Raw genomic sequence first — 72,089 nt, 5'->3', positions numbered from 1 at the left:
GCTTTTTTTTTTGGATGACAACAAAAATCTGTTATACAAAAGCTCGCAGGTAATCAATGCAATCCTCCATCTTGCTACTACGGTTTGTTCCCGAATGGTGAATGGTGATGGTAAATGACAAATGTTCATCATATGAATTGCATGAAACGAAAATGTAATCACTGCAGGCCAGTCGCAACAGCAGCAGAGGAGAGTGTCCAGGATGTGATGCAACATGTGATGGATCTATTGTATTTTTGCATTGATCCTAACAACGCTAGGATCAATACTCAAAACAAGACTGCGTACCAGTCGCATTGATACTTTGGGGATCAATCCGCCCACCCCTGCTAGAGACAATGCTAATGAGAGCAGTGAGAACGAACCAATGCAGGAAAGGTACAAGCTGTAAATCTAAAATGCCGATAATTTTATGCCAGTTAAGAAAGCAAAATAAGACAAAAATCAAGCTTTATGAAAAAAAATACTCCCATGGTAAGGCATAATTATGAGATAAAAAGTCATAAACATGAGATTAAAAATCGAAATTGTGAGATAAAACTCAATTTATTTAGATAAAAAGTCATAATTTATCTCAGAATTTTGACTTTTTTCTCATAACTTAGACTATTTTTTGTAAACAGGAAGTTTTCATCAAACGTTTTCTTTAACTGGCAGAAATGGGCTTCCATATACAGCCTCTTCCATGGACAATTTGTGATGTGATCCAATGTTAATGTGAACATATTGATAACAGCCACTTTGACCATATAGTTGCCTAAACCTCTAGACCTGCAGTAGCTCTAGTTTGGGTCCCTTTGGAAGCAGTGGTCTGGTTCGTGATGGAAGGCACTGACATACCACCTGACGTAACGTTTAGGTGTGACGGATTGTTGGAAATAAATCGACTGCTAGCAAAGAAAATTAGTTCCTGTTGAGCTCCCATGCTTTTCAGACATTTCTCACCCCTCCTATCTATCTCTCCTTATCTTAATCTTCACCATGCTCCCCCCTCTCTCCATCCCTGCTGCGCTTGCTTTAATACCTTCCTGTAGCCTACAATCCCTGCCTCTTCTTTCCCCCCTCTTTCCTCCTTTACTCCCTTCCTCCATTCTTCCATCCTGCCATCCTGCCATCCCCAGCACATGTAAGCCTCTTCTCACAGCCATCCAAATACAGCATTAACTAGAAAGCCCTATGGGCGCTGCCATCTTCACTTGATCTTCTGCGGGTTTTTATCACAGCCAGTTGCAGACCAGTGTTATCCCCAGCCCAGGGCTGAGTTTTCCCAAAACTAATTAAACCCCATCTCACAGTGTTCATCCTCCGCATTTGTATTACCTTGCTACTGTGCAGGGCCAGCTAGCTCAGGGCTAAAAGTTAGCCCACATGCCTTTCTGAAATAGTTCAGATGGCTGGGCGACACTGGTTCTACATTGCATCGTGGTAAAAGTGGATTTCATCAGCCTCCATAATGAATAGAGATGCAATTTCCTGTTTATAAGTATGGGCACATGTTTACTGTGTGCGCTACATGTGCTTACACATGATAGTAGGCTATCCCTGCATATTTCTCTCTGATCTTTAACTGTGCTGACATTACTCTGCCCCCTCTAACTACGCTGGAGAACTCCGAGTTAATCATATCAGGCGATAACAGCAAAAATACACTGAGAAAAGTGATGTGACATTATACAACTTCTCGACTTGAACTGTTTTCTTTGTGCATATTTTAATAATTTCAACAGCCAGTCCGCTTTAGATGCATAACTTATCAAGGGCTTCAAAAGTTTTGTTCCAAATCAAGCCTCAGAACTTGTAAACAGTGCTCAAATTCAAAGCACAAAGCAGGTCACTGGGACAGTACACATGTTTTCTAATCAGCTACATGATTAATATCATCGTCATGTAATATCTTTGGATGGAGGGATTGCAGACACTGATGCTCCTACCTGGTCATCATCATTAGTCAGTCTGGATTAAAGGGTCCCTGAAATGTAAACTGTTGACTGACTGGGTTGTGTTGGAGCAGCAGACCTCAGGCAACATAAAACGATGAATGTCCTACAGAAATGGAAACTTTTCTGAGGAGATGTTGTGGAAAAATTCCAAACATATTTCAACAAAACCTGCAGTGTTTGAGTTTGATGTCAGCGCAAAGCCAGCTGATGCAGTTAGTCATGTGCTGAATCCATCCATTTTCAAGTACAGCACCACACATTGTGCAGAGCTATTATGTAGTTTTTGAGAAGAAATTTTATTCAAAAGAGAAAGATTTTATGCCTAAACAAACTAAATCAACAAACTGTCTCTGTTTACATGACTGAATAACCTGAATAAACAAACTGACCTTAAAGGAAGGAGGAATGAGACTCAAAAATCAACTTTCCTTACAAATAGCACCTTTAAAGGACAACACAATTTCAGACTGTTTTACTTTGTTTATATGTGGTGGACCCTGCCACCTTTCTAGCTTCAAACAGTGTTCTGGGGACCTTATTTTCCTCTGAGAACAGCTTGTTTATCAGTTATGGAAAAATAAATATTTGAGTCTGTATTATAACCTCATCTATATTGTAGATATTAAACTTCTGAGGTTTAATTTCCTCTCCAGAACCACATAGTGCCTCTTTAACACAACAGCTATCACCAGGAGCACTAGGTCTTGATTTTGTCTTTATTCATTTGTGTCTCTACATTGTCCTTGATGGGCTGAGTGGGTTTAGTGGACTTACAGGCCCAAAAGGGTCAGTCAAAATGCCTCGAAGACAGACAGAGAAATAGGACTTGACGAATTACTTTGTTCTTCAGGCGGACAAATAAAGAGAGCAGGTTTTTTCATCACTTTGTCAGCAGTGTGTAAGTGTGTTTGTGTGTCAGAGAGAGTATGAAGTGTCTGAATGCGCCATCAGCTGGGAGTTTTGGTGGCTCTCGCCTGTCATAATATCCTCTCTGACTGCATGCCCTCGGATTGTCATTCCCCCTGAGTTTGTGTGTATATGTGTGTGTGTGGGTCTGCTTGTGTGTGCGTGTCATGGGGAGCCAGATGGCTGCTGGCTGACTTTGCGGCACGAATTAAAGGAAATCATATGAGACAGTTGTGCTTATCTTTCCATTAATACACTTCAAAAAGCGCCTGATACGCGCACCACCCTCTTCTACAGTACTCATACACACACAAACACTGGACACACACGCCTGCGTGTACATCAGTGTTTCAGGGCTTTGCCAGTTTGATCCTCTAAATGTTTCTGATGGTTCTTTGACAACAGTACTTGGCGACCTTGACTTTTAATGCCAACGATTGTTGTGGAGGCAAATTAATTTGATTTGGTTCTCAAGATTATGTGAACAAGTAGCACAACATATTATACTTACCCCTGTTGCCATAATGCCCATCAGATTGATTTTGAACCCATTCAGTCCCAGAAAAACACCTGTGTTCCTTCCACTGTTTAAATGAGGCTTAATAAGCATGGACTGCTTGATGTATCTTTGCAAGAACATTAATGCATCAATGCTTAATTGTAATAAACTTCAGCTGATTCAAAATGCTGCAGTCAGACTCATAACCAGGTCCAACAAGAGGGAACACACATTACACATTAGCACAATTTATGCCTAGTGGCGAGTTTGGCACGTAAGAATCGATTTAGCACAGCCACTCTGTTGTTGTTAGCGGTGCTGGCTCAGGCGTGTGTGGGCTGACCAATCAGAGCAGACTGAGGGTGGGCCTTAAAGAGACAGGAGCTAAAAGAGAGCGTTTCAGACAGAGGGGGGATACAGTGCTGCAGCACTGGGCAGTACGAGGAAACTGTTGTGTTTTTGAGCATTAAAGCATGTAAACCTCTTCTAGTAGTAACCCAAAATAAAATCTAAGAGTGCATCAAATTTGATTGCATCCCACAGTGTGGAGAGTTCACTGTTGTTGTGAATGTGTGAAGATACACTTTTCAGTAACCAAATAGCTAATTCATCCTACAGTCTTTGCCTATATCTCTTACACTCACTGGTATGTAACTTTCCAGATGCCATCATCTGTCACCTCTGTGATCTCTTGTTCATGCTTCCCTGGTTTCTTTTCTGCAGCCACTCCATCTGCAGCCTTTCTGGACTGCTGGTTCCTCCCTGCTGAGTCCACGCCAACCAGGCTTGGAAGGTCTCCGTCTTCAGTCAGCACCTCCTTTAGGTCTTTGGCCACCACCATGACAGGCGCAGACTACCCTCTGGCCACAGAGTGATGCAGCTGCCTGCATGGTAGCGGTTTTGAATGGGCTCCATCCAGACTCCGTGTCATTAAGTTTGCAGGGAGATGAAAGATGAAATCATTCTGGACAGAGTCCTCTAGGTGTTCACAGCAAACTCAAAATGCTTTTCAGCCTGCTGAGCCTGTCGGGCAGCTGCCCAAAAACATGATCCACTGACAGCCTGTTTCACCTGCGTGTCCAGAACAGTCAGTGTGACTTTTTCTGATGAAACAAAGTCATTCATTGGGGTTTGGCTCAGTCTGCGCTGGTAAAATATACATGTAAGAGAGATCTTGGTTTTCCAGCTTGTTATACTCAATCAATGGCTAAAACAGAAATCCAACAATAGCAGCACTTCATACTGGAAGACCTTACTGCTTTCTGTGTGTTCCTCTTTGCAGCATGCTATCACATCAAACCTTATCCTGACAGGGAACGCAAATTTAAGGATTTCATTCTGAGAAATATGCTTTTTTGCTTTCTTTCAAGAGTCAGATGAGAAGATCAATACCACTCTTATGCTTAAGCATAAAGTATTAAGCTGAGACTGGGGCTGTATTTTCCCAGCTCAAGATTAGTACATTTGGTATCTAGTTTTCTTTTCACGTTTTGAATCCTTCACCGATCAGGCTTTATATTTGGGATCGTCAGGTTGGCCCTCAGAAAACTTGTATTCAGCCATTGTGGCTGTTCAGTCCACACTGAAAGTTAGACATACATATTGAATAAATAATATTATTTGATTGTTCCCTCATATTTTTTAGTCTATTTTATAAATAAAAACACACTGAGTTGAAAAACGTTAACTACATTTTCATAACATCTGTGCAGCCTTGTCTATTCACTGTGTGGACTGGAAACGACGATGAACGCAGTTTCCACGTGTATGCTGGGGGGCACCAGCATGCAGAAAGTCATCATATATTTATAGCGCAGAGAGAGTACTTGAACATGTTTTGTCCACTTGAAGGGCACCCTGGAGTGCAATTTATCATGTTTTATCAATCATAGGGGCATCCAAGAGGGCACATTCGCAATGCCCCCCTGCACCCCCCATGAATCCACCAGTGTTGCATGCCATACTTTTTGTCCTAACTCTCGACAACATTCATCTCGCTCTGGCCTGCGCTCTCACACATTTTGGCTTCTCTACCTTTCCTACTCCATGGAAAAAAGGCAACACTCTGGAAAACCAATACTTTTCTATCATCTCTTTTCTTTTTTCCGTCTTTATCCAGACCTAGAAATTACAAAACTCGTATTCCTTACCTTTCCACACTGCGTAGATATTATGTAGAACCTTGTTGTGTTTAGCTTAGCTTAGCATTCAATCTGAGAGCATGGGGAATGGGGGACTGCACAGTACTTCATCTAAGTAACCTCACACAGCCCAGGCTTTCTAAAAAAAACAAGGACCATACTGTAAGACCCAATTCCTGCTACCATGGCCTTAGTTGACCACTAAATCTTGCTTTGCTTACATTTCCATAAACACTCATAAACCAACCACAGCAATTTAGTGTCTTCTGCTTTTTATACTTTTCACTTAATCCCATGTATCATCTGTATCAAATAATAAAAGTGGGGATTATCCCTTAAGTGCAAAGCAACATGCGTAAACACACAACACAGACACTCAGGCTTCGGAATCTCACACAGATGGTGGCATTTGTGGTGAAAAGCTGATATGTTTCTCCGGCTTAGCGGCAGCCTGTTGCCTCACACGGCAACGTACAGTGGTGTAGCGTATGCGCATGTTCACAGCCGATAGACGCACAGTGAAACGAATAATGAAGCTGGAAGAGAGAGGGATGAGGGTGGTGATTTTGTAGAAAACAGAGAAATGAGGAGAGAAAAGAGGATTAGGCGACAGTGTCAAAAGTTGTGCACGCATTAAGGAAACCGGCAGAGAAGTTTGGAGAATCATAATGGAGCAAGACTGCAGAATTACTGTAGTTTGTCTATATGTGTGTGTGTGTGTGTGTGTGTGTGTGTGTGTGTGTGTGTGTGTGTGTGTTTGTGTGTCTGTATTTCGGGATAAAATCTGGGTTATTTTCAGCCCCTGTAAATTGTATTTTTTATACCATTCTCCCTCCCTGTTACTGTGTGTAGAGTTTATCCCTTTTCCCAAACAGCTTACATAACTCAGAGAGCATAACCCAGACTACACACACACACACACACGCACGCGCACACACACGCACGTACGCACACACACACACGTACACAGGAGAAGGCCCTGTGGCTACATCATCTGCAGAGTCTCTCTATTTTCAGTCTCGTTCCCTGAACAGCACCCATGCTGCTTTGTGCTCAGAGGGCTGATCCTAACTGCAGACATATGATGCATGAAGGCCTCACTTGACTGGGCTCTGTCCATCTTTATTTTTTATTTTGCAGCACTGTGCCTCGACCACTGTTATCACTGGTTACAGTAATACAATCTTCACAGGTGTGCATGAACATACACATTATGAAAGATGAATCCAGATAAGGCTGCAACTTGGTTCACAAGCGTTGAGGGCATGGATTTGTAAATACTGACCTTTGTTGTGTGTGCAGTTTTCACTCCATTTTTTTTACCCACAGGTGATAAAAACTTCCTGGTTTGATTTGTTCCATCATTAATCTGTAACTTGTAGACGCACACTATACCATGTATTACGATATGTTTGCTATATTTACCCTCAACATGTCTGGTTGAAGTAAACGCAGAGCAGTAATGTTACATTTTGTTATTGTTTATTGGTAATGTGTGTTATAACAGTGCAATGTGCAAGTGTTTCTACTTGGAGGTTAAATGAATGACGTTATCACTTACCTGTGTCAGGAGAGGTATTTACCTGCAGGGATGCTGCAGCCTAGATTGACTGCTGCTGATGGAGGGGTCTGTTGAAGCAGTTGCTTACAGGCTTGGATGTCAGTTTGTAGCTGTGGGCATGTTTTTTGAGTTGCGTTACAAGTTTTTATTTTTGTTAAGTTACACAAAGTTAACTGTTTATTTGGGCTTTTGTTTTTGTTTGTACATATTTTGATGCTCCTCTCTCCCACAGAAAACACTGCTCCTGAAACGCCTCGTCAGTAGCCCCACCTTTAATTCTGTGACTTTGTGACATCACACTATGTCACCATATAACACATTTGCATAATTTATGCCTAGCGGCTAGTTTGGCATGTAAAAATTGATTTAGTACAGCTGCTCTGTTTTTGTTAGTGGTTTCTTGCTCAGGCGTGTGTGAGCTGACCAATCAGAGCAGACTGGGTGTTCAGGAGGAGGGGCCTTAAAGAGACAGAGGGGGAGTACAGTGCTGCAGAACTGGACAGTATGAGAAGTAAAGCATGTAAACCTTGAACACAAGGTTTTGAAGAAGAATGAACATATCTAGTGATACTTTCGACAACATTAACATGTTTCATGGTGTCATGCTTTTGTAAATACTACACCTTTTCTTATACCTGGACACAGTTCCTCATGTCTACTACTACCTTCCTCGTCTCTCAGGTCAGGCTTCCACACATTTCTCAAAAAATACAGCCTGACATGGTTGCTGTAATTTCTTGAGAACAATTTGTCCACACAACATGATCTTGTATTGACGGTAGCTGTCCTGAAGTGGGAAGGACCAAGAAGGCCCTAAGACGTCAGTGAAATACGCAAATGCACACACTGTAATATATCATCATCTGTGTGGCCGAGGGAGTAGAAAGAGAGAAAAAATAAGGGGGAGACAACACACGAGAAAAAGGTGGAGTCACTGTCAAAATGTTTAAACACAGAGCTTTTATTTATGCTACTATATCAGGAGAGAAATGTGCATGCTGTCAAATGACGTGCCCGCTGCTACAGCTGCCTTTAGATTACAATACAGTGATATCAACTGCCCTGTGGTGCTCTCTCTCTCTCTCTCTCTCTCTCTCTCTCTCTCTCTCTGTGTGTGTTCATCAAATCAATCAGGTTTAATTAAACTGGGGCAAATTCCTCTGTCTGTCAGTCTGTCTACTTGTGCGCACACACACACACACACACACACACACACACACACACACACACACACACACACACTAGCCCACAGCATCTTCAGAGTGACTAATCTACTATTAGCACTTGTCTCACAGACCCTTCCTTCCCCTTCCTTCCTCCTCCTCCTCCTCCCTTCAACCCTCTTTCCACTCCCTTTCTCTTCCTCCGCGCCGTCTCCTCCTCCATCGTTTTTCACCTCGAGGGGTTTCCTGATCGTTAGGGTTCAGCATCTTTTGAAAAATAAAGGGCGGAGATCACATGAAATGACAGAGCTTGATTAATTGTTGAGGTGTTCTCTCAGAGTCCTCCTTCCCTTCCCCTCTCTTTACATTCAGCGCCTCATCAACCTTTTAGCCTTTGAACTTCTCCTCACCTCAGCCCTCCACATCTACATGTTTTATTTTTAATCTTCCTCCTCCTCCTCCTCCTCCTCTGCCATCTCTTGTCCCTTTTTGCACCTCTGCGCCTCACCATTCTCTCTCTCCCTTTCTACAATTTCTTCTCTTCCTCCTTCACCACCCCCACCACCTCCTGAGTCCCTTCATAGTGATTGTATCTGTGCGATAAGCAGGGTGTCACACGAAATGTTCTCCTACTGTATTTCTCTGTCACCGCTGCTGGTGGTGAGAAATGGGCAGACTGAGAGATACAGTCAAAGAAAGACGACAGGTGGGAGGGAGCAGGACAAGAATGGCAAAAAGAACTGGACAGGGGCTGTAGAGGGGAAGACGGATATGAGATGAGCACATGGGGGGAAAAGACAGAAAGGCATTTATATTGTATGCCCCGTGTCATCACTCATCCGGATCAGCTTGTAATTGAGCACAGCCTGAAGGAGCTTGACATTTCGGGAAATACACTTATTCACTCTTTTTGCAGAGAGTTAGATATGAGTATTGATACAACTCTCATGTTTGTAGGTAAAAATTAAGCTACAGCCAGCAGTGTGATAGCTTAGCTTAGCACAACAGCTGGAAACAGGGGGAGATTGTTAGCCTGGCGCTGTCCAAAATCTGCCAACTAACTCCGACCAAGAGATAGTCTTACACATAACTCCCTATACAACCACAAATTGCATTTTTACACAAAAAAGACATATTTGTACTGTGTTGCAGAGATGTCTACTGAAGTTAGCATGCGTGCTAGCTGGCCCCAGCCTGTCTCGGAATACCACTTTGTACAAGCAAGACGCGATGGTCTGATTGATAGATATATGCCAGCTATTAGTGTTATAAATGAACAAAATAAACTCACAAAATGTCAAGAAATGAAATATTCTTACTTCTCTCTTCCTTATTCACTTTAAGGCTGCGGATTGCAGTTGAGCCAGGCCCCGTCCGCTGTGGTGACTGCCCCTGTGATCCAATGTCCCAGTCAGACAAACCCTCAGGCCACTGGCTCCACGGCTAACTGAGCCATGAGCTTATTAGCTTATGATAGATGGAGGCCGACCTATCCTACAATCCCAAAGTGTGGTTTTGATGAGTTGGGAATGAGACTCAAAGATCAACTTTTCTTACAAATACCACCTTTAACGTAACAGTGGTTTGCAAAAAAAAAAGTACAATGGCAACATTTTACTGACTGGGCTGCGGGAAGACACTAGCCTAAGTTAAGAGTATTGTTCAACAAGTCGAACTCTCTTTTTTAAAACAAGGATACCTACATTTTGTCATAAAAATGGTCAGGATATTTTAAACGTCGTTGTTTTTGGCTGTCTAAAATATGTTCTTGACTTATAGAGATGACAAAGGAACATGCAAATCAAACACAGGAAAAGACGGAGGAGCATGCTGTGGGTGAAAATGACCCACAATAGCCCGAAAGCCACCTCTCCTCTTTAGCCAGGCCAGGGCAGGACAGCTAGACAGTCGTTGTCTGATTGATTGTGCAGAACAGGAAAAGAGGAGAGCGGTTGCCATGGGCACGAGGCGGGAGGGGCCTTTTCTCCATTTTTTCTTTTTTTTTTTCGAGGACCAGTAATTGGTGATAAACTTGAAGGGAGGGGCTGGAGGGTGGCAATCAGACGCAGCGAAGCACGACGGCTTTCGCAGAACCGAAGAAGTGCTGCAGGACTCAGGAAGTGTGTGTGTGTGTGTGTGTGTGTGTGTGTGTGTGTGTCTTTGTGATGAAGGCAGAATGGGAAAGAAGATTGTGTGTGTGTTTGTGTGTGGGTGTGTGCGTGCGTGCGTGCATGTGTGTGTGTGTGTGTGTGTGTGTGTGTGTGTGTGTTTTCCAGTCAGCTGGAGGTGACTGAAGAAGAGGTGCTAATGAAATGTATGAAAGGAACCTGTTCAGATGAGCTGCATCCAGCTGCGAGATGCTCCATGTGGCACGTGCAGACCATCGAACCGTCTCAGGATCACACAAGTTCATTCCAACTCCTTTTTCATCTGCAGCCGCAGCCTGCAGGACGGGCTGCAGGGGTATGAACGACTTGCACACAGGAGCTAGTAACAACAGCTCAGAGTATGGAGTGGGATGAGGAGAACAGCATATATTTATTTTGTTGTCAGAAGTAGGAAATAACACAGCTATACATAATAGATATGACTACAGGCCTTATGGCTGCGTGCTTTTTCATGTTTCTTTCAGGTTTCGTAGCTCTCAGAGAAGCTGTTTGTACTCTATATTTCACCTTTCAGAGAACAGGCTAAACCAGCCAGTGTGTGTGTTTATTGTATGCAGGGGTTCTGTGTTAAAGGTAAAAAATAGAAAACACATCAACATTACAAGAATCACACGTTACAAAACATGACATGTCAGGAAACAGGAAATTTCACCATGAGAAATGCTCGTGTTTTTTGAAATGTTGCAGTGTTTTGAAGCTCAGGGCCAGTGTACTTTTTTGAGACACCCACATCAGATGCTGCCATACAAGCGCAGTGACCGTTCAAATCTGTTGATTACATAGGCTATGTACTTTCCGAGCTGGACCACAACAACCAACGAGAGAGGTATCCCAGAGCAGCTGACGGTGCTTTCAAGCGACGGTAAACATTCTTGCCCTTGAGGCTAGCTAGCACGTTAGCTAGCATTACCGCTGTTGACAGAAACTTAGAAAAATAGAAAACCTGTGACGACTGCATCTCTTCACTCATCAAGACTCATTTAACCTCCTGCTTTTGTTTTTTTTTTCTCACTGCAACACGTCACTACAGCAGCTTGTTGCACCACGCTAATCTCCATTTTGTTTGTCTGCTTCCCCATGAGATCCCATATGAGGGATCAGGTGTGAGCCCAGCCATGCTGTGCAGAGCAGTGTTTGCTGTTTATCCAAAATGTATTAAAATGAAACGTGTCGCGAGTCCAAATTGCATAAATTCCGATACTGCACTTCCTCCAGTCGTCCGCAACAAAACTGCCGCGTGTGAAGTAGATTGGAAGAACGGTTCTTGAGATACGTGAATAACAGACAGACGGAGATTTCTTGCTTTATTTTTGGATTGAAAAACGATGTCATGTGTTTGTGTTTGTGTCACACATGTCATGTGCTTTAAGATGCAAACACTGCAGTATCTCTGACTGCCGAACAGGGACATTTTGTTGCATGTTTTCCTGTCTGTACTGTGAACTATCCAAAATGCCAATTTCTTTTGAAGTCAACTCAAGCTGTGATGGTGTCGTAGCATCCCAGGAGGGTAGTGGGAAGCCTCCGAGGCTCCGAAGTCTCAGTTTTTACAATGTTTTTGTGGTATTTTTGTGCTTGATATTTTGCTCCCATTTCCACTGTTCCTACGGCTCACCTGTTGTTGTTTCAGCCAGTAGGAGCAAATGTGACTAAGCTGTAGGTGTTTTCATATGTAGGTTTGGTGTGAATGCTTGTATGATCTGTTGGTGCACTTGTGCCCTAATTTGCCACAGCGTCATTAAAACCAATATGTCCTCTGCCGGTTCAATTTCTTTTTGTTGACATTAAATATGAGTCTGTACGGTTTAGATTTACTGCAGGCCTGCTGTATGTTTGCTAGGTAAACATGTTAACTTCAAATCAATATTCTGCGTCTGGCTCCTGACCTTAGAGAGCTGATGAATGATCTACTGCATTCATTAATTAAGGGTCTTATGTAAACATAATTCTGCATCAATGTTGTTTTGCTCTCTTGGGACGAACTCCCTCCTCTCTCATCTCTCCAGCTGCCGTTTTCTCTCCTCGCCATCTTGTTAAGACATTCTGTTGATGGTGATGAGAAAGTGGCTGCCGATGTTTGTTTACACTGGAAAATAATGCACTTTTTTCAAAATTGTAAAATGAAATCACTGAAATGTTTCTTATAAGGTGCTTGTGTAGTTATTAAGTAAAATAAGATATTTTACTAGAGATTAAACAAATATACTCGATAAAATGTTGAGGTTTTGTTGTGTAAAATCTCAAAAAGCCCTTTAAATTATGTGAAAATGATGTTTGCCTCAATCCTATTAATGTAAGCCACAGTTCAGGCAATAAAAGGCAAAGAATAATAAGCACAGATAAGACTTGGACATGTTTTATACAGCTAGTCAGCAAATATAAATAGGAAACAAGCTTGCTGTTTTATCCTATTTTGCTATATAAATGCCTTTAGAGGAGATTCTACTTTTGATTGAACTGTTTTGGGGGCAGAGTCAATGACAGAGTCGCTCTCACTTTTTGATCTCTCATGTCTCATTATCTTCACTAACTGACAAGATACTCAGAGATCCATTCAATGAAAAAGAACAAAAAACTTGGCAGAAGGTTGATGAACACATCTCATCACACTTCTTCAATCTCTCTGACAGCTGCTTTGGTTACTGAACTTCAGCACTCAGACAACAGAGAGAAAAGACACTCTGCTGCTGCCTTATGTGAACCTCCTGATGATGCAGCTCGATACCACGAGCGCATCCTACGGATCTGAAGCATAGCATTAAAGAAAATACAGCGTGGCCTCTGACAGTAATGCTTTTTATAGTCCAAATGCTGCAAGGATCAACACCTTTGATGTGATCTGTGCCTGCTTGGCTGGTTTCCTTGACAGCAAAGCAGAAGATTTTTTGAGGCTGAAATGATTTTTCATCTGAGACCGAACAGGAGAAAACGTGTAATGAATACGAACTGAACAAACGGGTTCAATCGATTGTTTCTGCAAAACTAGTGTAACGCTCATCAGTGGTGGACTTGAAAGTTTCACAGGGGGGTGGCAGAAGGTTCTGGCAGGGTGCAGAGTAATTATCCAAATCTGGACTGATGCCTCATGCAGCTGAACACTGCAGGTGAATAGAGCGGGTGCAATGAAGGACACAAGACAATACTTAACAGAGGAATTACAGAAAAAATAACATAAATGTGTTTAATTTGATGCGAATGACTGTGTTGATGAAGTACTGTAGGTGAAAGTGTTTGTCAGACAAAAACAGACAATAGCCAGCAGAGTCATCTCTCACAGCTCGTTCCCTTTTCAGGCTGTTTGTGGTCGCCTTCTAAAACTTTTACATTTTTGCAATTCAGATCAGTACTTGTTGAACCGCACAGGCTTTTTACAAACGTGCTGAGATAAATTAACCCAAATTCAAAGCAGCAAGTTTAGTGACAAGTTCACAGTCCACTTTATCAGACAGATAACTGACAGAAGACAACAAAAGGCAGCTGGCAAAATAAATGACAGTTTGCAGTGATGTGAGCGTGAAATGAAGGAAGAAAAACTACTTGAATTAAATATTTCTAGGTTGAACAGATCCCAGCAAAACCACATATAGGACAAATTGTGTGCTTGTGTGGGGACATTGTGGGACACACTACCAGTGCTGAGAGGTGGTCCAGCATTTTGATAAAATAACCAGTCCACTGAACAAAATAAACATTTCTATTCAGCCCCTTAGCTCATCACATATGCTTTTCCCCTTTGGATGACACAGAAGCGTGCTGTTGTTGTACGACCACATCATTTTTGTGTGTGTGTGTGTGTGTGGAAAAATGACTCATGCCGTTTAGCCTGCACTTACTGTATACCCACATTTGCGCAGTTGGATTGACTTTAAACCAAATACATGCCCATGATGACAGCTCTCTGTTTATAATACCTTGTAAATGGTTAATGACCACTGTGTTCGACTATAAACCTTATTTGTATGGTCTTAACTGATGCTTATAAACCTTTACAACTGCTTAATAAATCTCTTTTTAAAGCATTTCATTGATTGTTAAAAGTGAATAACTCTACATTTACTATTTATGATGGCTCTTATAAAGTGTGACCAGTAGTTTATTCAGCTTAAGAAGTCGCTGGACTCACTGGACAAAGTTGACAGGAACTGACATATGAAATGAAACTAGTAAGTGCATCTGTTGCAGCTACCAAAAATTTGTACTTAAGTACAGTACTCGAATAAATGTTCTCAGTTACATCCCACCACTGATCTTGGAACACACAATGACAGCAGCCTGTCATTTTGCCCCCAGACCCACACCTGCTTCTCACTGCTGTGCTGGTTCAGGCCAAACTTGGCATTAAAGAAGCGTCCACGTCTGCTGATGCAGCGCAGCATGAAGCGAAAGCCAATTTACTCCCTCACGCTGCTTGTGTGGCTGTGTGCTCTGAGTGGAAATGAAGGAAACTGGCTCACACAGGTGGATATCCAGATTGTCTGCTGCTATTGTCCCTCCCATTGTTTGTCTATTTCAGGGGATGTTGCAGACTGTGCTCAATGAAAATCTACATTTTATTTTTGGCAGTTGGCACGTCCTGCCACCCCGTAGGTCCGCCCCTGAAGCTCATCTCCTCAGTTGTGACTTTATCTCCGTCTTACATTCGTTCAGCTTTATGCAGCTCCTGCTATGACCTATGTAGTAACGGCCATTTTGGTGTGTGTGTGTGTGTTTAAGCATCCTCCTGTATGTGTGTATGCGCTTCCCCTGGTGGGCCTCCTGTGCATGTGTGTGTGAACGGTATAGTGAAGGCCTCCTGTGTGTGAGTCCCTCACGGGGCTCTCCGGTGTGTGTCTCGAGGTACAGAGTGACCCTGATGTGTCAGGTCTGCTTAGAAGAATGAACGGAGAGCTGGTGGACCACCGTGACTCACACACACACACACATAGAAGAAACCTCCTCGGGGCTCTCCCTATGATCACTGCACCCCACCCACACACTCCTGACATTTTTCCTCGAAGCTCATCTATAGGCTCTCAATTCACGGCAGTAGCATGACATTGTCATGAAACCCGCAGGCCTCGCAAAAGTGTCCGTCCCTATATATTTGTTTACTGTACATGTACATACATTATGTTGTGTGTATATGTTTGTAGGGGGGGGATTAGAGTTTGATGTGTGTGTGTTTAAACATTAAGTTCATTAAAGCGCTGAAGGAAAAGCAAGTGCATCACCATGAGGGCAAAGCAGAGCTGGAGGGTATCAACCTTTTGAAAAAAAAAGGAACTGTGTGACTTTGCACTGTAATTATACAGTATGCATGTTCATAAAGACACAGCATGAGCACATAACTAGCTGAATGTGTTTATTAAAGTTTCAGAGATGCGAAATCAGTAAAATGCAGAGTAACAGAACAAGGAGAGCCAGAGAGAGAGAAGATACACTACTTATAAGAAGTATTCACTATTGGACTTCAGACTTTATTGTTTTACAACACTGAATCACTGTCATGTACTTAGGACGTTTTGATAGAGTTTAAAGTAAAAAAGATCTCTGTAAATGTATACAAAACAATTGCTTTTACCCATCATGGCTGCAGCAAGTGTTAAACGGATCATTTGTGAGTATGGCAGGTGGAGTTTTTAGAGTTTTAACTGATTATGAAACTGTCTCAATTGAATCCTGATTATGATGACCATCAGCAAGAAGATAACTATTTAACTGTTTTGACATTATATGTTGTGGTTTTTGACGCTACCACCACCACTTTCGTCCACAGGGGCCTCCAAAATCAACAAAATATCAACGTTTCTTGGAGTAGCTTTAACTAAACTTCATTTTTCTAGGTCTGCAACTAACAATTAACTTCAATGTGGATTAATCTGTTAATTGTTTTCTTAATCAATCGATTTGTTGTTGGGTCTGTAAAATGTCTTTAAATGGTGAAAAATGTCGATCAGTGTTTCCCAAAGCCCAAGATGATGTCCTCAAAAGTCTTGTTTTGTCCACAACCCAAAGATATTCAGTTACTGTCATACACGCTTAAAGAAACTAGAAAATGAACTCAAATAAATGAATTGATTATCAAAATAGTTGGAGATTAAATTTAATGGTTGACATCTAATCCGTTAGTCGCTGCAGCTCTACGGTTATAAAGCTATAAAGACAAAGGATCATTCTTAACAAATCTGTGAGGAAAAGATGCAAGAAAACTAGTTCCAGAGAATTAAATCCTCTCAAAAGTGCAGTAAGATTCATGACAAAAAAATGGGAAAGACTAAAATGCCACAGTTGGAAAACTGCCCAGAACATCTGACTGTGTAAAAAGGGCACTTCTAAGAAGGCCTCCGGGAGGCCTGTGGACACTGCATGATGGGAGGAACAACGAATAAATCTGGTGCTTCACTTTGCTGCTTTATGGTTTTTGATAGAACTCATGACTTCGACATGTTTGCCAGGAGGAGACTGTGAAACAAAGTGCAGGAACATTACACAGTCCAAACTTTCATTCATACAGAGTTTGAGAAGCCGACACTTTGATCACAGTTTACTGCGACCTGACAAAGCTTAACTACTTTGTCTTGACATAATTTTAATCAATTTGTAAATATCTGCTTTCACTTTTTCTGATGACCAGTGTCTAAAAATACTTATACAGTACATCAAAGGTGATTCAACGTTGAAAACAAAAGGAGAAAAAAGTAGATGAAGGGAATAAACACTTTCTACAGGCAGTGTAATCACATAGCTACAGAGTCTTCTCTCGACTCCTGCTGAGGTCTGAGCTGGAGGGCAGCTAATAACACACACGCTCATACACACATACTGCATAAACACATTTTTAACACAAACTAACATTTAGCTGAGCGTCATGTCTCACCTGCAGAGGCACAGCAGCCAGCGTCCTCTGCTGTCCAAATAAATAACAAACTCTTTACAACAGGGAAAACCTACAAGGCAGTGAAAAGCTCGATGCGGCTGGTAAGTCAACTGTTGACAGGTTAATACAGTTAATACAGATTGTTTCATGGCTCTCCTTCTGACTGAATTTACACAAGCTTGGACCCAAGTAGAAAGAATTATAATGCACTTTAATTTGCTTCTTGTGCTTACAGGTAAGAGCTTCTGTGCCCTGTTTTGATGAACAAACTCTAACAATATGATATTTACTGGACAAAACATAGACACGTTTATTCCAATATGACTAATTCATAATCTAAAACTTCATAAATACTGCTGGTTAATGATAAAACTGTCAATGTACTGTACAGTATTATACCTCTGAGCATCACAGGCTTTAGATATGGACCTACAGAGAAGAGGCAGTGCTGAGGACTGTGTGAGGACAGGAAGAGGACGGACAAGACTACTAATAAGGCCGGGGTAAAACATTGTTTTAAATATTTCAATATGGTTTGACCTACTTATTTGATTCAGAATCAGGGGCAACAGTAAATCAAGTACTTCTCATATTTAATCACAAAAATGTCTGTCGAAAGACATTTAGCCCCAGAATTTCAACCTGAAGAGAAATTTTCTCAGCACATTCCTCTCCTTCCTTCCTTCCCTCCCCAAAAGACACAATATCGACATACAGGTACGTAAAACATATCCACTCACGAACACACCTACACGTATTCAAACATACTGTCGACACGAACACAGATATGCAACTCTAGCCAAGGTTTTGCACGGTGCTGGCAACTGTCCTGCAGAGTAACAGACACGGATCCATCACCTGTCCTTTTTCAGCCTCTCTCTAAGTCGAGCTCTTGGTCCCCATGGAGCACACTCTGGACAAAATCAGGTCACCGTCTCCTATGACATCAGCTTTGCTTACAAGAGCGTTTTGAACTGCAGGATGATCCCAACAATTCTTTAAGCATTTGTACAGAAAGAGAGCTAAAAACAAAGTCAATAATCTTCTATTTAAAAAAACTGCTAAGCACTCAATGCTAGTGCCTAGAATAACTGACTCAGTCCTCCTTGAAACAAAAAATTACAGTTTCTCTGTCTTTTATGCCTCTGTCCCACAATGCAATGCAGCTGGGTTCAGACTTGTCACACATCAAGCTGGAAGCAGGAAATCTTCAGGGTGATTGTGGTTCATCGAAGTGTCTCTTCAATTTCTAATGCCACAGCAACTCCCAGCTGCTTCTAATGTACATCAAGTCAAGTGTATTTCATTTGTGCTGAGGAGCCAGCGGAGGTTTGATTCTACATGTGATCCGGTCGTCCTTTAAATTGTTTATTCCAGTTTCTTGTTTATTCGGATCCCCGTTAGTTTCCGTGACAGACATTTTCAGAAGGAGCAGATGGCAGTGTAAGACCGTAATCCATGTAGAGTATGAGCACCCATCACTCTGGTCCTCACAGTTACAGATGATGATGTCACTGGAATGTTCTGAGGTCACCTGAGGTCGACCGTCCGCCCTTTAAAGAAAACCAGAGAGGTGTGTCAGACCTTTAACTTTTCATGTATAAGTGTTACCATTATTCATTTGTATGTTTTAATCCGCTCGGTGTAAACTTTTATCCCTCAACCTGAAATCAGTTTCACAGCATTTTCAAGTCCCCTGACAGGTCAAGCTTAAAATTTTCATCCAGACTACCAATGTCTCGGAGCCATGGCAACCAGATAGGAGGCTGCTGACAAGATGTGGACTCAATAAGCAGCGGTCAAGAGAGCAGATACACATCCTTACAGATAAACACATCAGCTTAAACCCAAAGAAAATGCTTTGTTTTCTACTCAAGCAACAGAAACTTGTGAAAAATGCAAATAAAAAGTCCAAGTTGACGTCTTTAAACTACTTGTTTGGTCAGATCCAAAGTGCATCCACAAAGATATTACAACAACAGTCCTTTCAGAAGCTGGAACCAGAAAATGTGGGGATGTTTTTTGAATGCTTACTCAAATGATTTCTTCAATCGTATAATTCACTGATCGTTTCAGCATAATGATGATGCACATGACTTAACATGAAAGCTTCTGATTTATGAAGAAATAAATTTAAAATCGCAAAAGGCCCTCACTAGTGCCAGGTTTGTCCGTTCTGGGCTACTGTAGAAACATGGCGGTGCAACATTGCGACCTCTGTGGACGGGGACCCGCTCCCTATTTAGATATAAAGAGCTCATTCTAAGGTAATAAAAACACAACTACTCTTATTTTCGGGTGATAATACACTAATTAAAACATATAATTAAAACATACTTATGAATATTATATTCCATTTCTGCCAAGTCTGTTCTGCTAGATGCCACTACATATTACCCACTGTACCTTTAAATGAGTTTCGAAAAAGTAGAAAAAACATAATCAAGACATTGACACGGTATGAAATAATTCATTTTCCTTAAACTTTGTCCTTCAATCTTTACTTTTGTCAAAGACATTTGCAGCAATTACAGCCTTGCAGCCCTTTGGCATTCTAGTTGACCAGGGCCCCTCACTTATCTTTTTATTCTGGTTAGAGCCAGTTTGCGCTCTTCTCTGAAGGGAGTAGTATAAAAAAAAAAAGATTTTTTTTTTTAAGTGAAAGGCTTTGAGTGGTAGGAATCATTATGTATTTATTTTGTGTGAAATGGCCTTACCTGTCTTGCAGCAACCATTATCGAACATCTCTAAAGAGCTGAAAGATAAACAACACAAGGGTTATTATGACAGGGAGGGAGACAGACAGATGGAAGATACCGGGAGGTGAAGAAAAAGAGGGAGGTGAGGACAGTGATGGACTGCAGATGGGAGGGAAATGTAGGGTGAAGGATGGATGAAGAGACAGGCAGGTGCTAATAGTAGGCTATATGTAAACAACAAGAGAAGTGTGAAGACCTGTGAGAGAAAAGAGAAAGAGGGATGTGGTGATATTAAGATTCAAAAATCACACCAAACATCATTGGACTCATCTTGAGTCTCATAAACAGCACACACACACAGTTTTCCACACTTACTCTTTCACTTCACGTTGAAAATTGGGCATATCAACATGCAGTGAATCTCTCGCCTCCACCCACAAACATCCTGCAAAAACCCTGGCTTCTGCTGCTGCCCCATCACCAATGCAATCACACCTCCTCTCACACACCCAACAAAAATTGTTTCCAGTCAATACACTGAACTGGTGGAGATCAATAGAAAATATCTGGAAGGCAACAACACAACAACCCTGGAATCGTGTTATTGCCAAAGACTGAGTCGAATTCTTTATGTGTTGCTGCTGCTGCAGCCGGCAGCAGACTCATGAGAGGCATGTGATGGCCAGAAACAGCAGGAGGAGACAACCGCATCATCAGATTGTGGACATTCAGCCCCAAGACTGAGTATAGAGTGAGTTATTCTGGATGGCTGCGATCAAATCTTCTATGAAAACAAGAGAACAGATGGAGAGGGTGATTTTGATGTTGTTGAACAGGTCTGGCTTAAAGTGCTCGAACAAACCAGCGGTGATGTTTGTCAAACTCTTGCCAAGTACACAACTCTGTGAGCTGATATGGCAGCAGTGCTGTGAAACACAGTGTTAACCACAGTTTCCCTGCAGGCACGAGTTTACTTCAAATGTGTTAGTGTTTTGTTTCTGTTGTTCCTTTGGTGTTTTGAAGCTTTGGCAGAGCCTGGCCAGAATAACTCTTGTTGAAATTTGGTTTCTCAGTCCAAACCTCCTACAATATGAAGATGCTGTTGTCTATTCCACTTTACATCATCTGGATTCTTAAACATCTTTGAGACTCAGACACGAATTAGTTATTCATTCTCTTCTCTAGGAGTCCAGGCTCATGAAAGCACTAACTCGTGTTTAACAAGGAAGAGCTTTGTAGTCTATATTTGCTCAAACACACAGTTTAAGAACCCAGATCTCACTTGATGAAATAAATCAAAAAGAATCATGGAGCAGAGATTATTCATTCTGCACAGGTGCAATTCCCAACTCCTGTCTCCTTTTTGGCGGGAGTATATAATAAAAAAAAGACAAAACTCTGTCCTTTAAAATGCAAAAAACGTATTACACAACTAGCACATATTCAGTGCAAATTTATTCTCCTCTTCGCTGAGGATTAAAGGTTAAGGGTCTGGACCACCTGTGCAGAATGAATGTCTCTCACTAGCCAGCAGCTCTTAGATTGAGCTTCCTGGTTTGTTCAAGATTAGTCCCAGTGATTGGTTGGGTTAACTCACAGCAAGCGGGTCTTGGCTGAAAGCCGCGACGCTGTTCCGCATCTCATTCTCACTGCCACGCAGCGGGATCAGTGACACGTTACCGTGACGCGCGTCTGGCAGCACGCGGCTCACCCGCGTCTGCTGGAGTCCGTCCTGAGGCCACAAGTCGCCGTCGTACTTTAGTGAGGAGAGAGGGGAGGGAGCAAGAGGAGATTTTACAATATTAAAATACAATCAACAAGTTTAGGAAAACGATTTTAAAGCATGTTACTGTGCTTGTTTTTTGCCAGTATTTTCCCTCCTTTGCCAATTATCCATTGGAGATATGAGCCTGCAAAATGTCGTTATTCGTGAACTTTTTTTATTTTTTTTATTATTGCAAATAGCAGAAGTTATTGTTCGGGCATGTGTGTGAGATCTCACCTGGATACTGAGAAAAGTAGCATACCACTCCCTCATTTCTGACTGGGTGTCACAGCAGAGATACCTGTAAATAAACAGAGGATGATGAAGTGAGGGAGACAGTGTGATGAAAATCAGGAGGTGGTGTTTGTGTGTGTTTGTGGTCTTGGAAGAGTAGAAGTCTGAGAGGCAGGGAGGCTTTTGGAGACTAAGGGGAAATTGGAATGAGAACCAGAAGAAAGACTGAGAGTTATTCAAAGATATTAACTGAAATTGACACATCCTCTCTTATGGCGCCCGGCGGTTGCGCCACAGGCGTAAACACTGAGTGTGATTCCTAATTTAAACTTCCGACAAAGAGAAACACTGATTGGGACCTTCAGCTCTCGGCGCTTGTGTGCGTCTGTGTCCGTGAAAAGTGTAATTGCGTCTGTGTGTGTGCGTGTGTGTGTGTATGTGCATATTTTATGCCACTCAGGTTGCCATCACATAGCCCTCTGAGTCATCAGCCATGCTGTGGTGCAGAATAAATACACTTTATTTATACAATTATTATTGTTATGAGAACAGATTTAGACTACAACAATTATTCAAGTGCCCTCCACTGAGACACAACAAACATCGAATGCAGACTTAAGAGCTAAACAGTATGCGGTATACTAAATTTATGTACTGACATAAATTTAGCTGCAGTCAAGAGACTTGGCTCACATGCTAAAACACCTCACACACACATACGCACACACAGCTCCTCTCTCTCCCTGTTTTGCATCATTAGGGCCAGCGGTCCTCATTAGAGCTTGTTGGGATTCAAAAGAGGACAGTCACTCTGTTGTAGCATGCATACGTACAGTGCAGTAATGTTTTACAATACATCTACTCTGTGCAATTAGCTGCGCTGCTAATCTAGAACATTATCAGCTGCAGAGGAATAAATGCTGCTCGTTAATCATCGTGGCTTTCCGTAAAGACGTGGAATACAATTTACATAAAATTCTGAGAATTTATCAACGTCCCCTTTGAGCTTAAGTAGGTGACTGTAAGAATATGCTGATAGGATAGTGCAACAAAAAGGGGAAATTTATGTAAATTAACACCTAAAATAAGTGTTAGATTGTTTTAAGTGGATAAAAGCAAAAACAGGGTAAAACTAAGCGACTTTAAGGGAAGGATTGTGAGAAAGCGGTTCAGTCAGCCATATAGGAATCTCCTCATCCATTAATTGTTCCATATTTTCACTTCTTCCTCATCTCTATACACTCTTCTACTCATTAAGTTTTATTTTACCTGCAATGAAGCGTAAGTTTCTCCCCTTTAGTGCGACACTTAGCCCCCCACGTCTCTTCTTTATCTTTCTTACACATTCCCTCCCTCACTCCGTTTCTTCCTCTCAGGTGTGTTTTTGTTGCTGTAAGCGACATGGCGATGAAGCATAGCCGAGAGATGATACTGCCTACAGCGTGACGAGAACAGCACTCCCGTTGCAACAGCGCTGATGTCTACTACTGTTGACAGTGCGGAGCCCACTGCAACATGAACACACGGACACACACGGAGCATGCACGTGGATGTACACAACATATTCCACTGATGCACGCACACACACAGGGATGGACATGTGAACAAACCCGGATTAGAATAGAGGCATGGTTACAGGTGTACTCATGTGTGTTTCCCTCCTGGGTGGAGCCGACCTTTTGTATGCCTCCTTCACCAAACTGTCACGCAGGGAACTGACCCGTTTTCTCCGCCTACAGAGAAACCGCTAGCTTTTTCCAATAGTGGACATGTTTACATGCATGTCAAAAATACATAGTGCCACTAAGGGAATGATCAGTCAGCATCAGCAGCAGGCATGCCAGAATGTCTGAATAAGTTTGTACTGAAGGCTGCGTACTACTGCAGAGAGATGAAAAGCTGGAGTTATGTTGTATGCTAGTATGATGCTGTAACTGTAGGAGTAGGATGGGAATTAAAAAAAGGAAAACAATAATATTGTTGAGTTCTTCTCATCATACTGAAATAGACTTAAATAGTACTTAAACCCAGATTAAATTAGCTTTATTGCAGTCTGGGTTCCCTTGCCTTGAAGTCAGCAGGTTTTTTGAATGGGTTATCAGTTAGATGTCTGTAATGAGGTCTGCCGGTTAACACAAGCTTCAGAGATTTTCACCTATTGTTCTTCAACATAAAATACATCAGTAAATACCACACTGGGGAATTTTGAAGCTTTTACGTGTCTTAAAAAAGGCGGTCACTAACAAATGAGTACATAACTGAAACACATTATGGGCAGTTGTCCATGCAGTCATTGGTAGATAAAACAAGTTATTACCTTTATCTTAGTTTTAACAGGTTGAGATATTGTACACTGTAAATGTAGCCAGCTGTTGGCACCGACAGTGCGACAGAGAGTATCCTGTGTGTCTACTGTATTGTTTGATATGGACATTCTGAAAATCACTCACAGGAACAAACTGGGGAAAATCATGGGGAAACAATAGGCTGAGCTGTACCACTTGTATCGGACCAGGCTGACTGAGAAGGCAGACAAGGTCTGCATGGATACATCTCATCCACTTTCAATGAAGTTCCAGCCACTCCCTTCTAGTCAGAGGTACATATACCCCACGATCAGAACTAACCAAGCAAAGAACTAATTTATTTCAATGGCAATAACTTAATTAAACAAGACATGTGAGCTATAGGAGACACAGGATACATTGGGGATGTGTAGTATACCTAATACTAACTTTTATGACAAATGTCCACCTGGACTGTGATGAAACTCATGGTGGCTGCTACAGATGATCTCAGGCTATTGTTGTTATTGTCTGCATATTTTTAATGTGTCTATATGTTCTGCACTTTACCACAAACGGTCTCTCAGGGGACAGTTTTACTAAGTCTAGAGAGAGAGTCCAGACCCCTGCACCAAATGTGTCTTGGGTTCGGTTGGGTTGTAATACAGACGGAATACAGCATGTGTGCTTGGTGAAGCTGAGAACGTGAGCAGGACGGGCCTGAGCTGTGAGTGCTCTGGGCTGACAGCTCTGAATACTATATATAAAAGGTCTACATGCTGTACACGGAGCACTGGACAGCTACTCACCACTGCTGTCTCTCTGGCTTCTCTTGCTTCTTACTCTCATACACCACCGTCAGCCCCCAACTTCAAACAGACAGAAACATGAAATTAGTTCATCAGCAGCATGATTATAAACGTCCCAGAAGCAGCTTATGATTCTTGGGCTCAGTCTGCCCCCTAGTGGTCACTCTGTATATAAGTCCCAATGAGCTCTTTAAGATAAGGCAGATAATTAAATGTATCTAAAATTGGAAAATGAGTTATTTTAAGTTTAGCCGTTCATTATTATTCCGTTAAATTACTGTGCTGAAGAGCATGTGGGGTTACAGAATTGGCTCTTAACCTGTGTACAGCTTTAAAGAGATTAATTCTGACGTAAGCTCAGGGGCATTTTAATGACAACTTTGAAAATGTCCATTAAAATTACATTAACATCCTGACGTCTTGATAAATGTACTTTGGAGTGTTTCTGGCATTTATTTGCATTAATCAACCCGTGTTTGATTAAAGCATATTTGCTCATCACCATCACTGGTGGTTTCATAAAGTACAGTCATAAAAATCTGCTCACACAGGTTAAGGTACTTTTGATTTGAATTTAGATTAAAAAGTAGCATTTTGCTTAGTAGTGTATTAATACTCGTGTCTAGCAGTGGTGTAATGGTGCAGAGGTGTTACACTTTGCATAGTAAAGCTATAGAAGCGGTGTGCATCAGAAGGTAATCAGACTTTTCTCAGTAGAAGTGAATATTCTTAATAGCCATTTTAAACAATACGGGGAGAAGATCTAAAAAAAATGTTGTGAATCCTCCCGTTACAGAATCACAGCTCTCGACATTCAGAACGGCTACTTGTTGCTCTGGCACTCAGTAGTCGTGAGGAGGTAGCTTGGTGACTCACCATGTGGGTGGACGGAGCTTCTTCTTAACACCCAGGTAGACCTTTAGGTTTTTCACTGGCCAATCACGTTCCGGACGGTTACTCTGACAGAAAGAGAGACACACAGTGAATGAGCCTGTGAAAGAGTGTGATGATAGAAAAAGTTAAACAATTTACATAGAAAATCATCTTACTCTGACTTCCTTGTACATTCTGAGAGAGTTGGAATTGAGGATGAAATATCGGTCGTGGAAACTTCCAGAGGAGAGTCCCAGTCCTAAAATGCTTCGCTCCTCTCTGAATTTCATCATCCCGTGTTTGGATGCATCCCCTTTACTGGCTGGAGGGCAGCATAAGATATTAACAAGCATCAACTGAGGGACTAACAACATATTTCTGTAGAGAGAATTGTTTTGTTGGCGATTTGGTTTGTGTGCTCACCCAGGTAGCCGATCATGGCATCCATCGCCACGTGTTTCTTGATGAGCAGATGAGAGTCAGTGCCAAAGGAGTGAAGGATGGGGAGGACTCGCTCCTGATAGTGCAGCGGACGTTCTGAGGGAAGCACAGTGAAACACAACACAACTGAATTAGCCTCGAAGCATTTGTTTACATGATCATGAAGACTTTTATAGGTGTTGAGGGAAGTTGGGCTGCAATGAATGATTATTTTCATTGTCGATTACCGTGCCAATTAGTTTCTCAATCAATTTAAGAAGCTGGAGTCAAGAATTTTGACTTTCTTTTCAGTAAGTCATTCAGTCAGACAGCTGACAGCTCCTGATACAATGACAGACAATATTTTGTTTTTGTTGTTTTTGTGTTTCTATTTTAGCGAACAATGAAATGTAGATTTGGTTTTGACTGATGTCACTTAACTTCCTGCAAACAGTTGGTGCTTTCCGCCTACATACCTAACTCGGAAAAATAGCTTTTGTTATCATAAACTAAAAGTGACGTCTGTAGTTAACAAGTGACTCACAGAATCCCCTCCAGCTCTTCCTGTCACTCATCCTCTTTCTAATGTCTTTCCTTTCCTCAGTATCAACCTCCTGTAATCAGCAGGTTGGTTTTCTGGGTAGTGATAGGCAGTCTGCCAAATTAGTTGAATGTTGCTGGCATGTGATAAGCCATCTATGGGATTCCCGGTGGGGAACCAGATGGCCCACATACCAGGCTCAAAACAAACCACGACACTCAGTCACATTGCTGAGAACGATCCTTTTTCCTCTGGAGTTTGTGTCACTTCGAGTAGGTCAGGCTGCAGGTTGAGTGGAGAGCGTTTCACAAGCTTTGAGTCATTGTTTTTGTTTCGCTGTGGGCCTTGTCATGTTTCATGTTAATTTTACATGTGAACCCTTGTTGCTTTCCAAACAAAAAGAGTTATAAATATAGCTCTGTGCTTTGAGAAAAACAAAGGTAGATGTGGAAGATAGTAGAAGGACTGTCTTCAATTCATCTCACCCATTTCCTCCTTGTCGCTGATCTCCCAGCAGCTCCAGTACTCTTTGTCTCGAACCGTGATGTTACGCCGGTCCAGAACCTCACAGATCAGCTCTGCTGCTGTCATAGAACCAGGGATCTGAGAGAGAGACGAGAAAAGATAACTCTTACTGTACACCACACAGAAGAGGAACTGGGCGCCAAAAATGTGTCAGTTAGAAGTTATATTTTGTCATTTAATGAAGTCTAGCTCACCTTCACATGTTGCTCTGCTGTGTCCTTCTTCTCCTCCAGGTAAACTGTGCAGATGAAGTGCCCACCTGGTTCAGTGCTCTGAAGTGTCCGGTATACACAAACACACAGAGAAATGGTCAGACAAATAACAGCATGCTTAGATGCCCAGTTGCAGAATACATGTGCATGGACACAATATCTGCTTATAGATAATGACAAAATGTTTCATATTGCAAACAAAATTCTTTGAATGTCAATTTGACTTAATGCATAATGATTTTAAAGTGGCAATCTCAAGGCTTAATATTTAAATAATTGAATGTCTGAAGTCACTTTATATCTCTGAATGAGGTAACACAATGGTAATTCAGGTTATTTGTTTTAACAACAAGGGGTTGCAAAACAAAACTGAGTTCCAGTCCCTTTATGCTACATCAAAGAAAACAAAACAAACTATTTCATAGGGTGGAGTGTGGGGGATGAATTGAGAAGTAAATAGTTAATATCGCTTCATCAAAAATGCCTCTTCAAAATAAGACATTGATCATTGTTGGCATTTGTTAATAGCGGCTCACTTTGAAATATTACAGGGAGTAATGCAATAAGAAGTAGCAGCCACAGTGAGCTGTTAGATGAAGAGCTGCAGGCGACAGGCTGCACACCTTCAACTTTCTTCACTGTGCCCTGCTGCTTGCAGACTCATGCTGTGCGCTGCATAAAATCAGACCACGGTCGCTCACAGAAAGATGAAAAAAGGCCAATTACTGCCTGACTTCTTTATTAAAATGATGATAGTTTGTTTTGATGTCCCTCCAATCCTGTGGCCTGTTGTATTAATCCACATTTGCTGTAACACCAGTAACTACAGGTGTCTCCAAATCAACCAGGACTGAAATCTTAGAGCTTACATTTCAAACATCATGTCACACACTTACAAGTCGCACATACAAATTAAATTAAACAAGTATCTACAGAGAACCAACTTTTCCTTGTTTGAAGTAAATTAAAATGCTAAAGTGGTTTGCATGAGTGTGTGTGACTCACGGGAAACTTTGTGCTGAGTTTCTCTCGCATTAGGATGATAGCGGTGATCTCTTCTAGCTGTCTCTTTAGCTGCTGCTCATCCACCTGCAAACAAATATGCACATATCACTCACTCAAACAAACAATCATCAACTGACAATACTTTAATTACAGCCTCATGTCGATCTTTAGATCGCTAGCAGAAATCCCCACCGGCATTTCAAGCTTCTTTATTTACTCAAAGTTGCTGCTAAATCAGCTGGAAACTAGAGGTTAATTGTTGCTGATGTTGGAGCTAATGTCGCTGCATGACACTTCATTTCAATCTCATCAAAACAAAATAATGCAGCTAATAATGATATAATAATATAATAATGCCTTCTGTAGTTCGCTGTTTGTCTTTCAAGAGACGTACATTTTGACAGTGACCGCAGGGATTCACTAGATTCGTACTCTTACTCTTTCCCTAACATCCTTCTTCAAAGAATCTCCAGGAACATAATCTTATCACCATATAATTAAAAATTACACGTATTAAGATCGATTTCTATTCAAAGATTATCATTTTTGAGGCTTACATGTTCTTTGGCATTTCAACCTTTCAGAGCTGTGCACTCTCCACTGTGTTGTGTGCCATTTTCTCTTGTCACCACTTAAGATAATTGAATCAGCTTAGAGAACAAAATGTTATGCCCTCTTGTCATCGCCCTGTCTGCCACTGAGCTGCGAGTCTGACCTCAAAGATGGAAGTGTAGTGCTGAATGAGGTCCTCGATGGCGCGGCCGGCAGTGAAGTCCTTCCCGTCGGTCTGAAACAGTGTGGGGCCAAACACTATGGCCAGGTTATGGAGGTTCATCTGGTTCATCTCAGAAAAACGCTGCACGCTGAAAGACATGGAGGGAGAACACATATGAACATAAACAGACCTTTACACAGATACAAGAGGATTTCAGCATGTCTGAGTGTGTGTTACTCACCAATAGAGGTGGTTGATAAGGGCTTGTAGTGTGGCCTTGTTGACATGAGGCAGTTTGTTCAACAGCAGCTGGTACTGGGAGATTTTCATACTTTCATCCTGAATGGCTGGAGTACAAGACCGAGAGAGGGGAAGGAAAAGAGAAATTGTGAAAACAGAAGGAATAATCAGGATCAAAGAGAGTGTCAGGAAGTGTGAGAGGGAAAGACAGAAACACAGGATGAGAGTGTAAGTGAGCAAAAGGGAGAGAGAGAGACGAGAGAAGAAATTATCAGTAAAAGGAGTGACGGAGAATAAAAATGTAGACAGATACAGAAGAGAGAGAGACAGAAAAAAAGAACAGAGACATCAACATAGGTGAGATTCAAAGCAGGGATGTTCCTAACAAGTAACTTTCCTGATGTTATGTTTATACTTAGACGAAGCAACTAGTCAGAAAACAGTCTAAATTAAACACAATTCAATACTGTATTTAAGGTTGAAAATTGTCTTAAAAAATATTCTGTATAATGTAAGAATCATTCGAAACCGATCATTCCATTCCTAAATTAATTTTTCAATTTTATTTTGTTTTTTAAATGCAACCGGTACCATCATGGCTGCATAACATTTGAGAAGTGACATTTAACCAGTGTTGTTTACAAAAGAAAAAGATGATTTTGGAAAATATTTTTTGTTAGAAAGCAATGACATTTCAGTGCAAACTATGTAAATATGCAATTTAAATGTGTACATTATCAAAATAATATGTTTAACCGACCTAATAGTTCAGGTGCCAACTAACGAGGGTAGCAACGATCAATCAAACTAATCATGTACATCCCTAATTTAAATTCAAACTAAAAGTGACAAGCTCCTGATAAAGAGTTACCATTGTGTTCTGAATCAAAGGCCATATTTTCTTGTGAAGTGACATGCAAACAAGTTCAGGTGTATGGATGGAAAATGTAAGGAGTACTGTATCAAAACAAGATGACACCTGATGCACGTTCTGTTTCATTAGTGAACAACTCTAAATGTCTTCAGACTTTCTTGATGTGAAAACACCATTTCCACAGTTATCTGCGCTTGTACGATGTAACTGCCTTTAAAGGTTTGGGATGTGAGCCAATGAGACGTCTCCTGCCACATCAATACAATGCAAGTCTGTTGGGACTGCTTCTTTAGTCAAAAGGTCCCTAAACTGTCAAAACTCTTCACTTGCTTTGTACTGGGGTGATAGCAGAAGCCTCTGAGACAAATGCAGTGTCTCCAAACCTCATACAATAAATATTAAACTATTCGCATGGCTGGATACCACAAGGTGTAAGTGGAGAAATGTGTTTTTTGTGATTTGGGTGAACTGACCCATCCTCACATTACAGCTTGAGCACAAAAACATCCCTATAAAACTCACCAGCAGCACTGAGCCAGGTGCTGGCATCCTCTGATGTGAACAGTCCCTCTTCTAACTCCCTGAAGAAGCGTTTGAGTGTGTTGGAGACGTCGTCCACCTGGTGCTCTCCCTCTCTCAGTCGAAGACTGCGAGCGTCACGACGGAATCTCTCGCATAGCGCTGCCACGCGGGAGTTCACACCACTCTTGCGATAGATGCCCTCAGACGTCAAGCCTGGAAACAAAAACAAGCATACACAGACAACATGATGTTAAAAACACAGGCAATACACGGACTTCATGTTAAACCACTGTAGGGTTAAAAATAAAAAGCACTGTTTCTCTAACATGATATATGTGGTCCAGTAAAGATTTTGTCAACTGAACTTATAAGACCTTAAAAACAAGAAAAATACAGGGTACTCCAACTAAAAACTAGACTTATTTTCTAGACAAAGTCCCTTGAGGGGAAATTATGAAGATTAGGTTTTAAGAGGATCCATAATCCATATTAATGCAACACTAGAGATTAGTTAGAAGGACACAAAATGAGGCTATTCAGTTTTAGATTGTTTTATGAAACATGGCAACACTCTGCTGCACTAAACCTAAAAATATTCATCAATGTATAATCCATCATCAGTCAGTCGGACCGACTTCTGAAGGCAAATAAGAACAAATCAGCAGGATATCTGCCGTGACATCGTTTATGGTGGGGGATGGAGACAGAACAGCAAAATGCTTACACTGAATTTTCTTAAATTATAAAATAAATAAACTGTCCTGGGTGTGAAACACTGCACAAATGACTCAGTGCAAGTTATGTCCAGCAGAGGGCTTCTACTCATCACTGCTTGCTTTTCCTTTGTCCTGTTCTTCTGTTAGCTGCTCACAGTGGCAATGATTCATGATAAAATTCTGTTTCAAACAATTATGTCTGTCCACTTGGACTGTAGTTTCTCATATGGCTACAAACATCAGGAGTTCAGAAGAAGTCATGTATATTGCACTTGAACACAACACAAAGGATGATTTGATTTTCAGATGTTACAGTGTGTCATGACAAATGACAACTACTGGTAGTTGCTACATGCAGGTGAAAACAACAGGACAGTTCCACCCTGGTTTCCCAGAAAGCTGTCTAGAGGGATTAACATTGACAAAATAGGAAATATCAGCATAATGAAGCCTGTACACACTTGTGGTAAAGAAGGAAACACAAGTGTGTACATTCAGTGGAGGGAAGTGTCGGAGTGAGAGGAGGAAAACTGACAGAATGATCAAAGGGAGATAAAAGGCGTTGACAGAAAGTGACAAAAAAGCAGGTCAGCTGGTGCAGGTGGGAGGAAGACAAAGAATGAAAAGCCAGATAAAAAAGAGAAAACAAAAGAGAGGCAAAGCAGTAAGGAGGGAGCAAGAGGAGAAATGGAGGTGGAACAGAGTTGTTTTGTTGTCTTGCGGTCCGTTGGTCTCTGGCAGAGCCACAACTCCTGCAATTATAGTCACATGAGGACACAAAGTGCCAAGTGTACACACACAGAAACTGCAAGAAAGACCACAACTGCACACATGTCAACACAGTGTGTGATGAAGTGAGCGCTGTGACTCTTTAACCGTCTGTGTGAATCTCTGCAGGTCTCTCACCGCACTGTGTGATGTAGCCGATGCAGCTGTGCACTATGACAGGTATGTCTGTCTCCGTCAGCTGCTGCTGGCTCAGCGTGTCTCCTCCACTCCCTGCTGCCGCCTGGATGGCCGTGCACCAGTCGGCGAAGTCCAACTTCCTCTCTCCCTCTATGTACAGAGTTCTAAATAAAGAGAGAGGCAGACGTTAAAATCCAACAAGTGGAATCAGAGATGGAAAACAGCATGAGAGTGAGGAGGGAACATGGAGAAAAGACCAAAAATGATTTAATGAAGATTACATTTTCTAAAAGAAACAAATTATCATACTATTGACTGTACACTTCTAAAAGTGGCTCAACTTAAGCATCACCATTGTAACAAAATTTAAATCCCTCCTCTCACCTTCCTCTCTCCACCAGAACCAGCACCTCGTTGTCTTGTTGAATCGCTGTAAAACACAAACACACAGAAATCACATTATTCCAGACAGTCATGCCTTTTAAACACTTATGTTTATGCTTCACACTACTGGATTTCATACGGATATGTTTATTTCTGCTCTGTCAATCATCACTCTGAGAACTTCCACCCTGCCACTGCGTGTGTGCGTGCCTATCTATGTGTATTTATGATCATGTGTCTCACTCACAGAGTTCGTTCAGCTTCCGGAGGTGGATTTCCTCCCCCTGGCTGTCGGCCAGGTAGGCGTGAAGTGTGGAGCCCACCAGAGCGAACCAACCGACCTTGGATGTTTGTAGGTTCAGGCCGTCCTTACACTTCAGACGCCCGATCCGTTCAAAGCCCAACCTCAGTAAAGGCTCTGCGGTGGCCGGAATAAAGCTCTGCAAGTAAAAGGAGAACATTGCTGCTTTTGTGACACAATACACATTAATCATCGTTTCCCTTTTCTTTTGATGATGATTTAACCACTTCAGTCTGTGCATTACTGAAACCCTCTGAGAAAACAAATACTAATTAAATTGCTAGAAAAAGTCTTGTACTTCAATAGAAGGGGGATTGCTAGACACATGGAGCGAGGCATGTGGTCAGTAACTGTGCAACAAATTCACCTTAGGGTCGGGTCATACTGTCTTTGTGGCTAGACATGCAGGAGCCATGGCTGTACTGTAAATCTACCATCTTGGCATTTATGTCTTGCGATGCTCAGTTAGGCAGAAGTGGACAATAGCTGCAATTTATCTTCGTTCAGCCAATCCAGCATCATGCATATCGTTATACTGCTGCAGAACTCTGACACATGCAATTGTTTTTATTACTGAATTTTTAACAGACATTTTGTTTATTTCAGCAGTTAAGAGAAGCAGGTCACAGTAACTGTCGCTTCATTTCACACCACCACCATCAGCTGAAATGATCTCAGCTGTTCTGAAGGAAAATAACTGTCACAGGAAACAAGTCAGCATTAGCTAGCCCTGTCCTGACCACTAGGCAGCCTTTCCCGCCTCTACTACAGCAGCGACTGCAAAGCTTCCACTTATCAGAGCTCCCCACTCTCACTACAAAAAAATTAACATTACCATGTCAAACCTTCCTTCTGTATCTGAGGAGAACGGAGGAGATTTGTGCTTGTGATTCCAGACCGTAATGTGTATCTAGTGGTTACCTTGGCAATAGACTTGACCCATTCCTTGTGGCTGTCTGGGTCATCAGTGCCAAACAGATAGAGACGCTCAGACTCGGAGTAGAGTTCAAAGGTATGGTCATACCTGAGGGTTAGAAAGAATGTTATGAGGAAGAGAGTCGGAGGAGGCAAAGACAGAGAAAGAAGTCATTTTGCCAGTTTGTGTTTGTGAGTGTGTACCCGTGTTTCTCAGGCGGTTCGACAGCCAAGCAGACGATCTCTGAAGCTTTCAGAGCTCCGTTGGGGTTCGAATTCTTGTCACTCTCATAGTAGCTGAATGTGCCGTCATTCAGCGTGCACCAACGACGACTGAACTCTACATGGAGGGGACAGATAAGGATTAACCAAACATAATACGGCATCTTTATTGTATGTAAGTGTTAGTAGGTTACCTTCTTTGCCCTTGCGCTCGGTGATAGCCCGAGCCATGGATGCTGTCTTGAACAGGAAGCCATTGTGAGACACACAGGTTGGTGCTGAGTAATGTATCGGGTCCATGTCCCCGACCACCTCTGACCGTGGTAGCTCTGCAGGAGAACAAACAAACAAGAAAGTTAAATAACGCAAAACCTATTATACAGGCTGTCATCTACTGGGAAAATACAGAGAAGCGCATCTGGTAAAGTTAAGTGGAAAATGGTAAACACCCAAAACCCTCGTGGGTATGAAAGGAATGTATGATTTGTTTTCCAGCAATAATGACATTTTTCACATGTAACACAACCAATGTCACTGGTACAAAATTGGCACTTTGAAGAAATTATAAGGAATAAATATTCTACACACAATCAGTTTGACAGTATTATTGTGACACCAGCCGGACAATATACACGCACAAAATAAGAAGCACATGTAAAGCAAATATTGTGTGAAAACATGTGAAGACCCTGCTCAACCATTATGTAATCATCATTAAAAATGATGCATATATAGTAATACTGTACCTGTGTTGAGATTGCGGCTAATTAACTCCGCCTGTAAGGGTTGTGAGTGAGCGTTGGCCAGGGAGAGAGGGGAGGGCCAACTTTCCATACCAGTTGAACAATTTACATCTGCACCGCAGAATATCAGGCTTAACGTCTCCAACACATCACTGCACTGCACATTTATACATAGAGCCTAGAGAGAAGGAGAGAGGAGGAGAAACACAACCGAAAGACACATGATTAATTTTCTTATAGTATTTGTAATACTATTAAACTCCAGTCTGATGCTGAAACATCACAGAAGGAATAAAGAGAGTGTGCAAGGAAGAATGCAGCGTCAGTGAGACGGAGCCAGAAAGAGATAAAAAAAAAATGAGAAAGGATGATACTGAACTGATAATAAACTGATGACTTGTACTACAGCCCTGCAGCTGCTGACCTGGCTTTTAATGTAGTCATGTGATCCCCTGTCAGCTTTGTTTCGAGGGAAACAGCTGAGGTCAAACTCAGTGTGTCGGTGTAGGCAGGATTTAAAACCTGCAGCAGGCCCTCTACTCATCTACAGCCTCCAACTTGTTGTTGTTGTTGGAAAATAAATATACTGTGATGTCAATAAAAAACTCATTATTTGGGGATTTCGACCTGTGGAGGTTATTATTATGATTTAACCACCATCATATCTCAAATGTTTTAAGTGCTGTGCCAGTTGTTGAGCGCTCTCTAAATCCACTGTATGCACATTTAATAACAAAGCAACCTGGAGCCATTTTATAGTGATTAATCTGTAAGTCCCAGTGAAGCTCTTTCTTCATTTCATAGGAGCACTGCTGAAATGAATCCAACAGGAAAGGTCAAGCTAATTAGTCTGAGAAACTTTAGCTCCTCTTTGTGTGGGGCTACAGGTATTTAGAGATAGATTTGGTAACTGTCATGTATTTCAGTGGTACTGAAGTAGAACATTTGCTGTTTATTTTTTTTATTTATGTTTTTTAAAGGAACTATTGAGGCATTTCCAAGATTTACTTTACATACAAATGGACCAATTATAACCTCTGAATGTGCAGCATGAAGCCATATGACTAAAAACAAAGTTCAGACGTAAATATATATATATATGTTTGGTGGTAAATAAAATCTTACGTATATCTTTGGCAAAACAGAAAAACAATAATTTGTTGAAAGTTGAAAACAAATACAGACTGAATGCAGAAGACAAAACCACGGTTTTACTTTCTTGTGTTGTGGATCATTATCGTCATTTGGAGATAATTTGGTTATAAACTAAATGGTGACAAACAAATACAGATTTCTGTTCGTGACAACAGTAACACATTTTGTAGAAATACTGTAAACCCAGATGTAAAGAAAGCGGAAGGAGGGGGAGGCACAATAGGAAAGATTTTAGGACTGAGAAAAGGAAGATGCAGTGTTTTTACAGCTGAGGAACTCAGACTCGTGCAATCTCTCCCACACACAGACGCACACACACACACGCACACGCACACGCACACGCACACACACAGACGCACACACACACACACAAAGTCTGTCTTCTGTTAAAACCAATAAGCTCTCTTGGATCCGATTGAGAAATTCCACAGAACTCTGTCACATATACAGACAGAACCCCTCCTCTATTTAAGCACCGTTGAGCCTCTACACAAACACATACAGACAAACAAACCAATTAACACAGATTAAAATTACACAAGAGCCCCCTACACACACACACACACACAAACACAAACACACACACACACAGATAAAAGACATCGAGACCAACTGCATTTCTGTCTCACGCACCAGTGAAGACATCTGAACTAAAAGGCTGTAGTCAGCCATCTGGGGAGGAACACGTCCACTCCAATAATCTCATCATATGGATCACATGAGTGCCATGATAGAGCTGGTATATAGGTCTTGGTAATGTTATTTCAAGCTACATTCTAGGTACTTTAGTGGCTGCAACAGTCTGCCAATGTTTTCAGCATCTTTCTCTATTTATATATGTTGCAGTTGACAGAGGTAACATTCACCTGTAGACTTGACTGAACATCTTAAGGCTAAAAACGCATAAGAAGAGGTATAAAAACAAAAAATGTTAAGATGGAGAACAAAATCAACTTACTAGAGTTGTGAATGCCGAGTCAAATGTCATTAAAATGTATATATTTTACAATTGTCTCTGTGTATTGATTCTTAATTTTGATTTCATCATAAAATAAATCCCTTAGAATAAACATTGATTGAAACCGATATACCATATTTACAAACACAGCTGATAAAAATCTGCCTTATCTTCTTGGCAGGTACTCAAAAAAGTCTGGCTGCCTGTTTGCTTTGACCGACTGTAAATGCTTGTTTTGTCTTTCAATAGAGCTAATCACATCATGTTGTAGCAGAAATCAAGAGGAAAGGGAAAAACATACAGTATTTTATTTTAAAACTTTGGAATAGGGGCGGATCGAGTTAATGTCATATCTGATCAGGGTTGAACTAAAGTAGAGGGTAAGAGGACAGAGGTGAGGGAGTTGAAAAGATTTACTTTAGAGTCTGGATGCCGACAACATGAAAGAACAGAAGGAAAAGTGCAGCACTATCTTGGAAAACTGAATCAATGGGGAACAAGGTGCTAGACAGAGTGTTGATCCCTGGAGTAGGTTTGATGGACATTTTGTATTTTCACCTTTTTCTGCTTGGATGTGGACATTTTCTCCTTTCTCACTGTCTCCAGCAAGCATTCACTGTCTTCTTGTCTTTTAATTCTGCAAACTCCTTTTTCTCATATTTGGGAAAACTGCACACCAGAAATAAAAACATGGCTTTAGCTTGCTCTGCGTCACTAAACCTATAAGAGAAAAATGGCTGCCCATTTGCTGACTCCCATTTTATCCACTTAGATCATCACCGTGACCGGACCATCATGTTTATCTGTACTGGCTGATGTTACAAGCCAACAAAGTCAATACTTCAGATCAATCCCTGCAGGCCAGGCCATATCATTATATAATGTCCTTTGACCACAGGCACAATGCAGGTCAGAAACAGTTCATTGCTGCAGGTACAGATCAATGCGATGTGACGTTTTGTGTTGACATATTCCTCATCCAAGGCTGTGTGTGTCACAGTAAAAATGAACAAAAAGAAGCCTTCTGTCCCATGTGGACAAGCATATGAAAACTACGTTGTGTAAATAGGTCAGTGTCCTATAAAGTATCAATAGAGAGAAGTGAACCAATCAGCACAAAGTACAGTGAGGAAATGGCTTTGAGTGTTTGAGGACCTCACGCCCTCCAACATCTGCTGCCTATGAAACAGGGAGTAATGTAATAACGCATATAGAGACACATACACAGAGAGAGCGAGAGAGGGAGAGAGAGAGAGAGGGAGAGAGAAAGAGAGAAGGGAATTCAAGAATCTTTCCCAATTTCCCCCGAGAGAGAGAGAGTGAGAGAGAGAAAAAGAGATTGTATCTGGGTGTGTCTGAAATCACAGGCCTCCATCTGGCTTCTGCAGTTATATGGGGCAGAAATGGAGGAAAAGGGAGAGATGAGAGGCACAGAAGAAAGAAAAATATTGTGAAAGGAAGATGAAAGCGAGGGCACATTAATCAGAGGCTGATTGTACTTGGCTACAACTCAACACAATACACTCAGAGCCCCTAAAGTACGGACACGAACATACGCAGCTGACTCTGCTTTGTCCGTTTAAGTGTAAACTGGACATCCAAGCAAAGATACACCCACATTTATATATGTGTGTGTGTACGCATGTCCATATATTAAATCCAGATGAGGTAGAGCAGTTATCCACATATGTTCCATCATTACCTCACCAGGGAGATGGAGGTGAAAATCCAGACGGATGTAGAAGGGGAGGAGAAGAATGAATGTGACATGGAGGAAAAACAGAAAGGCAGACGCACACAGAAAAAGACAGACAATGAGGGAGGGAATGAAAAGCACTTAGAAATAAACAAGAAACCAGATCACATCTCCCTGTACAATCGACAAGGATTTATGACTTTAAATCCTCCAGTGTGAAGGAGGAGATGAGAGCTGGAGAAGGGAAAACAAGAAGGAGCTCCAGCAGAAAGAAAGTGTGAGGGAGATGGAGCTTTTCTTCTGTGGAAGCCACTTTCCAAAACTATAAAAGCACAAAAACAAGCCTATAAAGAGGTTTTTACTATTGCCTCTCAGCTACGTCAGTTTGCTATAATAAGTACCAATATAAATGTCAACATAGGCACAACAAACACAAGCTCAAAAAGACTTGGATCAGTCGTGGTGGTCCAGGTGGGAAGATGTTAACTCATCTGCTGCCGACTTGAACAAAACTGGGATGTGTAATCTAATTAGGGATCATAAACAAGATGGTAAACAGCTTTGTTTAAAGAAATGCAGCAAGGCTGCATGATAATATGAGCCTGAAGAAATAATAATTCTTCTCAAACCTTGGCACACATACTCTCAAACTGTCAACACTTCTCTCTGTCTACATTTCTCTGTCTTGTCAAGCTCCACCCTGTGCTCTTAGGTTTCTTCTTACAAATATATCAAGGAAACCACCAAACAACAAAACATTTCTGATGGATCAATCAAAAGGATTTAAAAAGAAGGCTCAAAAAGCAGTATAATTTTGAAAACCATGGAGGAAGTATACACACAGAAAACCAAACGAGAATGAGTTCCTGTTGTTCTTGCAACAAAATGAATGAATGAAAGACTGTTGAAAACATATATAGTTGACTACCTAGTGTAAAAGAGTGAAGAAAGAAAGCAAGAGGCAAAGAGAGAGGGGAAGCAAAGTGAGAGGGACAATGATGTCCATTGACCGAGGTGAGCCTCTATCATCTAACTTTGACTACACAGTGAACACATGGACACACACAGACAGAGGGAGCAACACAAACCAAAAATGCAAAAAAGGCACACAAACATGCCTACACACACATTAATATGCATGTTAACGTATTTCAGCCCACTCTAGTGAAATACATACACACAATAACTCTAATGTGCTCACTAACATAGAGCTACAGTACAGCAGTCCTTAAAGTCTCCAGACAAAACTATGCCCCACAAACACATTCAGCTGCACTGAGATCACATACTGTCACAGATCCAAAGTCCATGTTTCCCTCCTCTAACTTATATTCATTGAAAAACATATGAACACTAACATTTTTTACAGATATAAAAGTACAAGATCACATACAAAACATTCAACACACTTTCACTACCCTCTCCTCCAGCTCACCAGCACACACAACCTTACCTGTAAGTTTTCAGTTCCTTTCTGTCAGAATGTGAGTCGACATACAGAAGAAGTGCACACACAAAGTTGCAAATTCAACAGAAAACACGTACTTTGTGGTGTTTCAGTGTGGGAGAAAGTTAAGGGAATACTTGCTACTTACAAATAAGAAAAGAGCCAGGAGAGAGGAGAGAGGAGATCAACTTTCCTCAGCAGACCCGACCAAACAATGAGGAGGAGAGGTGGAGTCAAGAGGGGGGAGGTGGAGTTACAGCACATTCCGGCTTAAGCAGTGAGTAATGATGTCACAGTCAGGAAAAAAGGAAAAACAAAGAAGAAAGGAAACAGAGAAGAGTCGGTAAAATCCAGGACTAGATGAAGAAATCTGAATCAGAAATCTGGTCTGAGATTGCGCACTAACTTCTATTGCCCATTCACTTTCTCTCTCTCACACACACACACACACGCTCTCACACACACACACACACACACACACGCACACGCGCACACACGCACGCCTCAACTTAACCGCATGGTTAAAACAAACACATTGCAAAAGCTTTTATTTCTTAAGACACACCCAAGGGAAAGAGCAACGCAGAGCTGAAGAATGTCAAGTATTTGATCCGGGACAGAGAAGCGCAGGTAGATCAGTAGTCATCAGAGTCAATATCTGCTAGAAATGAGGGTAAGTTCCTCATTCAGTAAGACAGAGAGAGATAATGCTCTCAAGAGACAGTCAGAAAATAGTTACAGGAAAAAGAGATAGTCATCATGGAGGAGGCCTAAATGAAAAGGGGAGGACCAGCAGCTGGCCAAAAACAGCTTTAAATCAAACAAGCAGTGTGTGTGTGTGTGTGTGTGTATAACAATAAGAAAACTTCCTTTATCTCCTTCTGCACATCCCAAACGCAGTGATTCACAACAGTTAGACACACAAACAGTCACACACAGACAAGGTTGAACGCTTGAGGGAGGAAAAATAGAAGTGGCAGTCAGGTGCTAAATGTGACTCACTCACACACTCAGTGCGTCTGTGAGCAGTCCACATTGTTTGCGGTTAAGTGGGTTAAGCAGCTAATGAGTGACCAGGCTGGGTCGGAAACACCAAGGCATTTACTGCACACAGTGGAGCACAGCGATGGCACAATATAAAAGCCCTCACTCCAGACATTCCCAAACAGTTCCCAAACGTCCTACTTCTATTTTTTTCCTGACCAGCTTTATCATGAGAGGGCACAGCCAGTGATACTTTATATCTGAGCCCCTGAAGACAAGGACAGATACCCAGTTTGTCCATCCTGAGAGGGCTGTGCAGTAATTCCTGGACTACAATGTAATCACAGTTCCCACACCTTTTCGGAAACTTCCAAGGACCAATTACCTCAAATTTAAGGAACAAAAACAGGGCATAGTTTGAAACACAGATCAAGGTTAATTACTTCTACGACACTGAGACTTTTTTCATAATGAGAACTAGCAGAGAGAAGCTTGAATGTGCAAACACTTCTCAACTGTGCTGTGTGTGACAGTGATGGCAGAAACCTGCAGGAGACGCATGCAGACAGCGGAACGCAGCTAATTTTACGTTTATTAAGAACTTGAATTTTTGTTCTTGCATAAAATATCTAAATCAATCAAATATCATTCAATGATAAATGAACAGATTTTTCCCCCCCCTCAAATTTAGAAACTTTCAAGGATTTAAAGGACCCTTGGGAACCCTGTGTAACATCACTCCTACACAGAGACCACTGCCTATGTTCTTACACTCTTGAATGCGCTTAAATGTTTTGCAAACACTAGTGACTCAAGGGCGAGCCAGGAATTAACTAGTTTGAAACCTGCATTAATGTCATTCTGTCTGTGTTTCATTTAGTTAAACTCTGAACGTCAGAGATTACTGCAGTCTGCTCTTTACACATTGGACTTAATCAGGGATTCAGCCAGCTTTTGTAATATAGGGACCTGCGTTCCACTCCAACTGCAGAGAGTTCAAATCAGTTCCTTGAATGTCCCAATTTAGGTTCCTGTGACAGATATAGCGTGTTTGAATCAACTGCTGACTAGACGAGACTGACTATTTTAAAAGTCACTGATCTGAAAGATGTGACAAGTTACATACTTTTATAGCGTGTGCTGAATACTTTCACATTTGCCTAAAATAAGATTACATGCTCTTCTTAGTGAGATATTGGGCTCTAAAAAGTGCATTAAAATCAAGGGACAAATTTTTTCTGTTCGTTTTAAGTGGTTTCATTTGAAAAGTCTGTTTTGTTGTCTCCGTCTCTCTTTCTCTATCAAACTAGTCAGTACAAGAACAAACGCTGAGAGGACTAAAACATACAAAATATAGTCGATTCTTTATTCTTAGAATCTTAGTCATGGTCTGAGTAGTGAAAATGCAGATGTGCAGTGTATGGTGTGTGTACAGTATATGACTGGGCACACGCAAAATCCAGTCACAACCAAGGCTGTGATGCTTTAAAAAAGGTGGAGTGCGGTTAAGTCATAGTGGATTGCTAAACCAACCATCTCAACTGCCTCTACACCCTCCCTATGTTCAAAGCCTTTCTTACTCAAGCTGTGTTGACCAACTCTAACTCTAACCATAGAAAATAGTGTAGATTCAAATCCGAACATGAGGGTAACACTGATAAAAGAACACAATAAAATCAGTGATTTCAGCTTACATTGTTGAGCTCTCCCTGGTTTCCATACAGAGGGTGGTACTTCCTGTATTTGCCCTGGCGGTATTTGTTGCCGATGAAGCGCCGTCTCTCTTCGCTGCAGCTAGACGGTGTCAAGGCTTCACTTGGTGGGACGTTAGCTGCCCAGAAACTGTTTACTCGCTCGTTGCCTAGCAACAGGAACACCTGCACCACAGGTAGGACACAGGAGAAGTATTTCCACATTAAGGAGGGTGAGATTCAACAATACTTTATGTGGTTTATTAGGTATGTGTGTATAATTCTAGTGTTATTATTTTCATTTATTTTGTTTTTTTCTTTTTACAGTAGTTGTAGATTGTTTTTTTTTTATTATTTTCATTTTATAACATTAGACAAAGTTGCATATATAGTCTACATTTTCTATTTTCTAAATCAAGCAGCCCATTACAACACAATCATTGACTTCTGTCTTAAAAATACCTGTATAAGCTCCTCTGTCCAGACTTTCCTGTCCATCTTCAGACTACGAACCTTAGAGATGCTAGGACCCAGTCCTCTGTGCTCTCCTGAAACACACACACGAAAAATTACATCCTGACCATGTAACAGTACTGTTAAATTCTACAACGGGCTGGCTGCAAACACTCTAGATAACATATACTTAACTTAGATAACAGAAATATTCCCATTGATAAAAGTACTAACAAAGCTGCACAAAACAAAATGTGCAAACAAAAAAAACACACACACATTTTAACCCCCCCTCCCACGCACAAACCTGCACATCGTTTGCAGACCACCACACACAAGTTGATGGCAGCCCATTCCGGCTTGAGAGCCCCGCAGTCGGCACAGAGGCTGTTGCTAGGCTCCGCCCAGATCCGCTCTGCCACCTCGCGATTCGACAAGGCCTCACCTATAGCATCCCGCATGGCGTCCACCCACTGCTCTCGCAGCTGCTCCGACTCTGCGATGAAACTGCGGAGGGAGACAAATGCACGACCGAGTGTTAAAGCCGACATGACTGTGTCGATAACAACTACCAAATGACAGATATGAGAAAGCCTGCGTCTGCCCTGGCTGCGTGTTTCCTTATGCTCACGAGCCCACTGAGCACTGACTCTTACTTTGCTCTCGTTTTACTAAATATACTTGAGCCAAAGACTGGAAACTATACACACAAACACACACACAGACAGACAGGTTTGTGGTTTGACGCAGACTCGCATGTCTGAATGCTTCCTCTTCTCATCTGTTCAACAACACGTTGGTCACTCTGACCTTAAAATACACACGCACACATGCACACACACACTTTCATGAAAATGCACACTTACACCGAGACACACACTGACACACAGTCCCAACTCTTATACAAATACACAAGCCCTTTTAGATTTCTCCATCCTGTCAAGCTGAGCTCTTGCACTGCAGGCTCTGCACTCTCAGCCAAAAGACCACACACACCACACCAACACATACACTTGTGCACGCACATTTCCCTCACTCTTCTTCACACATACAAATGACACTCATACAAAGGGCTTTTCACAATCTCTAAGATGTCCAGCTGAGGACTGTGAGGATAGTTGGACGGTGGGAGTTCTCAGTAAAACAACATGATCTGATTTCCAGTAAGTATCCCAGCACCACAACCAACTCAGCCTGACTTTGACTTACAATGAGGAATGATAACATTTTCACTTAAATCCTTGTGAGAAAACATAAACCCATTGCTGAGATGAAAATATTTATAATCAGTCAAACTACCTGAATATCCTGTAAGGTGTGGTGAGATCAAAGTAACGACGATCTGTCTCCTTGACATTTCCAACGTTCATCTCAATGGACGTGATGCCCACTCCTATACGATAGTCCTGGAAGAAAAAGATTTTGTTGTGGGTGAGATATTATGATATATGATATATTTGTGCTTAAGTATCATTTGAAATTTCTAGATTATTTTAACCTTACGGTTTCTTTTTAGGTGAAGAAGACTGAAAGAATCCTCACAAGTTCATCTATAAATTTAACTTCACACTGAGAGGATATTTTTAGTTAGAAAAACCTTTTTGTACTGTAAAAATAAGATGTTCTCTGTAAAGAAAAAGCTAAACAGAAAAGGGCATTTTCATTATTTATTACTCAGACTTCTTCTATATAAAATGTAGCAAAATAAAGACTACAAAATACACAACAATCTAATATAGATTCAATTCAAATATGTGCTTGCTACATCTCACCTCTGCAGTCACTCACACACACACACACACACACACACACACACACACACACACACACACACACACACACACACACACACACACACACACACACACACACACACACACACACACACACACACACAGGGTCCTTACCTCTATGTTTTTGTAGAGAAAGACTTTATCTGAGGCTACAACAGTATAAAGTTTGGAGCGTAACCCTCTGAGCTCCAGATAGCCCTGATAGTCCGGGGTCAAAGGTGAGGAAGGGCTAATGGTGCTGCGCGGCTGGCGCCCCCTGGTGCAGTCCTGCAGTACAGTCACCCAGTCGTTTCTCTCAACTGGATGGATGTGCAAACACATGGACCAACGCACATGCGTACTTGTTAAACATACGCACATGACATATTGCAAACAGTAAGATGCTTAATTCTTTTTTTAGAGACAAAGATGACCAGGCAAACTGGACAGACCTTCATTTTCAGCTCTGAAGATAAATGTTCTGTTGTTTGTGACGACCTCAAACTTCACCTCACCGACACTGGTCACATTAGTGATGAAGGCAGTTGAAATGATCCCCTTAGAATACACATCCTACAACACACCACACACACAGAGCAACAACTACACTGTTACAGATTCATATCTTACATACAACATACAGGTGGTGCGTGTGTACGTTCGTGTTTGTTGAGTCAGTCTTAATCACTGAATCTAATTGGCTACCCACACAGAAAGCGGATAATAAAAATAACACTCATAAAAACTCATTTGTCCATAGATTTCTGCTGTCAGTCAGCGTGTTGACAGTTTGACTGGAGTCGGTGTGGACTAAACAGATTGGATGCTTCAGTTCTGCTGGTATGTTGCCCATGGTTCACTTAAGATGAAGAATTCCTAGTATGAGATACTAAAGTGATGACGTGTTAGAGTTACTGTACATGTTTGTTGTTACCTTGTCATTGTCAAAGTATCTCAGGTAGTCAACATCCAGCTTCACCCATCGTCTCTGATAATAAAGGGCACTGTGAAGGAGAAAAAACACACACGTATATACTGTAAGGCAAAGTGTGAAGCATGTTCTTCTTTTACAGTAATACAGGAGGGATAGAGGTTTTGCATTATTAAACTGGGTAGTGATGTTTCAGCATAAAATGTTACATTTAAATTATTAATAGTAGGCCTAAAATTCAACTGTATAATTCAGATACCATAGAATAGAATCAAAGGCATGAAAAAGCTCTGTTGTAGAAGCCCACAATGAAGACATACCTTGATACCTTTGTACTATAATATTCTGTGTGTGATATTGTATACAGCAGATATCTGTGTGGAGCACCAGTTGATGCCTTTTCAACCTCAGCTTGTGTGTGTGTGTTTTTGTGTGTTGTCATTCATACCCCTGAGGTGGATTCTTGTCCAGCCAGCCCATCTTGATGACAGCAGCGAGCTGAGAGCTGTCTTCTTTAGTGGGTTCAGGCAGTTTACCAGAGCTGGGCAGGTAGACGCTGCCTTGCTGGTTGCTGATGCCCCCATCTTGCCATTGGGTAGACCTTTAGAGTAAACAATATGAACAGAAAGAAACCTGAAATTAATGTTTGTATAATGAGCTTGTCTACTTTTTCTGAATGAATTACTTCTTCCAGTTATTCAATATGGTGCAATGACCTTTATTAAACTTAATCAGCTGGAAAACCAACAAGCATCTGTTCTGTGTCACCACGCAAACCATCGTTTCTGGTTGGCATAGTTTTCATCTGATTGGTGACTGTGACGACAGTTCATATGAAACAAGAGGGAAGTTGTTGACTGGATTTACAATTATACAGAACTTGTAAGATTTGTTTTAGCTCAACAGCTGAGCTTGCACAAACTATTTATAATCAACATGAGTGAAGACTGATTATTAAAAATGACCAAAACTTTCCTAAGGACCGCTACACACCAGGCCGAATCAGCAGCAGCTCACAAAACAGAAAAAGAAATGGAAATCCTCTTGAGCCTATCACTGTAGTATGCACGATTTCAACCATTTAGTGCACTTTTACCTCATTTTACTCTAAAATCAGCTTTCTAAAGATCTTGCACACTTGCCTCTATATAATAATAACAGTGGTCTTGTTTAACTAATGATTGGCATGAAGCAAGATGAACAATGAGTAACGACGTATACTCGGCCAGGGGACTGCATATTCACAGTATTTACAGTTACACAAAAGCAGGTTTTAACCAAGCAAGCTAAAAGGTAAAAAAAAAAAAAAAAAATCACAGGCATTTTGATAGTTCAACATTAAAAAAATACACTGGTTAAACATTTTTGCTGAGGTCTGCGCCATTTCTGATGAGCAAGCAAGGCTGGAGGCTGAAACTGGCTGAGTACATTCACACTTAGTTCGCTCAGTGAGCGCTTTAACGCTCTGAACTTACTGTATAGATGTAGATGCAAATGTTGAAAGGGAACTAACCTGCTCTTGTGCATAAAGATTTAATCATTTGTGGATGAAATAGATGTTTAAGAAAAAGAATTTCAGCTGAGACAGGAGGATGGTTTTAACTCCAGTATTACATCATGTAATAAAGTTTGTCTCGGTTCGCCTTTTGTCACTATTTCAAGCTCTCCAATACTTTCATAATTACATTCTACGCTGAACAGGGACAACATTCCTCATCCTGAGTCAGGCCTCTACACGCAGCTACGCTCATAAGGCAAGGAATTACATTTACAGATAACTTTTAGACACCAACAACTCTTGTACTACTTTCATTTTTGATCCATTTTGGCCGCCCCTTTGGACAAAAGCATATTTTTGATGCTGTCTTTTTTGCTTGCGGGATGCATAGAGATGAAACATCGTATCTATCTGAAAATAAATACTTGTATATTCAAAGCCCTCAGCCTCACAATGAAGCTATATGCAGATTACTGATCAGCGATGTACTGACTACAAAAGTCATATCGGTCTCTGTGGTTGCCTGTTGGCTTCTTTCTATTGTACAGCATGGGTTTCTAGCCTTGTGTTTATGGTTTGTATGTTGATGCATGACTCACTCATCATCATCCAACATCTCATCATCGCTGCACAAAGAACTGTACCGTCCCTTTCGCTCTCCGGGCACTTGCAGGGTCATTTCCTATAGAAGGAGAGAGCCGTCAGTCACACAGTGCAGGGGGAGAAGAGAAGTAAGGGTGTAAAAAGAGGAAACACTTACCCCGTCTGGTGTGTTTAAACGATGTACGTCAGGGTAAAACAAGTCTGGATCCTCGTAGTCATCAGAATCATCATCGAGTGAAACCAACCCTGAGGGAGGGAGGAGAGGATTAGCAGAAATGGAATCGTGCAGCTGTAAGTCTGGTTTGCAGGGGAACTCTACAACACTGACACAGTTGTCCTATCAACACAAAAACACAGAAACATATTGAACTACTTATTAAAATAACATTCTGGTTTCCCAGAATGGATCAACAAGGACTGACAAGCTTCACTGTACTGACAAGCCTCCATTAACCATTCTGCAACAGAGTAATACTATACAAGACATACTGCTTTTGTATCCTGTATAGGTAATACACAAAGTAAGCATTTTGAAATGTGATTTTTCATTTTTCAGCTTCAAACAAGTAATCAAAACCACAAGAATACATCTGGAAGGTCATGAACAGAGAAAATAAATCCACAGAATGAATGTTGAACATCCATTTACTCAAGACACATGCTACCAGACTCACACTCAACACATTTTCAGTCTTTCTCTGAAGGTTACTAAAAGCCATTCTGGCAAATGCAGTATGATACCTGTCGGATGAGAACCAGAACAGGGAAATTTGACACAATCAAAAGTGATGAGCAGCACTGATTACACCGGTTACTCAAGTTATTAGTGTCAGCTTTGTTGATCTATGTGATCACAGAAATTAAATTGCCTGACAAAGACAACAGAAAGTGTCGCTGTGTGAACACAAGATATCAGTTTGTCAGTGTGGTATGACTCTCTAGCTCTCTAAACTAGTTCTTCAGGTTGAGCGACACATAACAAAATAAAAATTCGACTCATAATCCCTCCCACACATCAAGGTGGGGTAAGGTCAAGTAAGGTAAGCTTTCTTTTTAGATAAGAACAATACTCTGAACAGACAGCAAGTTTACATAGGCTGTTACTATTAAGCACGGGAGCCCAAAGTCTTTGCACTCTAGCAAACAGCTGAACAAACGCATTGGTCTGTGACAGCATGGACAACATCAGTAGCACACGTGCAAATGTCCTGGTGTTACTACTTTAGCTGAACTATACAGATACTCTACTTGAGGCTCAACTAACTCGTAACGCCTGTTCCAGACTATCTTTAACCTAGTTTTACTGAATGCACAGTCATGACCTACAAACAGAGATCTGAGACATGAAGAGGGCAGTGATATAAAAAAAACCTGCACTGTTGATTTGTGGAAGACAGTCAACATTTTCATGGTTCTCTTTTAGTTGTATTAAACTACTTTGTTCTTACAGGCACGGTCCGTTTCATTTCTTTAATTTTCAAACATGACATTTGTGACATGAGTGAAAATGCTACTTTCACAATGAGTTGTGTCAAAATGATCTATTCACTGTTCTAATTACAAAGCCCAGTGCTCAAGTAAAAGTAACCGAAAGCAAGAAGATATTGTGGTTACGATTTTACATGAGAAATTATTATTTTACTCATGATTTATTATATTTTGACTTTTGCAACCTCTGATGTAAGGCATACAATGTGCTCCTTTCCAAACTAGGTTCCAGGCTCCTTCTCCTCAAGATGAGTCCACGTGCATATGGCTGATTCTGGGAATCGGAGTAAATCTTTCATAAGGCAAGGCTCTGTCGAACTGGGCTTTTTCTCACCTATTGTTGTATTAAAAACTGGAACAACAATATACAGTACAGTCCAAAAGCCTGACACCACTTTGACAAGCTCGAATATTGTCACATAAACCTGGAAAGAATCATAATGTTGGACGAGTTTCAGAAGTCAAATTGTTATTCTGGGCAAATAGGATCTTTTTCAGTATTAAATCACAGCTAGACGAATTTCATGCACATTTTCCATAGACTTGACTTTTCACTCAAAAATATCATATAACATTCAAAACAAAGGCAAAATAGAAGTATCCTCATTAGTGGTCTCAGACTTTTAGACCACATTGTATATTCATGAGCACACACAGACACATTCTAGATTCAGCCCAAATGATACATTATAAATCTGACATGTGCTTCAGTTTGACATGGCACTGACAGTACTGTTGGTTCACAGCAGTAAAGAACGACTGCAGAGGAGGAACTTGTGAGATAACACTGAGTTTTGATCTGGTTGGCAGACCGTGTCATTGGTTATGCCTAAAGTGGAGCTAAGCTTAAAAACTACCCTGAATGGAAGTAGGCTAATCTGACTGTAAAATTGTGAAATGAAGCCTGATTTACTTAAACAAACCAGCACTAACTGGAAAGAGGTTTCAAAGTTATTGTAACCTTTCAAAGATAAAGAGGACAGGTTTGACAGGCTTCATGGACGCATTTGTTTCCTCAGAAAGACTGAATGTGATCAAATCTGTACAATAAAAACTACATCTGGTTTAATCCTCATTCATGCTCTTCTACCACAAGGGAGTCAATGCACAAGTGCTATTCAGCAGCAGTCACATACATTTTCATCATTTAAACATTTCAGCAGAAATTGACAGGATTCTTCTTTTTACACTTCAAAGCCTGTTTCTACTATATAAACAGAAATGTACGCAGCAAAAAAATAAATAAATTGCATGCTGCATTATATGTGCAGTATTATATGCTGATTTTACTACTTACGGGAGTCACAGAGAGGTTGGGAGACAATCCTTGTAGGTACAGCGGGATGAGTGTCAGGTTGAGTCGAATGTTGTGTGTTTTCTACAGTTTGGGGCGTCCTGATGCGAGGTGGGACCTGTGGAGTTTGCTCTTTCTGCAACTCATCAGCAACTGTCTTGGTGGGGCTGTGGGTTAAAGGGATACAGGAGAGGTCAGCAGAGGTCTGAAGAGCAGGAGATGAGTCCTCGGACACTCCAGTAATCTGAGATCTTGTAAAAATCCCAAACAGACGACTGATTCTATCCATCTTCTGGTGGGAAGAAAGGCCTTCACCCTCCTCCCGTCTCCCCTCCAGTCTTGTCTTTTCTCATTCCATCATAAAAAACTTAAAAACAACAGCATTTACTCCAGGCTCCTAATCCAAAGGGAAAAAAAGTCTGGTTGCAAGCGACAAAGTTACACAGAGCCCTCTAAGAACGGTATGAAGACAACTCTGGTAACCTGATTCAGTCCACATTATTGACTCTAGAGTCTGAGTCTCCGCTGAGTCTTCTTCGGTTGTATGAGAATTTTTCCCAGAGCTGTGACAAAAGGGTGACCCTCTGCTCCCCTCCCCTCCGTTTTCCCTCTCTGTTTCTACTTGAAGCAGCAAGTCTGAACCTGCCTCACCCTGCAAGATGTAAACACAGCATACCTGGATCCCCTGCAAACACACACAAATACAGTGTGTTCGCTCTAGAGATGTGCCGGTATATCAGTTGTACAATATACTGTTGTGGAGGATTCCAATCATAACAATACCGCCAACATGTTGTATTGTATTACACATTAACATAATTATGGCTGGATTTAGAGGGCACCATGAACACTTTACTAGCAGGTTTATTTTGATACACCGCAAGGGAGCACCCTTTTACTTGGCAGCATTACCTAGTGGATTAACTGAAGCAATCAGCATCGTCATAATGCACTCCTGATGATCTGCCTTTTAACCACTGACACCCAGCACCACACACTATAACACTATACACAGTACTAAGTATTGAGCTCAGGAATTTTACCTTATGAAGGTCTGAGTTTCAAAACGTCATAAACAACCAACCTGCTTTTGTTTACAGTGTTGTTAGAAAGCTGCCAGGTTTGATTAAATCCACTGCAATTTTACAATGTTTTAGCACTGAGAGAAGTATTTCAGGAAGGTCTGATGAATACTGTGATAATACCATTAATCATGATATTTTTAGTCTTGTTTGGCCAGCACACAGGCATGCACACATTAATTGCACTTCTATTTTTGCACATTGTGAAACTTACAATACACAATCCCATGCACTGGTAGCAGGCCAAGTATTACACATGCAACTCTCCTTAGCTACTTCCTCTAGCTTTTCCTGAGCCAGAGAGGATCTATTATCCATGCAGGGAACTCCGGGTTAATCTCGCACAGCATCTTGCCTGTGAATAAAAACCTCCGCTGCTTGTTCACACTACATATATAGCTTAATTGTAATATTAGCTGAAATAATAAAGATTTTTTGTGTTTCCCACTGAAACAAATACACACAGGGTCATTAGGCCTGACGCAAAAAGGAAATTACACATTGACGCATCAAACATTACCACACCTCAAGGATGATTCGTTTCACATGGACTGATGACCATTTGCTCATCACATATACGCACATATGTACACATATTTGGTAAATATTGCTTGCATTGCGATTTTTTGGCTATGCATAATGGCACATTCAATGTATTCCTACATACAAAGCACAGTGTAATGTTTTACTATCAATGTATGTTTACAAATACAGGCTATAGTTTGTATTGTATAATTGTATAAAGAACCACAAAACACATTATGTTTTTAAAACTGATTTTCTTGCTTACTTTTCATATCGTTACCACTTTATGATTCATTTAGCTAGTCTAGACAAATAAACTCAAATCATAGTGAAAAAAAGTAATTCACACGATGTTAAAAACAGTCACACCATAGCCATGCCGACAGGAAAGTCAAGAGTGAGCACATAGGCCTGGTTTCAATCCATCCAGTATTGTGAAAGTTCCTCTTTAATTTCCGTCTTTTGTGATTTTCCTTCATTACAGTCACAAAAATCTGCTTTTACACTTGCAAGCACATACAAGATGTGAGTCACACATTACAGGAAACCGCTTGAGAACAGATTTGTACATTTCTACATCCAAGACAAATGTTTAGTTTCACAAATAATGATGTGCACCATGCCTGGGTTTAATACAAGAAGAAAACAGTTACTGATGTCTTTTAGGTCAAATGAGGAAAGCTTTGTCACATCGAACAATTGGAGAGAAGTTCAAACAATTGTGCGACTTCAGGGACAACATACTCAATTTAAAAGAAATAAAGTGCTCTGTTAGTTTCATTTTAAGTGGCCCTTAAAGGTTGTGTCTGTACTTGTCAAGATGAAAAATACCTACATTTAATCAATATATACCACATTAATGGACCCCTGTGGACAAATTATACTGCTTTATCAAGCACTTGTTCCTGCACAAACAAACACATTTAGAAAGTGGCCTAACTATACTTAACTGAACTAGAGAATTATAACGAATCTAAATATAAATATCCTATTCATTAGCACTGTTTAATAATCATCCAGAAAATGATACATAGACCCACAATGACGGGAAACTGACCTGTTGACACGGTTCCTCCTTTTTTTCTCAGAGGAAGAGTGCTGAGAGGGGGGCTAGCTAGATGCTATATTTAACCTGCTAGCTAACGGGTAACAGTAGGCTGAAGAAATAATTGACGCTACTTTGTCCTCCCACATTATGTGTATGTGACCTTTTCTGGGAAAATGGTACACTCTATACTGAGAACAACTGACAATAGCTAAGTGACCCCTTTGTTATGGTGTTCCCAGCCTGTTAGGCTAAGCAAAATGTAGCAGAAAGCTAATCTATGCTGTTACACAAAGCCAATGTACATAATTTTACATTTCTGAATAATGCTCTACATGTCATTGATGATGGGGAGTGCTGACATTAAAGATAAGACAGCACACTTGATTTCCATGACAGCTAAACACACCAGGGACACCTTTGGAAAATCTCATCTGAGTAGTTTTGTCACAGACACATTCAGGCCATACACAAATACCAATATCAGTTTCCTAAACATCTAAAGTCTCAGGACAGAGCAGGATATCTGGTCTCAGCCAGGAACATCACTCACGTCACAAGTTAAAACAAAGTCATTTAACATGGTCAAACCTGTTTTCTATCAACTGGTAACATGCGTAACACAGCTACGCATAAAGCACAGCAGAAAACATGAGCAGAAAGAAAGTAAAGTCTTCCTTGTTTGAACCCCTACCACAAACAGAATGAGGAGGGGGATGAGAAGAAGAGAGCACATGCTGAAGACGAGTACAGGCTGAGAAAGGACATGTAAAGATATGTTTAGGATCATTATTACCTGTCTCGACATGTTCAAAGGGAGTCCTCTTCCATGATGATACAAAAAGCTTAAAAGACACACACGCCCACACATCGGAGGAGATGACAAAAAAAAAAAAAAGAAAAAGGGAGGAGGAAATGACCAACTAACTTAAAAATGGGAGGAGGCAAAAAAGCATACTGACAAGGAAACAAGAGAGCGTGTGAATGTGTGCTGGTCAAGGCTACATAAAGTCTGAAGGCAGTTCCTGGTAACAAATCACTTTTGTTTCCCCCTATATGTTTATTTCCTCACTCTCTCCTTCTCTCAGCTCACAGAAGCTAATGAGGAGGAGAGTTTTCAACCGCTCTGTGTTGTTCTCCATTGTAACTTCCTCCCTCTCTCTGCATCTAGCTTCCCTTTAAAACACAGACAGAGAACATGTTTCTCATAAAAGAACCAGTCTAAAGCGTGAGGCAAGGCTGGAGTTTCCTTTCCCTTACCGGTGACGAAACACACAGAAGAAAGACAGAGCTCCTAATCTTGCATGCCATCACCGGGAACTACATAACCATATGATAAAGGGCTGCTACAGTTTTCTCAGTGAAACTATTGTAGGGATAAAAGTCTGCTGAGAGAGGAAAAAAGGGGAAGCCGCATGAAAAGTGCTTCTTAAAGAGCAACAATTTTGCATGTGGACAAAAAAACAAATGAAAAACATTTAAACTAAGAACAGGAAATTGTATACAATGTAGGGATACAATAGTGAATAAAAGGTCACTGCGAAGCCTTTGAAAAACACACACATGTATGCACTCCAGTGGTCTCGTATGGACACCCACAAACAGCAGTCTCACAGCTTTGTTTCGTTCATCGACCACACTAAACATGTCTTGTTCACATTATTTCCGTACTCAACAGGCCACTAAGCCTTAGGTCAACTCAGTCATAGTCAGTCAGCCAATGTGTTTCGGCTTCTCATTTTCAGGAAGTGTCTAATTTTACATTTAAGGAAGTGTCCCCACTAACACTCTTGGTGTCACAACTGCTGCTGAAGTTGACAAGAGATGCATTTTCCAACTTGTCCAACAGATGGCAGCACAATCCTCAAAGACTACATCAGTTTCATACTCTGTTTTGAATCTTGTTGAACTGCATCGTCCCGATTCTTTTATTTTTTTTTAAGGATAAGTTACTTGGCTATTACTCAGTTAAGTTGAAAAGAATCTCAGAAAACATAACATAGAAGACCATCATTTGTTTTTTAGCCTTCAATGTAGCGGCCTCACAAAGTTAGAGGAACAGCATGTTACTAAAACCCTAATTATTCTTCCACTCAAAGTTAACATGCATATAGTACACAATAGCAGTGCAGGAATATAAGTAAACACATTGACAGAAGTACTGTACGTGCAGTTTACTTGAAAATTTTCATTTAAAGGATAACTACCGTTTTTTACAACCTGGACCTTATTTCTGGCAAAATATATGGTCATTTACTCACCCAGATAACTTTGGTGTCATTCGGCGTCGTTCGGACGAAATTAGATCCAGTGTAGCGGCGATATATCCATATAATGGGAGAGACGGGGCAGCGACACACAGCCTCTATATAACGCATTATCTGCCACGAAACTAGTTCATTTCATCAATATTTTGTTATGAAATGCTAGCGCTATTAGCGTCTGAGTCCGGGCTCGTCTATTGTCAACATCCGGGGTCTGTAGGCTGATCTACTACCTCTGACCTGGAAGATGTCGTCTCTGAGCTGCGCGCGCACACGCGACAGTGCGGCTTGTTTACCTGTAGCTGCTACTGCTAGTTTGACCCCGGATGTTGATAACGGACGAGCCCGGACTCAGAGGGGAATAGCGCTAGCATTTCATAACAAAATATTGATGAAATTAACTAGTTTCGTGGCAGATAATGCGTTATATAGAGGCTGTGTGTCGCTGCCCCGTCTCTCCCATTATATGGATATATCGCCGCTACACTGGATCTAATTTCGTCCGAACGACGCCGAATGACACCAAAGTTATCTGGGTGAGTAAATGATCATATATTTTGCCAGAAATAAGGTCCAGGTTGTAAAAAACGGTAGTTATCCTTTATATAACTTTATACCTCTACTCCAGTACAATGTACATTTTTACTCAACTTGTCTAACGTGCGATTTGGATTTTTTTCTGATACACTGATGGAATAAGTGCGCCTCTGTGGGTTGAGACTCCTAGTTTTTAAGCATAATAAACTATTTAAAAAGTCTATTGGATTAGCTGGAAAATTCATCATCACAAAGATGAACACACGTAAAAATTTGAGACTTTAGAGATACGTGGCTCTCACAGATAAGCAACACTACAATATATGATGATATTATAGAATATAAGGCATTGCTCTAGATTAACCTACCGGACAGTATATAAACAGTTAAAATTACCTCAACCATAAACATCTATAGCAGTTGAATGTATAATATATTAGCTGGCGGGAACCATTTTTCTGCAGAATGATTACTTTTACTTTTAATACCTAAAGTAAATTTATTAGTACTTTTACTTAAAGTGGGAGCAGACTAGCAACTACCAACAACGCAGAACAAAAACTGGTGTTTATTCATCAATTTAGTCTATATTGGAGACGTGAAAGCAGATAGAAGGCTGCTCACCAGTCAGCCTTCATTTTTCTGGGAGATTTCGTGACCGGTGGCGAACACTTACCTCATAACAATAAGTAAAAGCGAAAATGTTGTCTTTTGCTAGTTTAAGTGAAGGATCTGAACATTTCTTTCAGTACTGCACAGTGGGAAGTACAGTGCAAGTACTTTAAGGGGAGTGAAAAACAAAACTGTCTTATAATAATCTTTGTCCCAGAAGGAAGCGAGAGGAAAAGGTGAGTTTTACAATCCTCAAAACAAGATCCATCTTTGCACTAAATATAGCTTTCTGCTAGTCAATGAGGTTACGTGGAGTTTGGAAAGAGAAGTAAGAGGTCATAAAACATTGCAATCTCTATGATTCACCTGAAAAGAAGATTGTGGACGTCTTCAAGATCTATCATGACTGTCAGGTCGCCCATTACAGCAAATGCAAACACATTTTTAAAAAAGCAGCCTTACCTGTGAGTTCTGGGAGACAGTGCAGGAAACCGCTGTGGGACTGGTGGAGGGCCTTTAGGTGTTGTCCCTGCTTTTGGAGGGAGAGGTGGAGCATTTCTATCGTTGGTGGGGGAAGCAACAGGGCAGACGGGTAAACTTTTTATTCTTCCATCACCACCCAAATGTTGGGCCGGTGGCTGAATGGCTAACGTCTGTGGCCGAGCCTGGGCCGAGGGGAAGTTGGGAGGGTGGAGAGGTGCATGTGTGGGGGTGTGGGTAGGGGTGCCGGTGGGGGTTGAATTCTGGGACACAGTTCTGCTCGATACAGCCGGGGCTTTAACCGCATGTGTGTCCAGTTTGGGGGAGACCGCCTTTCGGGCAGGAGGTGAGGGGCTCAGGGGAGAGGTGAAGCGCTGTGGAGGGCAGTTGGGGGTGCTTCGAGGGGGGACAGGGGGCAAAGAGGGGTCAGAAGTTGGAGACAGGCTGGAGCCGGGGTGACAGTCTGCTGGGGGATTAGAGCGAAATCTGGTCCTCTCTTTAGGCACAGGCTTCTCCCTCTCAATCCCTCCATCTATTCCTCCATCTTTCTCTCCATCTATTCCTCCTCTAGGTGTTGCATGTCTTTGTCCAGGAACTGGCTTCTTCTCTCCCCCGTCCTCACTGTCCTCTTTCATGCTGGGCACTTGTCTCTCCCTGGGGACTGGTTTCTCTCTTTCCCTGGGTGTAGGTCTCAATGTCTCTCCATCCCTTTTCTCCCTTTCCTTAAGGACAGGTTTTTCTTCCACTGGAATGGGCACAGGTCTCTTACTCTGCAACACTTGGGCATTTCCCGTTTCCTCCAATCTCTGATCTCTCTCAGACTGTCCAAGCTGAGAGTATGTGTCACCCTTACCATGCGTTTTGGTCAGGCTAGCCAAGATGCGTCTCTGGTGACCCGGCAGAGTGATGCCCATTCGCTCCAGCTGATCAGGCGTGAGGTCGCGACATTGTCGCAAAGTTGCCAGCCCGGCGCTCTGAAATACCTCAGAATACTGCTCCAGACGAAGCACGCATAACCAGTCCAACACAGTCACACGGGATTCAGACATGACTGATGAGTGTGAGTGCGGCCAGTGTGATGGCAAGTCTACATCCACAGAGACGACGCAGACTTCCTCAGATCATGGCTTACACAATCTGTGGAAGACAGAAAAACATGAACATGTATAATACTAAAATCCACTGGAGGAAATAACTTACACAATACAGGGGTTTCTAAAGGAACAATTAAAAAAGCATGCATCAGCTCAAAATGAAGATTTTTTTCCTGTTTTTTCCTGTTTTAGTTCCTAAAATTGTTCACTGTGCGTCACATTAGTCTGATTATAGACTAGATGATGAAAAACACTACATACAGACCATTTTGAGACAATGTGCATTGGGAAATGTGTTATAGTGCAATAAGTGTAATAATAATTTAGCTTCCTGAAAGACATAAATAAATATGATTCATAATCCGGATGACAACTGTATAAATCCATGAGGGTACATTTTATAGATTGTTAACAGCTGCCTCAGAGTTGTATGTGACAAACTTTTGTCAGGAGGGATGACTATCATCACCTCGGTAAAAGAGGAAGTTGTGTTAGTGCCTCTATGGTGAGGTCCCCAAGCAGTTTAGTCATTCTGATAAGCACTATCATTTTCAACAGCACTTCTGTTCACTGCTGTGTAAATATACAGCTTCAACTCACTCAAAACAAACAATGATTGTGCGTCCAGAAACTGCTCAGGTCACTGCTCAGCTCAGATGATTTCCATATGACTTAGAAAGAAACTACCATTAGATTATTATTCCTAATATGTTACACATACAAGACAAACATATCTGATCTGTACTACATAAACATAAGAACAGAAAAAAACTTTTAAAATTGCTTAAATTAAAGATTATTTCTTTTGAGCAGCCAACACACAGGCAGTACTGTAGCACTATCACACAGGAGACCACTATGGGAGGAAGTGCAATTGACACAACAAGTATTGACACTCACAGCACGTACACACTGACTCACTCAATTCTCTCTAACACACACTTGAAAGCTGCAGAAGTGGGTTCATGATCAGCTTCCCACAAAACATCTCCATCCTCCCTAGGTCCTGGTTTTCTAAAAGCAGTACTTACTGCATTTATATCACGACAGTGTTCAAACTGTACAAGCATGAGGATTTCTTTTTGAAGTTTTCACATGCAGTTCAGTCTTAATGTCAGTGCCAGCTCGTTGCATACGTATGATGCAAACCTGCCGGATTGTGCGCAACAGCTAAGCAAGGACTGTTGTAACCAGCGCTATCACAAAAAACATCAGCAAATGTGAATTCTGACGGTGTGGTAACTTTGGACCATACTTAAGAAAAGCCATTTGTTGTTTTGTTGTACCCACAAGGGAAGCTGCTGGTTTCTCAGGCAGAGCCACAAACAGTCTTTCCTCAACACACACACAAACACTCACATCATTTCACGCATAATATACCAAGACACCTGAAATGTGTCTATGTGAACAATCATGATTATATTATATTATATTAACATTTTTGAGAGAGTTTACACACATTAGGACAAAAAATAGTCAATTCTCTTGAATTATGTAATAATTGTGTTAATAATTCTTATCAAGGATAAGTAGCTGGTCTATAGTATCAACCTGTGGGACAATTGCTAGATTTTACTAGAAATGTATTATTATTTAGTTTACACTTCTTCTCACATCTACTTATTTTTTAGTTATTATTCAGAATCAGAATCAGAAATACTTTATTATCCCTAGGGGAAATTGTTTGTGTTACACCTGCTCACATTTAAATTATTAAGAACCAACACTACCTAAAATTGAATGAAGAAAGGCTGATAAAACTTTTAATTGACATGACATATTTGAGGACTTTAATGGTAAACACCTCTAACTCTAAAAAAAATAATTTAACAGACGCAGAAGAGCATACTGTTTCACTTCACATAAATATTGTGTGATTGTTATCTGTGCTACACAAACACATTATTTTCCTGACTAGCAAACACATAATGCAAAACAGCAAATATAAAAAAATATGACCTGGATCTGATTAGAGACTGGAAGTGAGGGTTGAGGAGGCTGAGTGAGCACACAGTCACCCGCACTATCCAGTCCGAGAAATACTATTCGCTAGTGTGTTGAAATGAGTGCATTTCATTTCCTGTCAAATGTTTCCTTAACAGGGCACACACCACAAGGCACAGGGACAGTGTGAGGCTCGCCCTCTGATCAAAGGCGGTTCCTATTTTTAAGTTGAGGAACTCAGTAACACTTAACGCAATGAATTACGGTTTCATCGGTCTTCAGCCATCATTGGAATGTTGGTCATCGTCCAAACACACAAACACTGCATCCAAAAATTACTTTTGAACACACACGAGACACAATTTTTTAATCATAGCACTTAATCGGCCTTGTGTGTTCTGTCTGTGTGATGTGTGGGTGTCTTTGAGGAACAACATCGAGAGGCACAAGTGTTAGAGTAGGTGAGAAAAACAAATGAGTACAGTTCAGTTTGAAAGACACACAATTGTAGTTGGTAGTGGCTAAACAGTTTTTTGATTGACAAAAGTTAGGAGGTTTTCGCAATAATCAAGAGGTAACGAGACAAAAGCACATCACATAATAATCTTTTAAAATTTAAAGCAGATCTCACTTGTGAAAAATTCGATGATTTTGAGGTGTAATCCATTTTTTTGTTGTTAAAATCTAACAAGCAATCCCGAGGAGAACCCAGCAAACTATAAGCTCAGTGGGTTTAACTGCAATATAGAAACCATGATGGACGATGTGACCCAGGTGACACAGCTGTAAATACAGACACACAACTTCCTATGTGGCTGATATAAGGAAAACCAATTTAAAGCATGTGAGTTCAGGCAGGTTTATGGGACATTTTTCTCCAACAGTAGCCCAGTGTGGGTGATGAACAAAACAGAATGTGGCATTGTGGGTAAAAGACCTACTGACTCCACATACTCTGGAAATAAGAGCTACGAACTGACCATCAGTCTTAAAAAATCTGGGGTTAAATTGGTGGGCAGAAATACAATCTTTTAATAGTGTAGTAAATATTTTCTTGTTCATCTATGCCTGCTCTGGAGTTTATGTTCAATTGACAGGAATGCTCACTTGGGAAAACACTATGCTTGTCTGCCATCATACCTAAAGTCAGAAGATGCCTATTCTATCTCTGGGCATCCAGTACAAAGATACGAAGGACCATGACATATCCAAGACACATTTTGCCTTACGTAGCTTTAATACTGGAATCAGGAGGAACCTTAGATAGTTTATTGCCTACTCACTGGTTGTGTATTTTAAGCGAGTTTGTACTGAATTATTTTGTGATAAAAGCACCTTTTAAATTATTCTGGGGGTACATTTTTTGCTTTGTTCTCTTAAAAACTAGATGGAAGACACCATGAGGCATTACAGAGAAACAAGAGTTATGTGAATATACTGAACTGTATATTTACCTTTAACTCTGAACTGTTTGCCAGTCATCCATCATGAGAATAAAAATGTAAGGCATCATAACGTGTACTATACACGCGAGTATCATGATATACCACTAGGAAATGATTTACAGTCTGTTAAATAGTTTTATTAGTTTTTATGACCAAAAACAACAATAAACACACCAGCAACTGGGTTAATAATTTTGCATCTCAGTTGGACCAGCTTTACATTGGCAGCTGTCCTTACCTTGAACAAACCTCCAGCTGACTCTTAAATGTACTGATGATTGCTTTGCTTCCTCAGATGTATCATGTAGATACAATATTTTTACAGTTGTTGCAAGGAATATTTTTTCACTTCACTTCACTTTAACAAGGGGCTTCCTGCTTCCTGTGGTTGTGCTTCGCTAGGCTAAACATGACGTGGACCCTTTTCTGTAGAAATGCAGAAGGATAAATTGATACAGATTTTTTCATCTGACTGTCTGTAAAATGGCAAGCAAGCATATTTTCAAAAATGTCTGAACATGCTGAAATCAAGAGTTTTCACCTTAACTCGCACAATATTACATTTAACTATAGGTGCTTTGTAAATTCTGCACAGTCAGTTCATGTTCATTGCTGCTGACTTCTTTTTCCCTGGGCTTTTTTCCTTTCACTTTCTGCAGATTACAACAAGCATTTTGCTCTCTGGACATTTCAATTCATTTATCCCTCCCTCCCTCCTTCTCTGCGCTCCCTACCTCCCTCCCACTCAGAGAGTTGCCAATAACAGGGTCTCTGTGCTGCCTTCACAATGGGGCATTCTGTTGCCCAGGCAAGTAACAAGAAGGAGGAAAACGCATGGTGTTCAAGTCTGGTCACACTCTGCAAAACAAGCGCTCACCTAATAATATTGTGTGTGTGTCTGTGTGTGTAAAGTCGGTGTGAGGGGGGTGCGCGAGCTCAGAAACTGTGTTTCAGGCCTCATATCCCCTTTCAATGTAATTCACACACAGATCATCAAGGTTCCCTTTTCTCTGTGTGTGCACTGATCAGTGCTGGCTGACGTCAGGTTTAACTCTGCTGACTGTCAGTGTGCTCAGTTTTGAAGCACATTATCTACCTCTTCCACAGAGTTGATTTCTGAGACAAAACAACAAACTGTAAACGTCAAACAACCTTGATCTCCCGCACATTTTCTTATTAACATAATTGCAATGAGAGCTCAGCAACAACTTGACACATTATTGACACATTGACACCAAAAGCACGACTTCCCTTCCTGTGCGATTTAACCAACCACAATAGCCACTGCTACAATTTCCTTTTTAACATTTTAAAGATTAAACTATATGATTATTATTCAAAACATCTATTCATCACAAATCAATTTAGAGGATGTGTTTTTGTTTCTTAGCCTTAGCAACTGCAGACAAACAAGATTTCAGTAGCACTTGGGGCCCCCTCGCTCTGACCGCCTCCAGTTAACTTGCAAATGCTGAATAATGTTTACACAAACCAGCCGCAATATTAAAACCACTGACAGATGAAGTGTCATCTTAGATCATCTGGTGAAAATGCAATGTTCAACACACCATTATAGCAATGGCACTCCCTGCCCCGCAAATTCCGCAGAACCCAATCAAATCGAACATCTGTTGGACATGCCAGAACAAGCGCGATCCATGGAGACCCCACCCAGAACCCACAAGACCTAAATTATCCACTGCCAACAAATACATACATATTAGATCTTTAGAAATGCTTTATGTTCTTAACTATTTCTGTGTACTGAGACACACACACAGAATCATGAATTTTCATTTCTCATATCATTGCAGATGTCAAATGTGCCCGTCTGGCTTATGATGACGTGGTATTCAGCTCAGACTTCATGCCGATTCTGGATAATTTAGTCAATTAATAACAGTGCTTAAGTTTACAAAGGGTGCTGAATGATGATGATGATGATGATGATGATGATGATGATGATGATGATGATGAGGTGATATGTGACCTTTGATGGCCAATGTTTCAGCATCAGTATATTTATAACAATACACTGATGTTCAGCTGTGTTTGAGATCATCACTCTTCTACACCACCCTCTACTGTGTTGCTGTTACAGTTTCCTTTCACTCATTTCTCACAAGGGTCAAGTGAAAGGAAATGCTTTTTTTATTGACTGCCATCACGACGTAGAACAACAGACTAAGAATGTGGAGAATTCAAGACCACCATCAGTGACTTCAACAAAAAGGACAGAGAAAGTCCTTCTTCCCTTACAGATTTGTGGTATAAAATTGCTTTATATTAATTCAAACAACACAATATATATTTCAAAAATATTAATGCATAGAAGGATGTTTAAGGCTGGATCCCTTTGCATCTTTTTATATGTGCCAAAACCAAGTAGTGGCAGGATAAATTTTCAAAATAGCAATACTTTGTGATTAATAAACTGGCAGGAATATCACTATGTGTTGCTAAGGCACAGGAGTATCAGTCTTTGAGTACGGACATTCAAATCAGGAACTAGTCTACTATGTACAAGTGTTTTGCATGTGGATGTATATTCTATGTATTCTATTTATCATTTGAATGTTTGCAAACCTTTACGTTGCTGTTTGTGCGTTACAAAACAGCTCACTCTGTGCACTTAGTTACAAAATGCTTCCTCTCAGTTATCTTTGTGTGAAAGTTGCTAGAGTGGAAATTATGTGGATTTAGCGGAGCCATTCATCCACGAACACAGTAAAAAGTTGTAATGTTTAATCGACACATATCAGCATCAAAACTCAAATTGTACTGCAGCTATTTTGAAAATGTGGAGGAAACAGCATCATTTCCTATAAAAAAAAAGATACAATGTCTGCTCTGTAGTGTGGTAAGCGTAGGTTTCCATTGCCTCCATTGCCACAGTGGCATCTGTCTGTTGATGGTTAATTGATAAAACATTAAAGCAGTACAGGTGACTCTACTTCAGAACATTGAACTGTAGTTAGTAGTAAGTTGTTATAGCTACTGTGTTAGCAAACAATTACTTATGTAATACTGCAACTAAAGACTATTTTCATTACAATCATTTTCACAATTAATTGATTAATTGTTTAATCTGTCAAAACTGTCAAGAAAAATTGAGAAAAATGCTCAAAAAGCCTAAAGTGAGGTCTTTAAATTGCTTCTTTTGTCCAACCAACAGTCCAAAACCCAAATACTCTTCATTTAATATCAAATGACAAAGAAAAGCAGCAAATTCTTACATCAAAGAAGCTGGAAACAGCAAATGTAAGACATTTTTGCTTGAAGAATCTGGCAACTAATTTCCCGTTAAATCGACTCGTCGATTAATTGACTAATCATTGCAGCTCTATATAGTAGAGCTAGACCGTGAAATTGGCTGGGCTGCTGAATCTGCGAATGTTCACATATTATATATAGATATACTGGTACTGTATCTGCGTATATTTTGGTATGATATGTTTAGAAACGCGTCCGCACACCACACATATGCATCTACCATAGAGAACAAACAAGTTAATTTAATTTTAACTATAAAATGTTGCAGTACGGTAATCTTGTTCACAATCACCAATTTATAGCAGCTTGGTGGTGGAGACACATACTGTATACAACTACCACAACATTAAGGGCTCTTAGATGCTTATCATCTCCTTGCCTCTTCCTATGTTTCCTGTCAAGCTCTACTGTCTCAATAAAAGCCAAGATGCAAAGAAAACATTGTTTGTTCATGTTCTAAGTTAATGAAAACAAAATTATATCGACAGATGGATGGAAATCAGATTCTACAAACTCTCAAACACAACTGTTATGGCCCCACAAGTCCAGTATCAATCAGGCTCTACTGTTACTAAATAAGCAATCATTTGAAGTCATGTTACAAGTGACTTGATGAATGTAAGTCCATAATTTTCACCAGCCAAAATATAACTTTGCTGTGCAGGTAGCACACCGTTTCTTGCTGCTCTGTTGCTGCTCAATAGGCCAGATTTTTGACATCTGCATCCTCGTAACTTTGTGTCTGCTAAATGCCCTAAATGTAAATGTAACTTCACTAACTACAAGTCCCTGGTTAGGCACTATAGAACTTTTTTCCTCCTCAGATTTCTATCAAGGTGATATCCTGATAAGGATTACTAAAAACACACACACACACGGGACATGACTCATAAACCCACCACCAGACACGGTGCTGCCGTCAGCCCACTTTCAATTAGAACTGAATAGTGACTCAGTCCTGCCAGTAAAGAAACGCATCTGAACAATGTCCTCGAGTGAACAAGCCTGTGTGTGAATGTGCACACACTCACCTCAAAGTCTTCAGGGTGCATTTCACAGGAGGACATTTCCCGTGGTAACCCACCGCAAACTACCGACCACATTTAAGAAGCCCATTAATAGGAACAAAGTCAACAGTTTGTTGACTCTAGGTATGAAGTTCTGGGGTTCATGATGTGTCCTTGCATGGTGGATGTCAGTTAATATTACCTCAAGTACAAACTGTGCATACCACAAACTTTCAACAGAACTGAACTATCCATGCTATGTTTTTATCTCTTCTGTCCTCTCCCACCTCGCTCTCCCCTGACTCACCACAGCATAATGTAAAGGACAGTAATGGATGTTTTGAATGTTTTAATCCACTGACCTAGCATTCACAAAATCCTTTTCATGAAGTCCACTTTTGCGTATTGCTTGAGCTAAAGGTTTCACTTTCTGACAGCATAGACTGGAGACAACTCTCAAATCCCAGATGTTGGAAATTACTCATTCATGTCTTTAAAGAAAAAACAGTGCCAAACTGCATCTCATGATAACATCACTATGAATAAATAACTGCACCAAGAAAATCCTACAAAATGTTGAGGAATCACACTGAGATATACTGGGAGGTCGTTCAAATATTTACTCTATCTTCAATTATCAAAATTAGTTGGATAAAATATTAGAAACACCGGGCAATCTGGTTTCCAAATGTCACAATCTATTTGATCAAAATCACAATCCACGATCAAAATGTTGATCTTTTATCTCTGTAGACTATAGCCAGTTTTAAAATAGTCTGTGATTTCTTTACTAGCGCCTTTAAACACAGCATTGCATCAAAGATAGCTCTTTTTTGGCACAAGCTCCTCATCTGTCATGCGCTTAGCTATGACTCACATTGCAGTGTTTAAAATGCATCACCCAAGAGAGACGCATGAAGTAACCTGTCCAGTCTTTATAGCCATCTAGTTAGCGACATCACTCTATTGGTATGTTCACGTAGCGTGGATCTGCTAGTCAATGACATTATGTGAAGTTTGGAAACAGGAGTAAGATGACATTTAATACCACAATCTCTATGATTTGCCTGAAAATTAGATTGTGGATGCCTTCAGATCTCCAACCCCCAACTGCACCGCAACCTACAGCCTCCAAAGTGACAACAAAGCTGAATCAACACCTCCCTAAAACAGTTGCAAGGAAAACTAGCTTTATTGCAGAGCTGTTGTATAAGACTGAACTTACAATTAGATGAAAAAAGTTGAAGAAACAAAATTAATCATCTTTAATGTCCCCTTTAAACAATTTAGCTCCTTTCGGGACAAAAGATAAAAATGAGTTTCTCTATGTCAAGCTAATCTCACTTTCACATAACGTACAAAATCCTCACTGAACAACGTGTTCTCTTCTCCTGTGAAAATCTACAGCCTTGAAGCAGAATTAATAACTTCAGTTGAATGCCCATTTAGTCAAGGCCTGCACTTATCACCTCTTGCACAACTGGCAACTTCATTTAGCCTCGATGAGCCCTCTGAACCAGCGAGATCCTCCTCTCACCTCATTATGGAGTGATTCAGTGGCGAGTAATCATGTGAGTGTATGAGGCAGACGAAGAGGGAAACAAAAGGCAGAAAAGTGGCAGACACAAGAGGGATAAAGAAAGACGGAGAGAAGGGAAAGACAGACAAGGCATTCAGCTGCAACTTGATGTCAATGACCGATAAATAATTCAGAGTTCTCTCCCTCTGTAGCAGTGCAATCAATCTAAATCAAGATCGTGAATTTGATTTGGCTCAACCTAGTGTGCATTTTGCACTGGTTGACACAAAAATCATTGGTTGAGGGGGCAGAGAGATACTTTTATCTCTGCCAAGATAAACAACATCCTGTGACAGTGCAATATGTGTGCAGCTGAAAGCCAAAAACAGTTACCGGCATACTCTTTACCAGTGTCCAAAATTAGACAAAACAAGGTCGGTAGGGCCGTGATGCTGTTTAAAAGCTTATTTTGCATATGCCCGAACTGGCAAAAAACGCTGGGTCATGTCTTGTGTTGCCCTTTGAAGTGATGAATTGGTGCGTATAATTTAAATGCACATTGGTTGTTTGATCCTTCTTTTAAACTCATTCACATGACCCTGACAAGACCTCTGCTGGGGTTATCAAAATATACTGCCAAGTTCTGTAAATGCTGCATAAAATGACATCTGTTTAATCACAACTGAGATTATTTTTCACGGTTCAGGAGCTCTGCGTGTGGGAACACTGAACTCACATTTAAACAAAGTCTGATTGACATATTTTAAGGCTCAATTGGGGAAACAGACATGCAAAGAGTACTCTATTTTAGGGCTTCAAGCCCACATGCAAAACCTCTACAGAGTGCATTAGCACTGAAAAGGAAACACTATCACATTTTCCACTTAAATAAATTACCTGCTAGCATTTACAAACAGTTTCATTATTGATCACATCTTATAAACTCTAAAGTCCCATATAGGCTATAGGAGCCCTGCCCTAGGCTGCTAAAAAAAAGCAGAAATAAGCAGCTGAAGAAACAAGCTTCAGCAGTTGGGTGGACTTGTGAAATCTGTAAGTGCAGGCTGAAGTGGTGGAAAGAGTGTAAAACCCCTGCACCATGTCTGGATGGATATAAGATATACACCTGTCGCATGTCCACCTGCTAACAGACTGATGTGGGGAAATCAGGCACATGATGACATTTCTTCAGACCGGAATGGATTAATTATTTAACCTATAATTTTATTTAAAACAGCGATTTAATAGTTCATCCATGAAGCCAGTTTAAAGATAATGGATTCCAGTGGGGATAAACAACCCTGTGTGGCAGGCAGTCCGTTTCCTCTCCGGTTTTATCAGAGAGCCTGGAGCAGCCTGGGGCAGCTGAGGAGAAACAACCAAACTAGTCCAACAACTTCACATCAACCAATTAAAAGTCTCCCATTATTTCCTCCTCTGCATTTAGCAGTAAGCTGTTTAAAGCTGAACTGGACTTGCCCGACAGCGTCTTCACAAAAATGTTTTTTTCTCCGACGTATTTACGTTATTTTCACCGCAACATTCAAGCTAACGGGCAGTTAGTGCGGGTTTATGGTGGTCGTGTCGGTGTCTATTCTCATCAGCTGCTCTGGGAAAGTTTGTCTGGACGTGAAAGTTTTCCATTCTTGTGCTTTTCTTACCTTGTCAAGTCCGTCCAAGCGTCCAGCTGACTGAAACAAACCGGCCTTGTGTGTTTTCGAGGTGAAACGGTGGTCACAACTGCGACGCCAAATAGCGGAGAGCATTTTTCTCACGGGTGAAAAAGCAGCAGCGACTCACACGGCCAGTGTCAAGAGAGAATAAAATGAACGTTCAACTTCCGGATGTACCTTTCAAAATAAAAAATAAATACCGTCTTCTGCTTATGTGGCGTTTAATTTTGTAGGGTAGGAAGTAAGAGTTTCCGGTGTTTTCCTTGTTACTTGACGCAAGAAAATTGCAAAAACTTCCGTACGGCCGTCATGTGACCACTGAAAGAAGCTGGACAGCCCAGGCTGCTTTCATGCAAATCCACTTAAACTTCATTTTATCCCACTTACTTTGACTAGCAATAATTACAGCACAGACAAGGCTTTATCTGTTAAGAATATATAGGCTTCCCATATAACTTTTAAGTCCCTCTATTATAATATATTTTCAAAAAAAGTCAATTTTGGCCTATTATAATATATGAAAAAGGGCTATCATCGAAATATAGGCTACTGAAAATGAGAACTCACTACTGACAAGACACCCATAAAAGACACACTTTATGGGCTACAGGCTTCCTCATTTCCCTCAGAGAGCAACAGTATTAAAGGTGCACTATGTAGTTTTGGGGAAGAAATGTATTGACTTAATTTAATGCCTTAACAAACAAAATAAACAAACTTCTTCCCTTTCATGACTGAACAAACAGAATAAGCAAACTGACCTTAAAGGACAACACAACTTCATACGGTTTTACTTATGTAAATATGTGGTGGACCCTGTCACCTATCTAGCTTCAAACAGTGTCTGGGGACCTTATTTTCCTCTGAGAACAGCTTGTTTATTCAGTTATGGAAAAGATAAATATTTCTGAGTTTGTATTATTACCTCATTAATATTGTAAATATTAAAATTCTGACTTTGAATTTCCTCTCCAAAACTACATAGTGCCCCTTTAACTAATATAAGGCTATAAAATTAAATAAAAAGAAAAGAATAGGTGGAAATTGGGTGGATTCACCAGTCATTGATTAACATACATTTAATTACAACATTTGAAAAACAGTTGCTGTAATATATCAGACAAATGAGAAGTATCCATGTAATTGCATAGGTTCCAGTCCAGTCTGTGAGCCCACCTGGATGTACAAACAGGTACAATCTTGGAAATATGTAGTCAGCGCTGTGACCACCAGTAGAAATAACTCTGAACAGATATTTTTTATAGAGGTGGCAGTGATGTGGCATTCACAAGGCGGCTGATTTGTTACTTGTAAGCTCCCATAGGAACCAGAAGAGGGCAACCACTCACCATGAAGATATTCTTGAGCCTCGTAGACCGGCGGAAAATTTCAAGAAGCACCAAGTTTAAAAAGCAAGTTATAAAGGGAAAGTAGAAGGAGGATGTTGCATCTAAATAGACCTGACATTATTAAATAAGGGCCCTTTGATTGCATTTCAGCCACAGTGACGAGAGTCAGCGAGATGAAAGCAACTGAGAGAAAGGGACGCTGGCATGTAATAAAAGGCAAATGCTGGACCAAATTGGAAGCCATAACTTCACGGTCACACCCTACATCCAAACATAAAACATTCATGTGCTAAATATATCCCACTTTGTCACAATGCTTTGTCAAACATTTACTGAACATCGTGTGTTTCAGAGAGAAAACATTCATCATCATTTTGGACTTTGTGTTTCTGTCTTTATGTGATTTGTCCTCTTATGTCACATTCAGAGGCCCTGTTGCCCCAAACACCTAATGAGTAAAAAGGGAATATGTTGCCTTCACGAGCCTGGATGAACAACACACCTTGTGACAAGTCATTGACTTCTGACCTGGGATAAAGATCAGGGGACTGTCCTAAAGATTAGCTTGGGGAAAGGAGACAGAAGGGGATGGACGGAAGTCAAAGATAAGCAGTGGCAGAGAGAGAAGGAGAGGTAAAAGTTGCAAATGAATGAGAAGCAGAAACAAACAAACGAGCAGAAAAGGGAAAACAAATAAGGCTGGCGACTGTGGAGGAGACAAAGTGGGAATAAATGGAGGAGAACAAATGGTTTTGAGTAAGAAAAGGGGAAATGAGGAGAGGAGAAGGGCAGAGAGGAAGAGCAGAAGAAGAGGATCAAAGGAGATGAGAGGCCTGGATGAGGAGCAGATGAAAGGTTGGATGAGAGGATGAGAGAAGAAAAGAAACGGGGCCAGAGGAGAAGAGAAATTGAGGAAAGGATGAGGGGGGAGAAAGACAGTAGGGGGAAAATACAAGAGATGGAGCGAGAGGGTGTGGGAGAGAAGAGGAGGAGGAGGTGGGGTTACGATGAGTCATCACCAGGATCTCAGCCCTGGTGGGCCGGGTTGCTGTGGGGGTGGCAGCCAGTGTGACACATATGCAGAAACACACACACAGAGGGATGCCGGCCGTCATGCTGCTTATGTCTCC

General features: G+C 40.9%; 1 protein-coding gene across 1 annotated transcript; it reads right to left on the bottom strand.

The window, feature by feature from the left end:
* Positions 1–15,705: 15,705 nt before the first annotated feature.
* arap1 (ArfGAP with RhoGAP domain, ankyrin repeat and PH domain 1) lies at positions 15,706–69,722 on the bottom strand. The gene is made up of 34 exons (XM_084351966.1): positions 69,599–69,722; positions 57,638–58,792; positions 51,114–51,277; positions 48,486–48,574; positions 48,325–48,407; positions 46,676–46,828; positions 46,231–46,300; positions 45,749–45,869; positions 45,432–45,616; positions 44,824–44,930; positions 43,832–44,031; positions 43,534–43,619; positions 43,075–43,257; positions 35,144–35,318; positions 34,592–34,726; positions 34,380–34,515; positions 34,182–34,284; positions 33,207–33,399; positions 32,960–33,005; positions 32,576–32,739; positions 30,954–31,166; positions 29,559–29,664; positions 29,318–29,465; positions 28,603–28,686; positions 27,580–27,657; positions 27,346–27,463; positions 26,323–26,436; positions 26,076–26,221; positions 25,903–25,985; positions 25,027–25,086; positions 21,936–21,999; positions 21,531–21,689; positions 19,952–19,989; positions 15,706–18,787 (listed from the first exon to the last, which is right to left on the bottom strand). Exons 2-33 carry the CDS (start codon positions 58,702–58,704, stop codon positions 19,969–19,971), a joined length of 4,854 nt encoding a protein of 1,617 aa, XP_084208092.1. The 5' UTR covers positions 58,705–58,792; positions 69,599–69,722; the 3' UTR covers positions 15,706–18,787; positions 19,952–19,968.
* Positions 69,723–72,089: the final 2,367 nt, after the last annotated feature.

Source organism: Pagrus pagrus (assembly GCF_965226575.1).
Source record: "Pagrus pagrus genome assembly, chromosome: 4".
NCBI lineage: Eukaryota > Metazoa > Chordata > Actinopteri > Spariformes > Sparidae > Pagrus > Pagrus pagrus.
The sequence above is the reverse complement of the archived record's forward strand: the minus strand, read 5'-3'. Positions and strand labels throughout refer to the sequence as shown.

What these genes read in the sequence shown, in the direction of transcription:
- arap1 (XM_084351966.1), bottom strand. Translation starts at nt 58,704, where the DNA reads ATGTCTGAATCCCGTGTGACTGTGTTGGACTGGTTATGCGTGCTTCGT. An exon ending in CTTCAGAGCTGAAAATGAAG is followed by an intron (nt 45,617 to 45,748) that starts GTCTGTCCAGTT and finishes ACATCCATCCAG; the next exon opens with TTGAGAGAAACGACTGGGTG. An exon ending in CGGCTACATCACACAGTGCG is followed by an intron (nt 31,167 to 32,575) that starts GTGAGAGACCTG and finishes TTTTGTTTCCAG; the next exon opens with GCTTGACGTCTGAGGGCATC.